The following is a 72,089-nucleotide window of genomic DNA, read 5'->3' on the forward strand; positions in this document are numbered from 1 at the left end:
CAGGTATGCAAAGTGTAACTATGATATAGTGTGATGTTTATGAGCTAAGGCTTTGGATTGAATCCCGACTCTACTACTTACCAACTGTGTCAACTGGACACAGTACCTAACCTCACCTGGAAGCTGAGAATGATAAAGTTACTACCATGAAGATTTTGTAAAGATTACAATGGAAAAAATGAATATATGAATAAATTCATTTATATGAATAAAGCACATAGCACAATGCCAGGCTTTAATAATGAACATTTAAAATGATAGTGATTTTTCCAGCTTACGGTCAAGATGGTGACGTAGGCAGACATGGCTCACCTCTTCACACAACCACATCAAAATTACAATTAAAACATAGAATAACCATCACTCAGGGACATCAGAAATTCAATTGCCTGGAAGTCAGACAACTATGATACTGAGTTGAATGGAAGTCTGACAACTATGGAATTAAAGAAACCACACCCATGTAGACTGGAGGGGCACAGACACAGAACAGGCTGGCCCTACACCCACGTGGACAAAAATTCAGGAGGGATATCTCAGGGATGAGGAGTTCTAGACCCACACCAGGCTCCCCAGCCCAGGATTCCAGTGCCAGAAGATAAGTCCCCACAACTTCTGGCTGCAAAAACCAGTAGGGACTGAATCAGTGGAGGAGACTCCTGGAGCCCCAAGCAGCTCCTCTCAGAGAACCCACACATGGACTCACCTACTCAGACTCTTTCCCTCTGAGCTCCAGCACCAGAGTGGCAGATTGCAGAGCACCAGTGGTATACAGGGAAAAGCTGAAGTGTTTGCCATTGGGATGAGCAGAGGCCATTGTCCTTTTGATGAGCCCTCCCCATGACAGCTGGTATGCTGGTGCCATATCTAGACTCCATCAACATGGCTAACACTGTGTTACCCACCTTGGGGATCCACAGAGGCTCTACCCCACCCAACTTATGGGCCCACCCAAGCTACTCTTTTTAGACCATCCATTTTAGAGCATTGGTACATTTTACTTATCTTAATTCTCTATTTTCTCTATAACTAAGATAATGAGATAATGTGCTACAAACATCTCTGTAAGAATTGAAAATAAGAAATAATGTTGTAGGGTCAAGCTCTCTCCCAAGGGGCCTCCCAAGAGATAGGGCCTCACCAGCCATTCTTCTCTCTCCAAACCATCATGTTTTGAAACCTAGAGTGGGTCATTATTTTGGGACACACTCTAATTAACCACCATGGCAATTTATTACTCTTTAGTGAGAAATAACAATTGCAGGGCTTCAGGAACTTGATATCCTATGAGTAGTGCTAAAATTGCCTGATGTGTGTGTCTCCACATGATGAATAATCTTGTCAGGAGTATTAAGATACTAAAAGTTTACTGAAGCACTTTCTTTCTTGAACTCAGCAGCCTGAGTGGATACTATCAATATTTGCCTCTTGACATTTTGGTATCTTTCATCTGACCATCTATATCAAATGTTCCCATTCAAGCATTACCCAAAATCATGGTTTATGATTTAAACCATGATTTTTTCCTTCTGTTTAGTGGCACTTTGAATCTTTATGCCATGATATTGCAGCACGGTCAAGAGGATTTTATGGAAAATCAGGATACTCCCCATAACCACAGCTAAATGAATAATGCATAAGAACCAGTCTTGTGGGTTTTGAAAAGGTTATTCTTAACCTTTTTTTTTTTCCACCTGGGGACTTTCTAGCAGTATGACTGTTACCTTATTTTAAAATCAGCACCCAAATGCTTTATTTTAAATAGATTCACATTAAAAACATAATTTTTTTAGATCCTTTCAGGTTCATGTAAGTCTCTAAGTCAGCTTCTGGTTGTATTTCATCTCTTTCACCTGCATTTTATTTGACATTTTTCTAAAGAAAGGAAAGAGGAAAGTAGGTATGAATTGTACTATTTGTACTAAATTTGGGGGATTTTTTGGGTAAATTTATTTCAGGGTTGGATATTAGCCAAAGGAAAAAATTGTGTCTACAGCTGAATCTAAGTGATTAGAACATTTGAATTAATGATAATGGTTTGTTCACTCTTTCAAAAGAATTGGCTTTGAAAACAAATGCAGAGCGTCTCTCTTCTTTTCCTCCACTAAGTGTGTCTCTTCTGGCACCTCCATGGACCTGCTGGGCTGCAGCTGGAGCAGTATGCACTACCCCTGTGTTCTGGTGCTGGGCTTCTTCCTTTCTTGTATCCACCAAAGTGGATTCAAACAATTACATGATCCCAAAGACATCCCTAGTTAATTCCAGTGATGGGAGACCAGAAGCTTTGTAAATGGATGGTTTGCTATTACTGCAAATAAAAAAAGAGCCTAGGAAGGGAAAAAAAAAATTTGCCTCCATTTCTTTTTCTATGTAAGGCAAAATGACCTCCCTCCAACATTCCTAGGTGATTTTGGTATTACTGTTATCACTGTTAGTGAGTGTATAAGAACTCTGTAGTGAAACTCGGGCAAGGCACCATATCATAAAGAGAAATTAATAGGAAACACATTAATTTTTTAATGTAAACTTGGTACAGGTTCTTGAAAGAAAATTAATCCCTGTAACAAATATACTTAATTTCAAGATTTTTGGGGGAAAAACAAACCTCAGTAGTTCTCATCTTTTTTACACACCCTGTTAGTGTGGTCATAATTTTCTCTTCTCCCAATTTTTTCCACAAAACTTGAGTTCATCACTCCCTGAAGGAGTGAAGACATCTCAAAAGATGTCTTCCTGTTTTCCTCCTCCAACAATGTATTTGAGGTGAAGTCAGAAGTATTTTCAGTTTATATATAGTTACTAAAATAACTTTTTCCTGATGGCTGCCCTAGAAATATTCAATAAATAAAAGCATTAGATTTATTGTGACCAAGTCCACAAGTTGGAGAAGGTATAAAAATTAAGGCAGTGTGGAGATCCTGGTTCCATTTTCAAAGATTTGGGTTGAAAACCCTCCACCCATTGAACAAATGTGTCTTGAAATAATGTATAGATTAAGATTAACACACATACTACTATCTAATTTTATTATTCAATTTGATCACAAGAAGCAAAGAGATGTAAATAGATGTCATCAGGTAAGTAAGATGCAGAATCAAAGACACTAGACAGCATTTTCTTCTATTTATACTTTTCTGATACCTATGCTTTGAATTTGATTATTTGTTTTAACAATCTACCAATAAATATTGTTCGCACTGCTGAAACAACTCTTTCATGTCTCACTTTGTGTTTTTATAAAACACACCCTGGTACTTATCATTTAATTGCGATTTCCTTGAAGTTTTGACTCACTCTGTATGACGCAGAAATAGTAACCAATGTATATACCACAAAGGCCCAAACTTGTTTCACTCTGTCTCGGTACTAAAACCACTAAGGTAATGTGTAAAAGCAATGCACTAAGAGTCCGTTCTTTTGCAATTTACCCGTTTCAGAACATGTCTTAGGCAACCCGTGGCTTAGTGGTTGAATCATGATAGGGAATTAGGTACCTCCTTAGTTGGGAATGCTCAATACCAACTTTCTACTGCATTCCTGTTCTGTTTACCTTAGGCTTTTAAATTTTCTGGATGATTATGGGTCACTTCTTAAATATTTTGGAGCACCCAGAATTCCATAAAATAGATAATTGACAAAAATAGTTTCTACCTTGCCACCTGAGAATTTTTTCGGATCAAGGAGTTAAATATAGATTGTAATAGGGCCTCGAATATCATATGTCTTTTAATCTCCAGAAAATATCACTTTTGAGAAGAAAATTGGAAAATTGCTTCTCTCATCAGTAATTCTGAAGTAAAAGATTTTGATTTTATTTATATTTTAAATATTTTTATAGTTTTAATGATGATAAAACGCCTAGATATCATAAATTGAGATTTTATAAAAACTGCTTGAGTGTAACACTTTTTAAAATTGCATATAGTCCAGTTATAGTCTCTGTTCTTTAGTTATCGTTATAAGAATCTAGAGCTAGATATTTCAAATAGTTAAATAGTTACATTTGGGGTAATATTACATTTCAAAGCACATGACTCTTTAAGATCAACAAACATTTCTTTACATAAAATGTTACTTAAATGATGTCATATAATAAGTATGTTTTTTATTAGTATTTTCTTTTATCCTCATGAAAACCCTCTCATGTAATAAATATATTATCATTTCCATATTATTTACTGAACTCACATTTGAATTAAATCGCTATTCATAGATGAAGAAATGAGGACAGAGAGGGTGCAGATATTTCAGTAAATAAGTATATTTCTTCATGACTTTCAATTTCAAAACATGAAAGAAAACATTTACTTAGGCCACTGACTTAACACAAATCCAAACAGAAAGTCTGAAAGAAGGCATACTTCTAGGTAATTACCCGACCTCAAAGTCCTTGAGAGTTTTTCAGTGTTAACCTTTGTGTCATTAATTTGCTAATACTAGTCTTATAATTCTTGAAAATATAATTTTGCCCTTAATATCTAATAGAAGCATAATAACCATAATATTGGCAGTGTATTTCTTCAATTCTATTATATAACAAAAACAATATTTTAACTAGTCCAAAGACGATATATTGTCAGACAGCACATGAAAAACAATTCAATATTTGTTACACAAATTAGTAGAATTTGAACACTGAAACTGAGCCTCGGGGAGACTGATTGATTTGGTATCTAGAAAAGCTGCTCTTTAAGAATAGAGTTGATTGATTTGGTATCTAGAAAAGCTGCTCTTTAAGAATATGGTCCCATCTCTTTTCAGCTCAAGGGTTTTATAAGTTAGAATGTAGGTTGATTTCCATAGCAGGCCTGTTCTAATAGAACTGGAATTTTAGACATTGCACAGATCTCCCTTTGGTAAATCCCTAAATACCAAGAAAGCTTGAACTTCTTGCTTTTACTTTCTGGGTATCTTGGTTTTGACATTATAATAAAAATGTTAAACCTTTTAGTTTGAAGCAGAAAGTTTAAGACATCCTAGCTCTATTCAAGACCTATTAGATAGGTACTCTGGGTGCTTCATTTGAAGATACCATTGATCCATTGGATCATCCGCAGAACAACAATAATCAGGGCTGACATTGCAGCTTGTGGCAGAAAAATATCTGGTGAATTGAAGGCTATGTTTAATTGATTTCCATAATAATCGGGGCTTTACAACATAGTAATATAAGTAACACTATTTATAACCATGTACTTCTGGAGTCAGATTCTGATTTATATGTATATGAACTTTACCTATACTCCATTTTTAAGTACATAATACATGCCTTAAATAGGACTGATATCTTATAAAGTATAGTTTATTTAATCTTCTAACAAAATTTACTTAGACATGTAAAATTGACTGCCCTGAGTATTCTCTTAATTTTTTTTTAAACTGAAAAGCCTACATCTCAACTTTTATTTATTGGTTCAGATGTTTTCTTCCCTCTACCCATAGAAAGTGTTATAAATTTTTATTTTTATATAAACTTAAAATAAATTTGTAATCCTTATAGTCTTAATGATAACTGCATGCATGGCAAAGTATGAAATTTATAAATTTACCTCATAGAATATAGAAGAAACAGAACATTAAAGAGATACCAAAGATTAACTATAAAAAAAAAAAAAGCCAAAAACTTTACCCGTGTAAATGTGAAATCATATCCTGACCAAAAGAGGAAGTGGGAGGTCCCAGGGCTCAAGCTCACTTACTGCTGAACACCACGGACGGCACACTACTGACTGTCTTCAGTTGTTTCTGTAAGGACAGGAAGTGCACTCGGAGTCTGAATTCAAAATGCTGAAGAGAAAACCATCCAATGTTTCAGAGAAGGAGAAACATCAAAAACCAAAGGTAAGACAATTTTATACATAGTCAAACAAAACTAAACCATGTAATAGAATACAGACACACACATAGTTCTTATTTGTCAGTCATAAATTCAACCACAGAGCTGAATGCCTCATGGCAAATATGGAAAAAAATTAATAGCAAAGTTAGAAGTTAAATAATACCTGACAATTATTGTCTTTGTAATTATATCTTATAGTTCATATTTGATCACTTACATCTTGAACTGAACTTGGAGCTCAGATTACCAACTTCATGGAAATCCACTTGGTGGCCTTTGTGTTAAAGACTGATATTATAAAACATTCTTGCACATTTTTAATGACAATAAAATTGTCAATATCTATTTAACAATATATTGAATGCCTTTTATCCCTTAAGTGCTCAGCTTCTCACAATATATTTAATTATGAGAAGGTTTTAAAATAAATATTTATGTTAAATATTTGATTATTTTTATTTTTAATATTAAAATATGAAAATTTGTTGTAGATATTATTCTTCTATTTTGTCTCTTGAACTAAGGAGAGGATTGGGTTGTGTTTTGGGAAGAATCAAAGCTTCATAAATTAGTAAATTTGTAAAGTTGGTTCTATTTGGCATGTTGTTCGATTCTTTGTCTTGACAATAACTGCCACTTTAAAAAAGTAAGGCATGAGATAGCCTATTTAAATCCTATTGCAGATATCTAAATTAGTTATTAAGTTATTAAGTACTGGTGCAGAGACTTTTTCTAATACTTATACATTTCTTGAATTTCTTACATAATTACCATTTTAAATCTGTTCATGAAGAGACAATATTTGAGTTAAAATGTCTCTTTAAAGGACTATTTTACTACCTTAATGGTCACTATACGCTTGGCACCCATTCTGACAGAAAGGAGTTGGGAATTGATTGTGAACTTTTGTATTGATGCAGCATTGAACGATAGTCAATATTTTAACACTCCTTGCAAGTTACATACGACCTCCCTGAAAGAAACTAAAAATAAATGATTTCCAATCTTTGGAAGCTAAGAATCAATTAATTTTACATTAATTCTTTCTGACACAAAGATCTGATAAAGGATAGACAAGCAAGCACCTTTACTGAGAAATACAGCTGGATAACACATCACAATTTCTGTCTTTTTTCCCTAATGTAATAAAAATTCAAGGTAACATTTTTTCCAGAGAGGAAAAAAAACAGTTTCTAAAAGCATCACTTACCTTTCTATTTAATATTTTTATATAAAATTTACTTGATTAAGTGCAATAATATTGAGTTTATAATAGTAGACTTAGGAAGATCACAAAGTTAATATGAAGCAGTGATTTTCCTCCAAGTATTTAAAATCTAAAGTTAGAATATCTCATAAAGACTACATAATAGGAATAGCTCATATTATACAGTGAGTTACTATGCCATTAAACTATTTTCAAAATGATACTTCAGTCTATTATGATCTGCCTTAATTGCAGAAACTATTGTAATACATATGGAGTATTGTTCATCTTATTGACTTGTTCAGAAAAGCAAAAAAAAAAATTGATAAAATATGCATCTGAGAACACGATCTATCACAGAATATAGTCACTTTGGAAATACTAACTTTTGTCATAAATGAGCTCCTATTTTCTTGAGATACATGATTTATTCTATATAAATTTTAAAATTAATTTATTTTACAGGTATAGTTGATGTACACTATTGTATTAGTTGCAGATGTACGATATCATTAGACATTTATATATTTTATAAAATGATCACCCAAATAAGTCTAGTACCCATCTGACACCATACAGAGTAATTACAATATTATTTACTATATTCCCTATGCTGTATTTTACATCACCATGACTATTTTCATTACTGGCAGTTTGTACTTTTTAATCCCTTTCACCTTTTTCACCCATCTCCCCGCCCTCTCCCATCTAGTGACCATGAATTTGTTCTCTGTATCTATGAATTTGCTTCCGTTTTGTTTGTTATTTATTTTATTTTTGATTCCATATGTAAGTGAAATCATATGGTATTTTTCTGACTTATTTCATTTAGCATAATATCTTCTAAGTCTGCTCATGTTGTTGAAGATGATAAGATTTCATTCTTTTTATGGCTGAATAATATTCTATTGCATATATGCACCACATGTTCTTTCTCCATTCTATACCAATTTAAAGAGCTTTGTGATTGTATATGTACAAGTACCTTTTTCATATATTCCATATTGATTAAATCCTTTCTTTTTAATATGAAGTTAATATTTTCCCAATTATTATACTGTAATTATAGCTTAGAAACATTTATTTTACTGGATAATTTTCCTAGTGTATTTTATAGAAAAAGACCAGAATCCGTAAGAGATGTTACTGATGGATGTCATGAAAATCTTACAAATACATGGTAAAAAAATGAAAAGTGCAAATTCCTTCATCTACTAGAAGGGAACATAAGGTCCATGTCTAGAAAAATAAAATAGAACTGTCAAGAAAACAGTCTTAAATATAGGGAATCACTGTTACTACACTGATTAACCATATACCAGTTACTTGTTTGCATCTTTTAATTCAGAAACATACACTCTTTATGCTACACTATTTCAGAATTTTTGAGATTTCCTTGTATTTCATTGTAATTACTAAACTAATGAGCAACATTAAAAATTAGAGAAATATTATTTAATCACCTAGTTCATGTTAACTCCTGTGTGTGTTTTTTCAGTGACCTAACACCCAATTCAAATGATGAATACATATTATATCTAATGTTACCTGAAATAAAAATTATGAAAGGCTTTGTTATTAAATGTATTTTAAAATAATTCTTATAACTGTAAGAAGAATTAAAAACAATCATGGATATGAAATATAGCAATAGATTGTATCTGTCCTATATTCAAAACAATTTACTATTTTCTTATGTTCATAAGACTTACTGATAAACATGTCCATGAATCAAAATAATAAGTCAAAACACATGTTAAAATATAGTTTTATTGTATATAATTTTAACATCAATGTGTCCTCTTTTCTACTCTTTATTCTTCTGTTTCTCCATTTTGGGTATGGGTTCTTTCTTTCAAATAGCTTATAAATAGGATTAACCGTATGCATATTTACTATAAGATATTCACAGTATAGGTTATGAGGGAAATACCAGAGATATTTTGTAAGGGAAACTGGAAAAGCCTTGTGAAATTATTATGAGAAGCCCACTATGTGTGCTGGAATGTTAATAAATTCCAACAAGTTCAGTTTGTATCTCAGATGTCTCTATAGTGTGTAGGTACATTCCAAATTAAGAAAGAAATTTGATAAATGGTTGTTCTACAATACTTGATCAAAAATAGCCTTGGTTAATATATAGACAAGGTACCATAATGTATTTTCCTTCTTCAGTTTTGTTTTTACCTTCTTATCATGAGTGCTCACTGCTGATCATGATTTTTTAAAAATTTAAGCATATCCAGGATTCATATTTGATAAGATATGATATCATTATACTCCATAAATTCTTACATTATAGAACATAATTTTCCTTGACTGCTTTTCCAACTAAAATGTTTTATTTTTTGTTTTCTATATTTATTGTGAGTTTATTACATTCCAGTTGCTATGTTCAGAGCTATCTGTATACTAATTGATTTAACATTTATAACAATTCTGTATGGGAATCACTCTTATTTAGCCTCATGGAGGAGGTGAATTAACTTGAGCAAAGACACATAGGTAAATAATAAAACTATGTGATATAAATACACCTATCAGTTTCCAGTACTCCTGTTCTTAAATATTATGCTGCATTACAAGCATAGGGACTGTAGATATTATTTCTATTTGTCTTAATTACCAGCTAAATGTTAAGGAAACCAGGCAGAACACATTTTTAAGAGCCTCTGTAAGTTGGAAAGGAATTTAGAGATCCTTCATTGTGTGTCTAATAAAATGCAGGAGTTCCACTTGCAAAGTCCCTCCAAGTGTCCACACAAGATTCACCATTTATTGTAAAGCAACAGTAAAACTTCCTTAATATTCATATATTCAAATTGTCAAAGAAAAATCATGACCTAATATTGGGATAAGGATAGGCATGTATCCCCTTCCTGCACCTGGAATAATACCTTCAATGTAATAGACTCAATAAATACTTGTAAACTGAATCAAATTTCTTGAGTCTACTGTATGTAGTCTAGCTCAAGTATGAATGCTCACCAGCGTTATATACTTTCTTTATTCTTGGTAGCAAGTCTGTTATTATGTACAGAAGAAAGTTTGTATGTCTATGAGTAAATATAACATTCATTTTTAAGTTTTATTTTAAAAAAACACACCTATACCACCAATGTTGTGCAAAAACCCCTAGAGATGCCTGTCCTTACATAATAGTAGGCCTTCATTCCAGGTCAAGGAATATGTTAGAAACTTCAAAAATAGAAAAGGTATAGATCCCAAAAATAAAATTCTACAACTGAATCAACTGGCCTTTTTTTGGCTGGGATTAATGATATGTATTGATAAATTTTAACTGAGGTTTTTTCTTTGAGTAAAAGAGATTAAAATACCACTGTTATTTCAAAAGAAAACATTGAAATGGTGGCAGCTCTGGAAATAAAAACCTTTTTTTTTACCACTTTAAAAAATCTACAGTGCATAGTAAATGAGACACCATTAGTGTCACAGGTGCTAATTTTCTCTAGCAATGACTGAAGTGGCATTCCTTCCCTTTGCATTTGATCATAGCAATGGTAAGAGGTGATGAGTTGATTATGAGCTGTTTTCACTGCACTGCCCGCTGTGCGAATTTGTGCTTCTAGACAAGGATGACACATAGTTTTGGCATTAAAGAGCTTTCTTCCTCGCTTTTCCTATCAAGAATGTTAAGATACATGTTAACTCTTATCTAACCAAGTGTAAGAAAGGAGAAAGAAAGGAGAAGTGTATATCCACCGGTGCTTAACTTAGGCAAGGCATTTCCGGGGCGCGGTCGGGGGAGGGGGGTTTATGGCATTATCTTTTTTTTCTCTAATTTACAGGAAAGAAAACAGTACTGTAGATGTGAAATATTTTGCCCAAGATATCATAGCTACTAAATGATTTGGGATTATATGGGACAATTTTTCTTCTTCTAAATCTCTGAGTTTATACCCTACTAGTTCTTTTGGTTTTTTCATCTGGGGTATGATTTTCAGACTTCAATCTATATGAATTCAGTTGAATGTTTTGATTTTCCAAAGTGATCTCAAATATAATATGTGATATACAATGTGGGTAATATTTTAAATTTATTTTTCCATTTAAAAATGGTGGATGTAAATAAATGTTTATTTTCACCTTTATTTATTAAACCCTCTGGGAACAAAATATCTCTCCAGAGGTGCATTTCATTTATGTATTTAGTTAGTATTTATGTCACATTTGTTTTCTGAGAAAAAGTTAAGGTAAATTATATAATGCAATTATATATATTATATAATGCATTATAATGCAAACCTAAAACTAAATAAAATAAAATAAAATAAAGCATAGAAAAGGAGAAAACAAAGTATAGACCATAATAAAAGGTGTCACAGGGCCATCAAGGTTGAGTTAAATATCAGTAAATGTATTTGCTCCTCAGTGTGATCCTCAGAGTAGCAGCATTGTTATCCCAAGAACTTGTTAGAATGCAGAATCTCTGTTCAACCCAAGGCCTAGTAAATTAGAATGTATGTTGCAACAAGATACCCAGGAGTTCTGTGATGACTTTAAAGTTTGAAAACAATGTTCATATTGATGATTCTCAACCTAGGTTGCACATGTGAATCACTGAAGAGCTTTAAGAAACTTTGATGCTTGGGTTCCATCTTCAAATATTCTGATTTACCTCATATAGAATATGCATGAGCATCAAAAATTTTTAGAGTTTACCAATCTGGAGCCATTTTTTTCCTACTAATCTTGTCAAAAGACTTAAAAATTCATTAATTAATGCATTCATCCATCCATTCACTCATTCTTCAAAGTAACAAATATTTATTGAGTGCTTACTATGAAGGGTATCCAGGGGTGTCCAACCTTTTGGCGTCTCTGCACCACACCAGAAGACAGAGAATTGCCTTGGGCCACCCATTAAGTACATTCCAACACATGATCACAAAAAAATCTCATAATGTTTTAAGTAAATTTACAATTTCATGTTGGGCCTCACTTACAACCATCCTGGGCTGCATGCGGGCCGCATGTTGGACACACTTGGCTGACCATAGGCTGATAGTAGAGTGGTGAATAAAACTAAGATCACTGTCCTGATAGGATTTACACTTACTGGGAATGACAGACAATAAACAAGATAAATAGTTTAAATATACAGCATGCTGGGTAATGATAAAGGCTAAGAAGAGAAGGAGGGTTATGAAATACAAAGGACCAGGGAAGATTTGGTGAGAGTGGGACATTCGAAAAAGGACCTGAAGGGAATGGAGGAGCTGACCATGAGGATGGCTGAGGAAGTCACAGTCCAGACAGAGGAAAGAGCAAACCCAAAGCCTTGAGGTGGGAGGGTCCCTGGTGTGTTTGAGTAACAATGAAGCAGACACAAGCAAGGAGACAATCGGTCACAAAACGCCAGATCAGAGAGGGTTAGGATTTAGGCCAGTATTGAAAGATTTTGTGAAGAGGAGGATCTGGCTTACATTTTAGTGGATTTGGTCTTTTGTGTTTTGAATACAGTAAAGGAGTGAGGGAGGACGCAGGAAGATAAGACCCAGTTCCAGAAACTGGCAATTCCAGAAACTAAGAGAGGACGGTGGCTCAGACAACGGAAGTGGCAAGGGCGGATGTTAAGAGATGTTGAATTTTGGATGAATTTGTGCATATTGTATACTTTTGAAAATGTATAAGAAAGTTAGTGCATATGCTTGAAAGATGATAAACAGAAAGGCTGCCACCGTGTTGCACTGTTCTTGCTTTCAGCTCATGCCTACATTCCAAGGAGAAATAACCTCATTCCTCTGCTCATAGCCAGCACAAATTCACTGTCAAAATGATGTGCCACTTCCTAAAGTTTTCTGTTTTTTTAATTCAAAATAGTTTTTATTGGATTTAATTTTTATTTCTAGGGCACTTCAAATCAGAAGAGATGAATGAATAATTTCCTCATTTCATTCATATTTAATAATTTGAAAGTTAAATAATTTTAACCTTGAAAACCTCCTGAATCTATAATCAAGTTTTTGGGGGTTTTTTGCAAGCAAGTAGCAAAAGAAAAGTTTGGAGCCAAAGATTGGTTATAAGTGAATTAAAAACAAACAAACAAAACAAAACAAAACTGGTGCCCAGACAATATACAGAAAGTTCAGAAGACAAATGGTTGAGAGAAATGATGGCAGTGTAGACTCCCATTTGGAAATTTGGATATTATATCCTGTAGAAGAGTATCAAGTCGCTGTTGTGACGACAAATACACTGGATTTGTTAAAAATTAATTTAAGGAGATAAGTATCTCTAATCTTTTCTTGCCTTGCTTTGGAGATAAATGGCTTCATTATCCCTGCACCCCCCCTTTCTTTTTTGTATATATAATGAAGTCCATACTGTTCAAATCTAAGTTCCCAATTTAGCATTACCTAACTGATTCATTTCTCTTGCTTTCTATGTGTTAAGGATTTAGGTGAACTTCTAGAAACAAGACTTTTGATAATTGGCTCCTTAGCAGAGAACAAAAATGTCTTCCATTAAGAATTGATTAATAAGAATAGAAGAGTGTTTTAAGCTGCCTCTAGTGGTAGATGAAGTGATTCTTTCATACGTAGAGCCATTTGTCAACACAGCTGGCCCGTTCCCTTTCTGCCCTAATAGAAAGAGCTTTGGAAATTTTCACCTCATCTGTATTAGTTTTCTAGGCTTTCCATAACAAAATACAACAAACTGTGTGGCTTAAAGAATGGAACTTTATTTTCTCTCAGGCCTGGAAATTCAAAGTCCAAGATCAAGGTGCTGGCAGGTGGGCTTCCTCTGAGCTCTGTAAGGGACAGATCTGTTCGAGGCCTCTCACCTACACTTGCTCGCCACTTGCTGCCTTTTCACTTCGCTGACACTCCGTGCATGAGCACTCTTGGTGCCTCTTTTGTGTATCCAAATCTCATCTTTGAGTGGCTCTGACCACTCTCATGCTTTCCTGTCTGATTTCCATAGCCTACAATGCTTTTTCCTCCATTTTTTTCAACTCATGAATTCATATCTATCTTTTAATACTCTGTTGGATTCTCACTCCCTCAAAAAAACCTCCACCAGTTAGCCAAGGCAGTGCATTAGAGGGCAAAGCAATAGGGGACATGAGCTAAAGTTTCCTAGGCAGGATTTGAGGTTCTATTTTGATATGTTCTAACAAGGGAAAGCTGAACATTTTATTAAACTTCTTTTGAGGTTTGTTGTGCTTGTCTGAAGAAAGGAATGTGTTAAAACATGTCACATAGGATTGATGTGAGAATTAAGTTAATTGCCACATGTAAATTTCCTAGCACATAGTACATGTTTGAATAATAGTCTCCACTTCCTTTCCATTTCCAATGGCATTTGTTCCATACCTGCATCGTTTCTCTTACCATAGATTATTTCACTAAGTCCTTCCAACTGAAGTAAGCAACAAGAACACATTTTGTTTGTTTGTTTGTTCGTTTTTGGTATCTCTGAAATTTTTCTTGGGGCAAGGGGAATTGAATCCTATTGACTTTCAGAGCCCATGTACTTTCTATTACACTTTGGTTGCCATCAAAAACATTTGTAATATGGAACATTGTTGTGATTTCTCAATATAAGTACCGTAAGTGTTGAATGACTAATGGATAATATTAGTCATCTAAAGAAGTAGTCTACTTCAAGACATAGGTTTTAAATGGGTCACTGATAAAAATCTGGGTTACACCCACATAAAACAAAGTAATCATTCTTAGAATCAGAATGAAATGAAGCAAAATAATCAAAAAGTGTAATGTAATCCACCTGAAGAGGGGAAAAAAAGGATTTGGAAAAGGTGTTACTTTTCAGGGAGCCTACAAGTAAGTGGGGAAGTATAAGTTTGCCACTGTGTCTGAAGAACAATCCAGACCAGCTGAACTAAATATTCCATTTAGTTTAGCAGACTTGTTCACTTAGGTGAGATGCGTGCTTTGGGCTATTGTAACTCTGTCTCTGTAGCCCTTAATATCATCTAATTCACTATACTGTGATTCTACTAAACACAAAAAAGTCCCAACAATGATGTTGTATCTCATGCAGTATTTCTCCCAGGGGAGACACTTTTTAGATCAGTCAATAAGGATATACATTCTTCTTGGCAGTTGAATTTCTCATAACTAATCAGTACTTGGTATTGCCATTTTGGGTATCTTATCAGTTTAGTTTGAGTCAGTCCCCCCTAAGGATGCTTTTTTTCCCGAAAAGCTTGAAAAAAAGAAGTTTCTACTTGCTAAAATGAGAGCCTGATATTGGACATGGAGACCTGGCCAAGGACTGGTGTCCTAGAAGGACTGGCCCGAGTTGCCAATTGGCCCCACGTTTTCTCTATATACAAAATGAAGACAAAAAACAAGCAAACAAACAAACAAAAAAAACCCTTTCTTTCCTACATTTTTCATAATTTAAATTCTTGGAATAAGTTTCAGACAGATTTACCTTGTATCAAATTCTATTTTATAATTTGTTAGTGATACGACAACTTGGATATTTGGCTAAATGTTTTTCTATTTCACATGGTAATAGCTATGCAACTTCGATTTTTTTAAGTAAAGGTAATACATACATAATTAGTTTAATTTTTTAATTCTTATGAACAGATATTCTTTATATTGTTAGTTCTATACAACCATTACCATCTTTTCTAAATCAGGCCATCTACAAATTTTAAAATACTTAGATAATAAATAGCTCTCTATAATTATTTGTCAATTGTAAAGCAGCCATTATCAATGAAACAAATGTTTATGATTTTAAAAATAAAATTTCTCAAAGATAAATGTTCCACAGTTATCAGGCATTGTATAGTTGATTTAGGAATTATCATAAACTGAGTTCATTTCCACCACTGCTATTACATTTTGATACCACTCAATAGATTGAAATATTTATATAGCCAAATCCAAATTTACTGAAAGAAAAATAAATGTAATAGACAATGAGGAATTTAGAGAACCCAAAAGTCTCTTCCAAATATCCTAGCATGAATTTACTAGAATTTTTTCCACCTATTCCTTCCCTGTTTGGGATTACATATCATATATTTGCACCACATAAACATGTCTGTTCCTACTAAGAAAAAAAAGTTTAAATTCCTAAGCATAGTGGCAGCGGCTACTGCCTGAGATGGGAATGTTTATAAGCTTTATGATATTAACTGCAGCACTCAACCTCAGGTGGCATAAAGCATGCAAAAAAGAACTTTCTGTCAGTTTTATTATTTCTAAAAAGGTTCCCCTTGAAGCAGAAGAGTGACCTTGCTCTGCTGAGCTGACATATGCCACTGGATTAATGGCCGAGCTCTGCTGGAGGGAGGCTCGTGGAAACATTACAACTCCAGGAGCTGGGCTGCCCGTGACCATTAATCAGGGGACCAAAATCATGCATCAAACACACTCATTTAAAAGTAGTAAAAATGACTTAAAAAAACCTTTTTGAGAATTAGCTTATTGTTATCATTACTTGTGTTCAAGGAGATTACTGCATGACTAAAATATTCTTTGGAGAGACATTCAGAAAGGTTATTTTGTACCCAGAGGCCAAGGGAATGCAGAGGACGTTTAAGACTAATGGAGGTAACTAAAGTGGAGTTTTTGTTCCAGAGAATTTGATGGGAAAATTTGTTTAATGAGTTCAATTTTTCATACTTAATTTTTACTCCTTTATTTAACCCTGATTTCAAAGCAGGGGGTACTATGAATGTTTGTCACTTTGTGATAATTTTACTTTTTATTTTAAAACTAGAGCAATTGGGTTTAGTGATATAAACATTTGACTGGTAAACTTGTTAGGAAATTTTTCAGGAAGATGAGCTTGAGTCAACACATTCAACTATTAAATATATTAAAAAGTACGTTAAGAACTTAAAAATACTGTACATTCTTCCACCATGTGCCAGCAAATGAAACATATTTTTCATTACTGGTTACTGAGAAGGAAATAAGGCCTAAGTCTAAGATCTTTAAAGAGAATGTTCAGTTTAATTTGTCTAAGAATAAGTTCCTCTTTCTTTTTAAAAATCCTTTTTGCAATATGGAATAGTGGGATGGTGTGATGTTTTTAAAAAAAATCCCTTTGACATAATTTCTTTTTACATTTTAATAGTTTTTCTTTTAGATTAATGATACTATACTTAATACATATGATATAATTTCATTATTAGGTAGAACAAATAGAATTAGGCCTTTAATAAGAAAACCATAATATTTGATCCTTAAAGTTATGGTCAGTATAGTAAAGCCTGTATGATTAGTAGTTCAAAGTTATTCTTCTAAATAACTGTTGCTTTCTTCTAGCATAATATTCAATATTATTTTCTTTTATTGATTATTTATGCAGATTTACTTATTGTTTTTAAAGTTTAATTTTAGGATTAAAATAGTTGATAATAATGTGACCACAGTTAAAATTATTTAATATTTGGTTATAAATGGAAAAAAATTAATGTGCACATAACAAAAGTTAATTTCCAAATTTGTATGAAGATAATTCATATTTTTTATAATTAGAAATTTGAATTATTCATCTTTGGTATCACATTCTGTCAAGTTACCTAGAAAAAAAATTATGTTCACTATGTTCACTAGAGACAACCTTTCTATCTCTTCATGTAAGAATTCAGGAGATAATTACGTTAGGCACATTTTTGTAATGCAGAACTCCTTTTAATAAATGATGTGTGGTCCATCACCTTTTTGTTACTTTACCATCATTTTAACAATCACCATATTTGGACTTAGTAACTTCTAAAGAATTCCTCAGTCAATAACTTTACAACCTCTTAGAGTAAATAATGTTTGAAGATGATTAAGCAAATTCAAATTGTATTGATTTCGACTAATTTTACTTCCATAATCTGTGATCATTTTAATGGACCTCTCTTTAGATTGATTATAAATCACGTAGGTATAGGCATATAAACACAAAATGCCTTTCATGTAGTAGGTAGTCAATACAAATTAGTATTGTAAATGGGAGAATATAAATTCCCAAGTTGACATCTATTATACATAATTAACTTCATTTTTTGTGTATAAATATAATCTGCCTTTAGCAACTGCTTCTATATTGTATACCATGCATTTGAGTATGGCTCTGTTTAGCTCTTATCTATTGAAGTAATTTGGTAGATGACACCAATAAAGTATACATTTCTCCAGGATAGATGGATAGATTCTTGCCTGATCATGGTCACATTTTTAAAAGCTTATCATTTCCTTTGTATTGAATAGCATTTTGTAAGAATCAGTGACATCAGGTGACTGAACTTTTGCCACATTATGCTTTTTTACATGAAAAAAGATATTTAAGAAATATCCATACTACTTATTTTAAAAACTCCTTTCAACTAAAAAAAGAATATCTTAATTTCTATTCAGTTCCTAAAAGTGCAGCATGACTTACTGCCTATTGGATGCAAATCTAAATCTTGAGATACAGTAATAAATCATGCAGAAGTACAATTGAGAATGTTAAATATGTGAGTCTGTTTTGCTGGTAAAAGTTATGTTTGTTACATTAAATAGGCTGATATAAATAACCACTTTTCATTCTGCATTGATTTTTTTTTTTTTTTTAGTTCTAGTTTTTCTCCTTTGGGTAATTTTCTTTGAGGCAGTTTCAGTTTGCAGAAAACATCTCGTGACACATCAACTTCTGAAAGTAGAGCTTTAACATGGAAATTTTGACACAATTTAAAAATATGATGGTGGAGTCAGAATCTGCACTTCCTTTAGATATTTTGCAGCTGATAGAAAAGATGCTGAACCAGACAAACTTACTTGTTCTAAGAGTCCAGATGCACATTAAAAATATTTAGAACACTGATATGTATTTGAGCATTGGGTTGCCATTACCCAAGTTTAAGTTGAAGGCCATGTTTCATAGCTCTGGTTGTCTTTTACCCTTAACCCCTCTGATGCCCCACACAACCATCTTCTATTGACACCACATGATGGTGTAATTATTTAACACTGAGGCAATCCTAACTGATTATTTTAAGTGAATTAAATTTGTTTCACACTACTGAAAACATTTCAGAAGCTGAGTTTGCTAGAACAATTAAATCTTCAAATATCTTTGGATAAAGGCTGACAAGCTTACTGAGTTTTAACATACTATTATTATAGAAAATTCATATAAGCAGAATTTTCTATCTTCTAGTGGATATTACTAACCAATGCTTTAAGTGCAATATTGAGATGATATGTGAGAATTCACTGGCAGAGTGTATGTAGTTTTTAATTTGCCAGTATATTCAAAATACAGGGCATGTGTGACACACATATGCAAATTTTTTCCTTGAAATGTGTGAAGCTTTTCCATCAGTCCCTTACCCAAATATTAAGTCATGATAGAAGTAAGATTTTACTTGAAGACCCCAAAGGTGGTGGGTGGATAAGAAATAAAAATAAAGTTCAATTTTTTTTTTTTGGTTTTCGTAAAAGGATGATTTATGTTTCTAAAAAACGACTTCATAATTTTCCTTCATGTTGATAAATTTAGGCTGGTCATTGTTCTAAGAAGTCTATTCAGTTTCATTCTTTCTATCAAGTTACTTTCCACACTTTCTATCCTGCTCAGATAGCAAGTTTCTTTGAAAATAGAAGATAAGAGCCACACTTTGTAACGGAATGGCATAGTGGAGCATACATCAGAGTGGAGAATTAAAAGAGAAGGATATTTTTTGCAAGTTTTGTTTCCTATAACAGTTTTCTCATTGAGAAGGACTAGATGATTTATAAGAACACTGCCAGCTTTATATCATCTGTAATAATTGGAATTGTTAAAACTAGAGAAGAAATGTGACTAACAAAAAATTAATCATCGTAAGTTATTTTAATCATACATTGCATTATGTAGCGACACATGCACACATGTTCAAACACCCTAAATGACTTGTTCAGCTCTATTTTTGTGGAAACCATGTAGACTATATGGAAGAAGGTAATCTTCACCATGTTATCTCAGGTCGTCTTCGAAAGGCAATCCAATAGCATACATTTATATCAGAAAGTTAGTCGTACTAAAACAAATTAGGGGACAACACTTTATTTCCTCCTTAAATATGCCTGTACTTTTAAACAACTGACTTAAGCAATACTAATGATATTTTTACAAACTTGTTCCTTTGAAATTTGCTGCCATTGACTTTCTCTTTTTTTGTTTTATGTTTTTGTTTTGTTTTGTTTTGTTTTCAGCAGAAGACACCTGGATTAACTCTTTTAAGACTATTTTTTAGAACAGTTTTAGATACACAGCAAATTTGAGATGAAGGTACAGAGTTTTCCCATATATCCTATTCCCACATATTAACATTTTGTAAATTATTTTTATTGCTTATATAGGTACATTTCTCTTTTCCTGATCCAACATTTTGTTATAGAGAATTTCAAACACATGTTAAAGTAGAGAGTAGTACAATCTACCCATATATCCATCATCCAGTTAAACATTAAATAATGGCCGGTCATGTGTCTTCTTTATGCCCACACACTTCACACACTTGCTGCCCCTCACTAGATTGTGTTGAATTACAAATAAAAAGTTGTAATATCACCAAAGAACCATTTATTTAAAAAATTTTGTCAGTTGTTTTCTTAGTGCTTTAGCGATAGCAGTTTATTTGATGTGTATGTAAACACGATCCATGGATAGGTTCTTAATAGTTCTTAATCTTTACTTTCTTTTTGTTCTTTTATTTGTTTCTATTGATCAGCTTAAAATCAGGTCATTTGTCCTGTAGATTTTCTCATTGTTTAGATTTTTATGATAGACTGCATTCTCTCGGTATCATTTGACATGTTCCTCTGTCTCTGTATTTAATCTGGTAGTGAAATAGAGAGCTTGGTGTGATTGATTTTTTTAAAGAATTTTTTGTTGGTGGTATTAGGTGCTTCCATTATGAAGTAGACATTCTGATTCTCTCTTTTGGTAATCGGAGTAGCCATTGATAAATATTTTCTACATCCATCATTGCATTAGGGGTTTACAAACGAGTAATTTTGTAATTTCATTACTCTTAATTGATTTGTTAGAATATACATATACATATAGAAGGAGATTTTTCCTCATTATGTATGTAGTTAGTCTGAAATATATTTCATACAAGACAAACAGGTCAAATGTATTTCCCTTTAATTGTCAGTTCTAATAATATAACTACATATAACATTTCCAAAGGTAACTACTGGATTTTCTCTTTTTAGTATAATTATGAACTTATGAATTTTGAAATATTAGATATATTTTCATATATTTTAGGTATTATTCACAATAAATTTTTTTTAATTTTTAAAGATTTTATGTTTTTATTTTTAGAGAGGAATGGAGGGAGAAAAACATCAATGTGTGGTTGCTTCTTGTGTGCCCCCAACTGGGAGCCTGGCCCACAACCCAGGCATGTGCCCTGCCTGGGAATTGAACCAGCAACCCTTTGGTTCACAGGCTGGCTCTCAATCTACTGAGCCACACAAACAAGAGCCATTGATAATAAAATTATCCCATCTTTGGATACAGTTCACTCCAGTGTGAATATTTTCAATATGGTCACTGTGTTGTTTTGGAGGCAATAGTCTTCGAAAGCTTACTTGCTTTATGGTATGACAAGATGAGAATTGTGAGAATTCTGACTGAGAATCTTGACTCCAAATGTCATTGACATTATTACTTGTTTTCATTGTCCCTTAACCTTTTTAAAATATATATCAATATTATTAATAGCAATGTGATTACTAAAAACAGGTTAAAATTTAGTTAGTTTGGTTTTTTTTTGGCTTTTGGACAGTCAATTTACTGTTTTTTAAAATCACTTAAAATAATTCCTCTAAGCCACCACTTAAATATGAAATTAAGTTCATTTGTTTATTTTTATCTGAAATTTTTAAGGATGGTTTTATTTAATTTTGTTTATAAATATGTAAAACATAATATGTGAAACAGTTACATGTTTTTAAAGTCAAATTTACAAAAGAAAGTATATTCAAAGAAGTCTGTTTTTTTCCCATCTCTTTTATTTCGTTTGTTTGGTCCCATTTCTCCAAGAAAGACAAAAGATATTTTCCAGTACTAAAATACTCATATATTTTCAACCCTTATGAAAATTGTAGCCTTCTATGGATGTTTTTCTTCACTGTGTCTTTTTTTCACTTATACTGTATCTTGGGATCATTCCTTAACAGTATAAAGAGATATATTTCAGTTACTTACAGAGGCACCCAAGTCCTTTGTTTCACCGTATATTATTCACTCAGTACTTTTTTGATAATAAACATTGAGGTTTACAGTTTTTTGATAATATAAAACTTTTACAATGAATGTCGATGTGTAAGTCAATTCATATCCAAGTGTATCTCTGGTATATCTGTCTAGAACTGGAATTGCTGGGTCAAAGGGCAAAGACAAAGGTAATTTTGCTAGTTTTGCCAAATTACCCACTGCAGGTGTTGTGTCACTTTACAAACATATTTAATTGGACATCAAAAGACTATAAATTGATATAGAGTCTACTTAAAGACTAAGTATGATCTAATGTCAACAGAAACAAAGCATTATCTCAAATCTGAATTGCATTTTTATTTAAGTTACCCTTCTGTGCATATATATGTAAGTTCTGTCTTGATGGGAGCTTCTGTCCCAGGATAATATTTGCTAAATCTAATCCATTACAGCTATGCCATGGAAAATTGTCAATATTCCAATAATACATTCTCATTTATAAAATATTATTGTCGTGAAGCCAATTTGCTTCCACATTATTCACCTTTTCATTAGAAACTTCACTAGAATAAAAATTATAAATTTGTTCATTGTCTATACTTCAGAGTAGATATTAACCCCTTTTCTTCATAACCCATAACCTATGCACTAGAAAAACATCTCAAAAAGTCACTGACTTTTAGACTTAAAGAATGATGAAATTTTTAAAATGTCATTTTAGATACATAGATTTGCTTCTTAAGGGTTTCTTGGCATGGATTCCTATTATACTCCTCTGGCTTAAAACTATTGAATGATTCATAATGAGGTGACTGACAAATCCAAAGTAATAGTCCTGAAGCCTTCTTAAACCACTACTCCTAAACTCATTTCTCTTTATCGATACAATGAGGGGGAATTAATTTTAAAACACGGTGATTATTGATTACTTAATGGCAGAAGATACTGCAGAGAAATGCTGAAGTGAGCCTATTCTGTACCCTCTTGGGCAACACGACCCCATTACCCCATGGTGGAAATCATGCTGTAACCCTCATTAATATTTGATAGGCGGGATGCAGGCTGGATGTAGGCTACAAATTTGCCCTAAGCGTAGGCTCCAATAGTCCATATGACTGTTTCAAGTATATAAAACAATAATAAATTTCTCTGTGTTCAGATAGTTCCTAAGAAATACAACAATACATTCAGTCCCCTTTTGTGATCCTTGGGCAGTGAGGGCCTGGTGAAAGTGCCTATTAGGCAAGTGGGAGCAATTAATACTTTGGGAAGTCACTCTAGGTTAGTAAGCTCTGCATGGGAAGGCTTTGTATTTTCCAGTGTGGTTCTTGTTTTCAGCCTTTTTCTTTTTCTTCGCTTGCCTCAAGCTGAAGGGCTCATTCAGCAGGGGTGGCAAGTCAGCAAAAGGCATTAATTGTGTCTAACACAGCCATCATCCTTAGGGTGTATATTTTGTATCATACTGTCTATCAAGCTAACCCATTGTCACATGTCAGGATCTTTTTATTTCAGTTCATTTCAAAGGGAAACAAAGAGCTTTAAAGGTAGCTGTTGAGCAGAGATGAGTATAAGAGTGCTTGTGAAGACTAAGAGACTTTGGCGCTCATTTGAACTAAAGTGGGCTGTGACATCTGAAAGGACAATACAGTTTTATAGATTACCGGCTCTCATTAATAACTTTTCTAATCACCAGGCTATTTTTCAGTACCACCAGCTTATTTAGAAAATATAAGCTTGAAATGAGAGAAAGTTTTGAAGATAGAACATACTCTTGGATTTGTGGGTACATAAAGGACATAATATCAAACATCCACCTTTCCCAGACAATGTATAAAATTAAATAGAACGAAGAAATATCAATTTTTGACTAATTGACACTAAAGATTTTTGAAATTGTGTTTAGGAGAACTATTTATTTTGTAGTATATCAGAAATTGTTTATAATTGCCTGCCTAGAATAAGTTGAAGAAGACTAAATATTTAGCTTTGCAAGACAGAAAGTAACCAAGGGAACAAGACTTCTGTTAACATAATAAAGCTTTTTCCTCAAAACCAATAAATGAAACTGATACAAGATCTCACTGTAACTTCATGTTAAATGTGGAAGAATTTCAGTTTTACTTGAAAACTTAGTGGTGCATTTCTAAAAGCTGTTTTCATTTTATTAATAGGTTTATGCATATGTCTTCTCTTTCTGACAGCAAGTAGAGAATTTTACAAATTAGCAAGAATTAACAGTAGAAGTGTAATTGTATTCATTTTTTGACAAATATGATCTTTATGAGGCATAATGCATCTACTAAGATGCTATTTTTGTTTGTTTTGTTCTTTGTTTATTAGTTGGTTGGTGGGTGAGTAATACATGCCATTCATATGAGCAAAATTAGCACTATAAAATAAAAAATTAATAGTTTTTCTCCAAAGTTTTTAACACTATAACATAAAACATACAAGGGCACTTTGTAATTTTACCAGCTGTAAAATTACAATGTTAATAATAGTTATACCTTCAGTTACCTTAGTTATTCGATAGAGAACTTTTTTAATACTGTAATTGCATGACTGATACTTATGGAACTATAATCTATTTTGCACTTTTATCCATAAAAGTCACAAATCCTAAGCTTCCTTTACTTTTCCTTCTTTTCCTATTTTATAGCGCAGCAGCAGCTTTGGGAATTTTGATCGTTTTCGGAATAATTCCATATCAAAACCTGATGATTCAACTGAGGTTAGTGTTTATTATGTCATTATGAATAATGCAAATACGTGAAAAAGTATAAAGCCAGTATAACTTTTGTGAAGTATAGTAAAAAACTAATAGGTTTAAAATTATAGCTTTGCGTATATTTTTGTGATAAATGAACAAATAATTCTTTAGTATGTAGTACCATGCTAGGAATCAAGAGATACCTAAAAAGCCTAACAGATGTTTGGGAAGGCAGAACATGAATTTAAGAAGAAACATCTTCAGGTAACACACACAATTCCAAATTTTCTGAGCATTTTCACCATAAAATATTATATATGTTAAATTTTATTTAAGTTGTACCATCTTTAATTTAGGAGATAATTAAATAGCCTACCAGTACATTTTGTAAGGAAAGAATACGGCTCCTCAATTGCACTCACAGTTCTACCACCTGCATTGAAATGTCTCTGGTGACCATTCCATATGCATTTGCAAACCATAAACCTTTTAGATGTAGCTTAAGAAAAGCTTCCTATGTGTGCCATATGTGATACATTTGTTTTAGAGCAGTAGGTTTTAGATTTATTTACTTCTTAATTATTCATTCTCATTAGTGTATCTTTATTTTTATTTTTTATAAATAATTTTCCTTTATTGTATCTAATTTCTCAAAATACTTTTAAGATTTCTATGCATCTATCTATAATATTTTAAAATATGTTCATTTTAATAATGATTATTCCAGACAAAAAAGTGAAAATAAAATGACATCTATTATTGCTTTATAAATATCTTTATTAGTACTATATATGCATGTGTGTATAACATATCCCCTTTTATACATGTATATTATATGCATTCCCTTTTATCCATTTATATGTTTATATACATATGCTTATGGGTAAAATATTTTACCCATAAGCATATGTATATATATATATATACCTTACGTAATTTTATTTTCAGTTAACATATTGTATAACTTTTAACTTTCCATGATCATAGGTAGATATACTTCCTTGTTATTAAGTTTATAATTGTAGAGTTAACCTAAAGAGCTTCTCAGTCTCATTCAAGTTCATTGACTAGTAATAGTGAGCTAGTATTTGTGAAAGTTTAGTGAACCTGATGATGTAGGTTGCACATTTTTCAGTAATTTAGCATTCATTCATTCTTTCAACAAATATTTATTCTATGACAGAATTTCCATTAGGCACTTAGAAAGTACTGTTACAATAACAGATGAAAATCCTTATTTCATGAAGCCCAGTATCTAGGGGGAGATAGATTAAAACAAGAACAAAATAAATAAATAAATTTTAAAATAAAATTGTGATTCAGGCAATGAAAGAAAACAGCATCGATAAATGTTAAAATTAAAATTATGTTGAGGTAGTTTCTTTAAAGCTTCTGAACAGAATGATAGAAACATTTAAAGTTAAAGATATTTGTGGTAGTTTTTAAAATTTATGTAATGGTAAATTAACACAGGTAGTAATAAAATGATGTACTTTCTTATTTATTTTAATTTGTAACTTTAAATGAAGATTAAGTTTAAATAGAGAAAAAAGAGAAGAAAAAGGCTAACTCTAAAATTTCAAACTGTTTTCAAGTTATATTTTATTCAGTGTTTTTTAAAATTTTTTCATAGTTCAAATACATTTGTCTCCACCTTCCCGCCACCACTTTCCCCTGCCCTCCTCCCCCACTTCCCTCCCAGTGTTTTTTGAATTAAGCAAAGAATCTTTGTCTTTATAACCTTGAATGTAGAAATTAATAAAGCGTAATGAGGGCTTAAATTGGCTGTCCATTCATATTTATCATAGGTACTTTGGGGTAAAACATGAAGTAAAACATAGTATTGATTAATAATGATGTTAATTATATGGTTAAACCTTCATACTAAAATGTTCAAGCTCACTAAATAGAAGTTTCCATGATTTTTTATTCAGAGAATGACTAGCTGTCCACCTATTTGGAATGGTGGACAACACTAGACTAGATCATCTTATAGGGTCCTTTCTTACAAACCTGAGATATTCAGGATATGTAACCCAAACACATCTTTCCAGAAAAAAAATCACTCCAAAGTTCCACATGAGAAGTTTTGTTTATTCAAAATATATTGTATGTCAATTATGCTCCAAGAAATATTCTAAACACTCAGAAGAACTAAAACAGGTAAAGTCTCTGGTCTCATAGAACATACATCATAACGGGAGATTCAGGCAGTAATCAAATGAACAAACAGATATATTATCAGGTCCTGTTAAGTGTTTACAAGAAGAATAAACCAGGGTATACATGCAGGCATTATGGACAAGTGAGAACTACTTTAAAGAGGGCAATCAATCAGAAGATTGTTATGTTATTAGTTGCCATTTGCTTACAAAACTGGGTGAAGGAAGGAATACATTCGTGGACTCCAGGGAAGCCAATGGCAACAGCAAGTGCAACCTTGATGGGAACATGAACAGAAGCAGCAACTGGACTAGTATGGCAATGCTTGATTCCAGTTGATTCCAAACTTCTTTAACATGTTTCAAAATCACTTGAAGAGTTTGTTAAAAAACAAATTGTCCCAAGTGATGCTGATGTTGCTGGCCTTTGGATCACTTTTGAGAACACTGCTATAGTAAGGGGAATATGAGAAGTAGCTAAAGGTGAGGTGATGGATATATTCTATTTCATATACTCTTTGTATGATGTAATTCATGTTACATTATAAAATATATTGAATTAATTATATTGTCACATAATTTTGTTATATTATAGAGAAGTATTAGGATTAATGCCTTTTATTCCATTATTATCTTGTCTTTTGTAAACAATTCTAACTAGGTGTATGAGGGGGAGCTCATAAATGAAAGTGAGGAACAAAATAAAAATTCAAATCATGGAAGAGGTTTAAGTAAAAAGATGAGAGCCATTTCCTGGACAATGAAGAAAAAAGTGGGTAAAAAGTACATCAAAGCACTTTCTGAGGAAAAGGTAGGTGTACTCTGTTAATCACTTGTATTTTCCTATTAAATTTTTCTTAAAATATTTAACATGTTCTTCTAGACATAGAAATGCTTGTTCTTTATGAAGGACTTGAAGACCTATTTTTCCCTCAATAATTGTGTCCAGAAGTTGGGTGTAAAGGTATTGTTACTCCTGTTTAATAGAGGAAACTGAGGTTCAAAAAGATCACACACATGTAGTATGTGAAGAACATATATCATTTATGTTGTAGAAAATATTAGTACTTCATTCCTTTTTATTGCCAAATAATATTCCATTTTATACATTAGTCACACTTTATTTGTCTTTTCATCGGTTGATGAACATTTGTGTTACTTCCACTTTTTGGCTGTTACAAATATCTGTGTGCAAATTTTTGCATGGAAATCTTTTTTCATTCTCTTAGGTACATGGTACTTCTAATATATTGAGAAACTGGAAAACTGTTTTCCAAAGTAGTTGCATCACTTTGCATTCTTATTGACAATGTATGAGATTACCAATTTTTTCATATGCTTGTCAACACTTGATATTGTCTGTTTTGGGGGGAGGGTTTTGATGCTAGCCATGCTAATGGGTGTGAAGTGGAATCACAATGTGGTTTTGATTTGCACTTCTCTGAAGGCTAATAATGTTAAGAATTTTTTATGTGCTTATTAGCCATTTGTATATCTTCTCTGGAAAAAGGTTTATTGAAATCTTTTGCCCATTTTCTAATAGGCTTGTCTTTTTATTGTTGATTTTTAAGTATTTTTAAAATATATTCTGGGTACAAGTCTTTATCAGATATATGATTTGCAACATCATAAATTTACTCTCATTCTGTGAATTTTATTTTCCCTTTCTTGATGGTATCGTTTGCAGCACAAATATATTTATAATTTTGATGGATTGCAATGTGTCTATTTTTTTTGTTTCATCACTTGTGCATTTAGTATTTTATCTCAGAAACCATTTGTTTAAGTTTTAAAACATTTACTCCTATGTTTTCTTCTGAACATTTATAGTTGTAATTCTTAAAATTTAGTGCATAATTCATTATTTTTTTTACATGGTGTGTGGTAGGAATCTAACTTTACTCTTTTGAATATGGATATCCAGTTGTCTCAACACTTTGTTAAAAAGATAATTTTTCTGCATTGTATTTATTGTCTTGGCATGCTTGTTGAAAATCAATTGATCATAAATATATGAGTTTATTTCCAGGCTCTCAGTTCCATTCCATTGATCTATATGTTTAAAGTCCACTCTTTTTTTGAACCCACTTCAGTCGGGCTTCCGTCCCTAGTTCTCCATTGAAACGGTTGTCACAATCAGTATTGACCTCTGTGTTGCCGAATCCAGTAGCCACTTTTCTTTTTTCTTCTATTACTTTTCAGCTGTATTTCATACAAGTAATGATTCCATTACATATGAAACATTCTCTTTTCCTGAGTTCTTTAGGCTTTCTACTGGCTTTCCTTATTTTTCAGTTTCTCTTCTTAGCTCTGTTTTCTATCTTGTCTATCTAAATATTGAGCCTTCCTGAGGCTTGTTCCTGGATGCTGTCCTCAGTCTACACTCTTCTCCTACTCTCTCTCATCCAGTCTCACAAGTTTTTTATTTTTTACAAAGGCATACCTAGCTATGACTTCTTATCTGTTATACTTACACATCCAGTTGCTTATTTAATGTCATCACTTGAAGGTATATCTAAAGCCTAATATATACAAAACTGAATTATTGATTCTTTATGCTATACGAACAAAGTTTTTCTTGTCCAGTCTTCCCAGTACCAACACACAACACCATCATAACTCTAGATGCCAGGAAGAACAGACAGATGAATGGAAGGAAGAGAGGAAATAAGGAAGAAAGGGAGAAAGCCTAAGAATTATTCAAAATTCCTTCTTTTTTTTTTTGATACTTTAATTAATTTATTTACTTTTTAAATACATTTGTCTCTGCCTTCCCCCCACCTCTTTCCCTTGCCCCCTCCCACCTTCCCTCCCTCAGCTCTTCCCCTTTGGTTTTGTCCATGAGTCCTTGCTATATGTTCCTTGACTTTCCCCTTCCCTTCCCTTTCCCTGCCCCCCCCTTCCCTCTTGTCTCTGTTGATTTCTTTTCCTTTCAGTGTTGCTGGTCATATTTTCCTTGCTTCTTTGCATTGTTGGTTAGGTTCTGCTTATAGGTGAGATCATATGGTATTTGTCTTTCGCCCCCTGGCTTATTTCGCTTAGCATGATGCTCTCCAGTTCCATCCATGCTGTCGCAAAGTTTAGTACTTCTTTTTTTCTTTCTGCTGCGTAGTATTCCATTGTGTATATGTACCATAATTTTTTGATCCAGTCATCTACTGATGGGCATTTCGGTTGCTTCCAACACTTGGCTATTGTAAATTGTGCTGCTATGAACATTGGGGTGCATAGGTTCTTTTGTATTGGCGTTTTGGTGTTCTCAGGGTATAGTCCCAGCAGGGGAATCGCAAAATTCCTTCTTTCTTTCACTTTTAACACAAACTTTTCAGCATATCCCCTTGGTTCTAATTTCAAAGTATATCTAAAGCCCCTAATTTCTTCATGTAAACTATTCACACTTTAAACTAAATAATCAACCTCTCTTGCCTAAATTAGTTTAATAATCACCTCATTCGTTTCCTTTCTTCACTCTTGCCACTGTCATTCTCCACATGAAAATTAAAAAAAAAAACTATGAAAAAATAAAATTCAGAACACATTAACTCCCCGGATAAAATCTTATACCTTCACAATGCATTTCCTTACTACGGTGTGTTCATTTCAGTCCTCTGAGAAGCAGACCCAAAGATGGAAATAGATATTCCAAAGATTTAAGGAGGACAATGCCTGTGAAGAATAAACAAAAGAAAGGAGAAATGTGCAGGGAAAACCTGGCACCAGTAAAAGCAGAGGAAGAAAGATGGAGAATCAGTTAGAGTCTCAGACTTTAACACTGTTCTGAGAAAGCTTTGGCCAGGTTGATGAGGATTCCCTAGGCTACAGTTTACCATTAGAGGAATCCCACATCCCATGAGAGTAGACTCAACTAAAGCCCCACTGTTTCAGTCACTGGCAGGCAGCATAACTCCCATGCAAACCCAGTGGTAGCTACAGAGGGGCAGTAGCTATGGCTGTCAGTAAAGAAGGGTTCCTCAGCAAAAAATCTGAGTGGCACAGTTCCACAGCCACCACATGTGGTCTATAAAGCTCTTGGTGATCTGGCTCCAGTCTACATGTCTTAGCTCATATCCTGACCCTCTCCTTTCTTGTTGTTTCCCCCTGCATAACCCAAATTAATTCTGAGTTTAGTTATTTTGATCTTGCTGTTTCTTTTGCTTGGAAAACTGTCTCCAAATCTTCACATAAGTTATATCTCCTCATCATTCAGGTCAAAAACTCAGAACATATATTACCTTATGGAGTAGGTCTCTGGAGGCTACTCCATCTAAACTAACAACTCTCCCTAAACTTAATCCTAGTAGCTAATTCCCTCTTATCACCCAGTTTTATTTTCTTAATAGCACTTACTATTTTCTCATATGTCTTGCTTATTTGATTTACACACACCTCCCCAAACACGATACATGTGCATGTGCGCACACACACAGCCTAACACACGAAACTGTACCTCATGAGAACAAAGACCCTGTTACCTTGTCCCCCATGGTATCCCTAGTTCCCAAAACAGTGCCAGGTACTTAGCAAGTATTCTATAAACTTGTGGTGAACGACTGAACAAATGAACAAAGGAATGGATAAATATAGAGATTCAAACTGAGCATAAATCTACTGTGTATTCTTAAGTTTTATTAATGTTTAGAAATGCTTAAAAATGAGGAATATTAAATTACATTTTGATGAATATTAAGAAATTCATAGGTTTTTGTCCAAACTATCTAAATATGGAAAATACTTGAGATGTTTTCAAGCAGATGTAATTTGTTTTGAAATTGTCTGTCTTTCTAATTTTATGCAAGATTTGCTTTTCACTTGACTAGGTAGCAAGCATGGTATGAGACTTGTGAAGCCTCTTAGATAAGTTTTCCTTTAGAATTGCAAAGTGTGCATGTTTTATTCATATCTAGTAATCTGGTGGGGTACAAATAACTCACATGAAACAACTATGCAGAGTTTCAGCTCTCAAAGGATTAGTAATGGTGGTAAACAGGTGATAAAGAGAACATGAAGAAATAAAAGTTCTTTAACAGAAAGAGCATAGATGTCAATAAATCTAATATTTCTGGTTAAATAGTCCTGATACGATATTCATCCTAATTTAAAAAATGAACCATTATAATTTTAGTTGAATTCCATAATGTGGAATGTTCTATCTAAAGAATTTTTCCAAGTATGCTATAAAATATCTTGCTAGAAATTGAACTTAAGATTAATGATTCCTAAGTATTTTATTGCTAACTTGTATCTTGTTTGTTGAATCAATGCACACAGTGAACATGTCCAAGGAAGTCAGTTATCTGATCTTAATCTCTGATATGTTTTTCTGAAGGATGTCGAAGATGGAAAGGATGGCCTCCCATGTCGGAACAGTGACCCCATGATTGGGACGCACACAGAAAAGCTCTCCCTCAAAGCCAGTGATTCCATGGATAGTCTCTACAGTAGGCGGAGCTCATCAAGTAAGGATATAGAATAAGAACCAAGATCCTAGGCAGGGGATCTGAGTTAACTATAAACAACAGATTTGCTTCTTTGGGACTGGTTTGTCAAATTAGCAGCAAGGTTCCAGCTACCTCATAAAACAAATAACGAAAATATATGTGTTGAATTTAAAGAGTTGCTATTGTTAAAACGGACTTAATATATTAGATAGAATTATGTATTATTTTGCAATTTTTAACAGCAATTAGTGCTTTTGGGGATTTGCCTCAAAAGATCATGTTGGGTGATTGAAAATTTATGCTGAGTTAAACTAGCACTATCTCAAGTCAAAATTTTTTAAATGATTTAAAGTGTTCAGATAAATAAAATCCTGTTCCCTGTCTCTTCTCTATTAGCTTCTTTCCTTCTCTCTTTCCTTCTCCCTTCCTTCCTTCCTTCCTTCCTTCTCCCTCTTCCCTCCCTTGTCCTCTCTCACATTTTCCTCACTTCCCTTTCTTTTCCACAGAAAAATCTGAAAAACACAGAACATGTACATTAATTCTGACATTTACTTTTTATGTTTCTGCCCAGCATTAGTGAGAAAAGAGTGGAAAAAATATGTAAATATTTAAAAAGTAGGACTATCACCCATTTGTATTCAACAAGGATTTTCTTAAAAGATTGATATTTTTCTAAGAAGGAGATCACTCAGGATTCAGTGACATATTCAGCTACAATATTTGGATGAAACTACTGTCATCGCAGGGTGCCTTACAACTTTTTATATGTATATTGTCACACATCCCTCTAATCTTTCAAAGGCTTTTAAATAATTTTTTGCAAAGTTGATTTTTCATTTCCTTTTAAATCAACTGCTTCTGTTATTTGAAGTTGTATAGTGAAGACCAGATGTTTCAAAATCCTGAATTTTATCTCTATTATTCTATTGGCTGTAGAAGTTATTTTGTTAAAAAAAAGAAAGAAAGAAAGAAAGAAATAGCTACTGCAAGAACATTTGAAGGCTAAGTTTTTTGCATGTGCGAAATTCAGATATCATTAGTATTCATTTCTGCTAGAAATTTTAAAATTCCAAACTGTGATGCTGAATGTGGAAAGAATTGTATTAATGAGAATGCACCATGAAAAGCCAGAGCCTGGCATGGTCATGGGAGGGAATGTAAGGAGATGGTGACCCACTTAGTTGTATGTAAGTTACATACAACTTACTTTCTGAAATTAGAACTCACCTTTCATTTACACAAGTTCACATACAATATGGAGCATCCCTAAGGATCTTACCTTGTTTCCATGAGGTAAGTTATTGCAATGCATGATAGAGAAACCAAGGCTGTTCCATCATCTAACTGAGCACTGAAAGGCCACACTGAAGGAGAAAGTGAAGTGACAATTGAGTTTGATGGAGAAACTGAGAATTGTTTTCACTGGGGACCACTCTTGCCCCCAGACAAGCAGCAAAATGGAATCACTTTCCTCTTTTTCCAAGCCAAAAAGGAAGGGGATCAAAGAACAAGAGTTTTGGGGAAGCTTAAAAGGTTCAGTTTATAACAGTTTCAAAAACCACCTGTACAAAACTATCTGGCTTGTGCAGTGAGTTAAGTCTATACTATTTGCACCTTTAACAAGTATCCAATACCTAAAACACTCTACTCCTGGATCGGATCACAAATCACAGGGACCAAAGTCAGAGGGTATTTGGATTAGTGGTTGAGGAAAAAGTGATCAAGTTGGCTGGAGAAAGGTCAAAAGTGGCTCAGAGGACAGAGGTCACTGTTGGAGGGTTCCTGGGAGTCAGAAACAGGGTGGGTCACTTAGAACCTCTACAGAAGGATGGCATCCAATGTGTCAGCATTGTTCCTACTTAGTTGTGTCCAGATGAACATTCAGAATGTTATGAACCTTCAATGGGAACTGTTAACCTTTGCTTTGCCTTCTTCAGGTGGAATAACAAGCTGTTCAGATGGTACAAGCAATCGGGACAGCTTTCGACTTGATGATGATTGCCCCTACTCCGGACCGTTCTGTGGCCGTGCCAGGGTGCACACTGATTTCACGCCAAGCCCTTATGACACTGACTCCCTCAAAATCAAGGTGCGTGCACAACATTTCTGCGTTCTGTGTGGTCTGCCTAGTGCTGGTGTGTGATCTGTTTCAGAAGAACAAGCAATGAGAACGAGGGGGAGTAGATGTGAGTGTGTTCTTCCCAACAGAACTGGGGACTGGTTTACTGTGGCAGAATTTAAACAAAACATGCCAGGTAGGGTAGGGGGATCAGCCTGTGTGGTTACTAGCATAAGTTGCTGTTATGTAGAAAATGCAGAATTAAAGCCTATCTGGGAAGATGGAATTATGTACATTTTTCTGAAAAGCGGAGTCTTTGTACACTCTGCCTGATAATTCCTGAAGTGAAAATAATAAATCCAAGGAGAGGAAAAAAAGGTGGAGATACCTGGCAAGAGACCAACAGAGCAAAGGCCTTGGGAACCAACCTAGGCCCAGGCAACTTCAGTGCTTAAATTCGTTACCTTGAATAACCAAACATCTTTCTACCAAAGATATTCCCTCCTGATGCCCTCTTCTTACCCTTATCCTCTGCATTCATTTTCTATTGCTGTATAACAAATTACCTCACACTTTGGGGCTTCGAACAACACTAATGTCATTAGCTCACAGTTCTGTAGATCGTAATCTGGGTATGGCTCCTCTGCTTAAGGTCTCTCTGGGCTGATATCAAGGTTTCAGCCAGAACCATGATCTCACCTAAGATACAGACTTCCTTGCTGGGTTTCAACTGGGGGTCATTCTCAGCCCCTGGGGGCTGCCAGCCATGGCCTTCTCTCTATAACATGGCGGTTTGCTCCTTTAAGGCCTGCAGGAGAAAGGCTTGCGTGTGCTTCCAATCTCTTTATTTTTAACTGCTCCTACCTGATTAAATCAGAAACACACAGATAATTACAAAATTAACTAATTGGGGACATTACTTACATCTGCATAGTCCTTTCTGTCATATAACACAACAAAATCATGGGCAAGAAATCCATCATTTTCATTGTGCTGCTTACACTCAAGGGGAGAAGCTGGTTACGATGGCACAAATAGAAAAAGGTTTAGTGTTAAAATATTTTATAGATGTTAAATTATTCTTTTTAGTTACACAAAGTGTTAACATAGCTGAAAGACAGAATTGATGAACTTTTTTACACTGTCAACACCAAACCAGTGTTAAACAATAATTATAATAAGTTATGAAGTATTGATATTATTATTATTTAACATTCAAGGCACTCAGCTCTTCTCTTCATTCTTTAGTATCAAATCAAAGGAAACTCAACTGGAGACTGAGAACATTATTCCTCACAATTAGCTCCTTAGTCATTTCTTAGTTTCTGTCTTTGGAAAGCATGCTGGTAGTCTAGCAAACAGTGTGGCAGAAGGGCCATGGAAGGGAATAAATGGAAAACGTTTTGATTCAGGATAGGTTTTCACCTTTCCTACAGCATCAGGCCAGTCCACTACCTCTGGTGCTGCCTACAAGTAATGTTTGTGGAGCTCTTGTAAGACACAATAAGAATCCCACAGTTACTACTACAAATTGGATACTAATGTTTCCATAAATGTTTTTATCCAAAATGAAATTGTGTCTTTGCTTGGTGACCTGTTCTGGAATATACTTTTTTTTTTTTTTACAAGTGTAAAAGATGGTAGGAAGTATGCAGAAGGCTGCCATGCTTAGAAACTTCCTTTAGAGTTTCTCAGGAATTTCTGGGTCTGCTTGGCTGCTCCCATTGAGCTAGGGATTTGACACCGTATTGTTAAAGGCATGGAAGAACTAGGTGTAGATGAACAGCTCATAGGGTTAACAGGCAATTACAAATCAGAAAGACCAGGGCAGCAGGAAAAAATATTTTTAGTAGCTGACCTAATGCTTTGCTTGCTTGAGGGTAGACCCCTAATATGGCAAAACTACCAGAAAGTATAATGTCTTCTCTGGGGAAGAAAGTTGTAAGTCTCAAAGGAGTAACTATGTCTGTTATGTGTAGGCATTGTATTTGCATAGATATCAAATTTTTTTTTTACAAATAATTACCCATGTGGGGTTTTGTACTCTTGCCTATAACTGGAAGCCTGTAGCCAAGTAGAGTTTCAAATGTGAAAAAAAAAAAACCAACTAGTTTATCTATACCAACGTGCTTCATTCATACTTCACCCCAAACTTTGTTGTGGAGCTCAATCTAAGAATTGTCTTCCCTAGGATAATTAAGTAACATAATTTATCCTTAGTACACACACATATTTTTATTATGTATTTGGTATGTACAAAGTTCTGAACAGTTTCATTATGTTAGATGAATGTAATAATTCAGATATGTTTATTTTATACGGTAGAGAAATTTTTCAGATTAATTAGAAATGCAAAGAGACACAGACTTCTCTTTCTCCTTTTTCCCCAATATGAGAGGCCCTTCAGAAATGACGGCTTGAGTTTTGCTCCCACGCACGTGCTCGCACATGCTTTCTCACTCTCTCTCTCTCTCTCTGTGTGTGTGTGTGTGTGTGTGTGTATATATATATATATATATATCGCTTTCAAGGGGTGAATCATTTTTTAGTTCAGACCACTTAGGCTTAAGTTCTGGCTCTGCCATTAACTTCCTAGAAACTCATGGGAAGTTATTTAATGTTTGTGTCTCAGTTTCTGTAATAATTAGAGTAATAATGACACCTTGTATAGGGACCTATGAACTGTGTTGTGAGCATAAAATGAATTTATGTAAAATTACATTGCAGTCTACAAATAAAGTTGATAAATTGATATGATACCAAAAACAAAAACATCATCAAATGTAGGGGTTTTTCTTCAAGCACGTTGTTTTCTTCATTATCACTAGTAAATAATTTCCTCAAACTTTTCAAAGAAACTTCCTCTTAGATTTATTTCTTTTATCTTGGAATTCCTTAGCATAATGCATTCATTATTCTATTTTCTATGATTACATTGTTTCTGACAATTGTCATAGCATCAGAGTTCTCCGAAACCTGATATGCATATTTCTTTGTCCTTAGAAAGGAGACATCATAGACATTATTTGCAAAACACCAATGGGGATGTGGACTGGAATGTTAAACAATAAGGTGGGAAACTTCAAATTTATTTATGTGGATGTCATCTCAGAAGAGGAAGAAGCCCCCAAGAAAATAAAGACACACAGAAAAAGTGGAACAGAAAAATGCAAGTCTCTGCAGGAAATCTTAGAGAAGATTCATCTTCAGGTTAGCAAACCTGTGGCCTATTTGATTTTCCTGACATATGGACAGAATAATTGAGGAGAGTAGATCAGTGTTTGTAGAGAATTGTTAAAAAATACATGAATTACAGCAAAGGAAAATCTGTTTTCCAAGAACAGTTTTATTTCTTCTTTATTACTTTTATTATTCAAGAATGAGTGTTGATATAACATTCTTTCGACTGAATTCTAATGGTCCTCAGCAATGACAGTAGAGATTTATGTTGAGAGAGTGCTGTGAAAAATAAAAAAATACCTAGGAAAATAAGAGGCCCAGAGAAAACATGTAAATGAGAATGATAGATTATGAAAATTGAAGATAAAAAGCCAGAGAAGTGAAAGAAAAAGATGGAAAAAATATATACGTTGTATAGTGCAGAGATCAAAAGCAAGTCAAGTGAAAATAACTAAATAATATTGTTTTAAATGTAATTTGTTAGGAAACAGTGACCATTAAGATTGTATAATTGTGTTAAGAAAACTGTGCTGTCTATATTTATAGTCCAATTATTTTCTCATTATATTAGTAAACTATCTAGCATGTTAAATGGTGTGTACACTTGATATACCTAACCTTACTCAACTTACTTTCTTGCAATCCATTTTAAAAATTAACACAGTAATACTTTGATAGTTTTCAAAATTTATTAAGGCAATAGCCAATTAAACTTTTGTTAACTGTTTGTCCTGAATTATCTGGCATAGCCTTATCTGTAGACACACTATCTAGATCTTTCTGTATTACTACTGGTGTCCCCAAATCGGGTGCTCCTTGGAAGAAGTCCAAGTTTGAATCCTTCCCCCATTACTTGTTTGTTCCATGATATATGAGGAAACCAAGGTCTAAGGAAGTGAAATAACTTAGTCAAGAACCACAGTTAGATGGTTATGTCAGAATGGGAATTTTGACTTTCTCTGTTCTAATTCAGTTTCCTTCTGGATATTTTTAAAAGAATTGCTATTTTTTTGTACATAAAGAGCTGGTAATATGTTCTTTCTGATTATTACAACTTTCATACCTCTTAATTTTAATAACTAAAATAAGGATATTGAAATATGGTCAAGTAAAATGGGAGGAATTTTTGAGAAAGTTGAAAAGCATTCAACTTCACTTTGAGTTGTTATGCTATTAAGAGAGAACAGAGGATTCATAAATAACATACGGACTTTGAAATCGCAAGTTTATGCATTTTATTTTTTTAAGATTTTATTTATTTATTTTTAAAGAGAAGGGGAAGGAGGGAGAAAGAGAGGGAGAGAAACATCCATGTAAGAGAGAAACATCAATCAGTTGCCTTTTGTATATGCCCCAACTGGGGACAGAATCTGAAACTCAGGCATGTGCCCTGACTGGGAACCAAACCTGCAACCTTTCGCTTTGTGGGACAACACCCAACTAACTGAGCCACACTGGTGAGGGCAGAAGCCAGTGAATTTCAAACTAATATATCCTGATGCAAATGATGGTCAAGGTATATGTGCTGAAAGAAGGTAACAGTACTTTTCCCAAACACAGCACTTTTGTAAAGTTTAATAAAAACTTTTAATTAAATGGAAAGTCTTGGATTTCTTTAGTTTATAACCAAAACCCCAAGTTAATTTTTTATATAAATTCTATTTGTTTCAAATTCATTTTTAACTTACCTCAATAAATTAATTAGAATAGCTCTTTTTTGCAATCAAGAAAACAAGACATATAGATTCAAAAATATTACTGTAATATACTCTACTGGAGGCATTTTGTTGGTAGACCTAAGGACATGCTAGCTTTGTCAATTTAGCAAGTTGAGAAGTGAAAAAGTGCCAAACAGGGTGAATGGTCCAGCTATTTAATTGATCCATTATTTCGCATTGTGTAGCTTAAGATATTCTTTATATTTGCCCTTCCAGAAGGTCAGAATTATACAATACACTCTTTTAAATGCCCTACAATTCATATGCGGAAAAATAGTACAACTAAAATAAAGTTAAGCAAGAGTTTTATTGGCATCTTTGGTTTCCATATTTATTTCTACACTTTGTTTAAATCAACAGAGAACTAAAAATAAGGTATTCGAATCTGACAAGCTCATATTATACATATTTTTTTCTCCCACACAGGAATACACATCAACACTTTTGCTCAATGGTTATGAGACGCTAGAAGATTTAAAGGATATAAAAGAGAGTCATCTCATTGAATTAAACATTAAAAACCCAGAAGACAGGATGAGGTTACTATCAGCTGCTGAAAATCTGCTTGATGAAGAAAGTAAGTTTGCACACCTACTCTTTTCCCTACCTGCTAATCACAGTTTAATGTAAAAAAGTAAAATCACTAAAAACAAAGTTCCAATTTAATCTACCAAGAATTATATAATGGAGTCTTTCCCATACAACAAGTATTTTATTATATATTTAGAAACAATAACTCTGGTCAAATACAGAGTTAGGAAGAAGGCCCTTTTTTCCTTATTGGGCTCAGAAAATGAAAGGACTTTTCTGGGTTCTCATTTAGATTCTGCTAGAGCTATTAATTTACACACAAGTGCATGTCTGCATTCCCAAAGACTGAGGGAGAAAGAGACAAATAGATAGTGACAGCATGAGCCATTAGAGAGAAATGTCATATGCAACTTCTGTAGAACAGCACAAAGCCTGGCTCTAAGCTAATGAGTCTTCATGCTGCACAAGAAAATTCATTTCATTACCATACAGTCACATCTTGTATATGTTTATAATATTCTTTCAGATGTTATAATAATGGCTTGCAAAAATATTCAGCACTCAATTTCATTATCTGAGATGGCTCTGTGATTTTTAAGTACAAACTGAAAATGGAGGAATACATGTAGATTTGAATACTGGCTACACCAACTGGGTCTGTAAAGATAGGATCACTTTTGCTTTTACAATTGCCCAGTCTGAGCACTCTTCTTACTAAATTTAGTCAGGCTCCCAGAACCCTGAGGTCAGGGTGTGCAAGCTTTGCAAGGAATATTTTGTTAGAAAAGCAAAGGAGAATTGTCTAATTTTGAAGATTAAATAAAAACAAACAAATAAGCATAGATTATCTAATCCAATCTTCTCTTTCAAAAGTAATAATAAAAATAGTCCTGACTGGTGTGGCTCAGTTGGTTGAGAGTCATTCTGCAAAGCAAAAGGTCACTAGTTTGATTCCGTCAGGGCACATGCCTGGCTTGTGGTTTTGGTTCCTAGTCAGAGCACACGCAAGAGGCAACTGATCGATGTCTCTATCTAACATCAATGTTCGTCTCCCTCAGTCTCTCTCCCTTCCCCTCTCTCTAAAAATAAATAAATAAAATATTATTAAAAATAATAAAAATAATCATTAACTACTCTTTTGGAACATGTTCTCTGAGTAAAACTTTGTGCTGGGTTCTTCACATTCATTACCTTCTTTAATGACCTCCAAACTCTTTGAGTTAGGTAGTACTATCCCCATTTTTATAATGAGAAAATGAGAATGTAAGTAACTTGTCTGAGCTCAGGTGTCTAGCAATTTGGAGAGCTAGGACCGGTGTTTTGATGCTACACTATTTACAAATAATAGCCCAGATGGAGAGTAAGGAGGAAAGTTGATATAGGGTCCAGGCTTCCTGACTGTCCCTTTGCAGCTTTCCCTATACCCTTTCTCTTTTGACCTGCAAAATGGGCATAGTTGCATAGCACATGTTTATATACACTCACCTTTTGTCTAATAGGAATTAATTTATATTTTAGAAACTGTACCTTCTTTTTTTTTTCAACTTGTGGTTTTGAGTTTGCATAGATCTTCATCCTTTTCCAAAAGCTTTCATATGCATGATTAATTTGACATCTACAGAATTGATTTCATCCTTTGGCCGAGGTGTTTATGTGCATTCTTTGAAGTTGTGGATGCCAGGAGATGCAAAAGAGAGGGGAAGGGGTCACAGAGGCAGACAAAGATCAAACTTAAGTAGCAGAGTACTCAACAGTACAAACTCAAACAAAACTGATCAGCTTAAATTGATGTAGCAATATCTTTTAAGTAAATGAGGCAGTTTTCTTCACATCTTGTCATTTCAAAATACGTCTCCTCATTAAGCAATGTTAGGCTAAGAAATAGATTCTGTAGCTTTTTTGTAATTGATAATGTTCTGCATCATTGTCAATACACTCCAAAATAATTTGACGTTGAGGTAGAAAGAAGGAGAAGACTGAACATTTTTTGAACACTTGTACAAATTGCTTTTATTCTGCAATACCACCCATGTAGATATTTTGCCCATTTTGCAGGTAAGAAAATCTTTCAGAGATGAATTTCAAAGAGGTCAAACGGCTAGAGTTTTAATCAGATGCAGTCTGCTGTAAAAACCCAACTTCTTTCTTCCTACATGCAAACTGGTAGATATGAAAAGAATAATAAATATTTGAACATTTAAAATTTCTACTACTTTTCCAGTTTTCTCAGTGCCTTCAGTTTAGTTTTCCATCTCAAAAAGTGGGAGTTAGTATTTAAGTGAGAATGGAAACCTTGGAACAACCTGACTTCCTGCAACAGAAATTGTGACTAGAAGGGGCTTTACGGCCCCGATCAGCAGGGTTTTTTGTGATCAAATTGTTTTCAACAGAGGCCCACAGAGGGAAGACAAGTCCAGTGCCAAAGACTTGGGGCACTTAAGGTATTCTGTTAATTTCTTCATTCCGACTCCTTAATCACCCATCTACTTTCTAAATTAACAAAAAAAATATGATTTATAGATGGTATCATATTAGAGCTAAGTATAATTTTTAAAAACCATCTGGCCCCACTTTTTCCTTTGCAGGATTGGGAAACTAAAACTTGAATAAGTGTCTTTCTCAAGGTCTCATATCTAGAACCCAGTATCCTAAATCTAGATGCTGGCAACACATATTACTACACCCTGATCTCTGGAAACAAAACAAGACCTTCAAAGCATGATATGAAATTCAGTGTTTTCTATTAAAAAGTAGAAATCCCCCAAATTATTTCCCTTGTAAAACTTTAGAAATGGTACTTGAAGGTCACTAGAAGTTGATCTTTTAATAATAGCCAGTAATGTACAAACGCACACTCATTGAGCCACATCCCAGGAGATGAAAAATGAAAAAAATGCAGATTCAACTAGTGTTTGTTGTCAACATACAACACAGGGATTTTTCTTATTTTAATCTTACGCCCTAAAGTACTATTAGAATATACATGTCAAAAAGATGCATATTGCATGTTAGGCTATTCTGACTGAAAGCTATTTATCTTATATGAAACTGCTTTGCTCAAGAAATAAAGAAGAATGACTTCTATTTGTTGATAAGATGTTGAGTTCTGATGATTCGGCACCATGCTGCTATATGCTTATTTTTATCTATTCTTTACCCTGTGAATCATATCTTCTACAACCATGTTAAAGATTAAATGCACAACCTTCATGTACCTTGAATGATAAAGACCTTGAATATATGGTTATATAAAACTAAGACAAATGCGTGTTACAGTCACAGGTTAAAAATAGTTAGTATATGTGTGTGTGTATAGAAGAATAGGGTATGCAAATTGGCTAGAATTTTATGTATGCATTTTATTCTGATCATTGAATAATGTCAGTTTGGGAACATCAATAAATTCCTAGTTTAGAATTTGTGAGCTTCTTAAGTTGGAAACTGGAATGCTTTCCTGTGCTAATCATTCGCTATAAAAACTGAGCAGAGTGGGCACCTGTTTTGAGAACAAGAATTAAAATTTTGAGATAATGGAGAAAGACCACAGCCCCATGTGAGCCTTTTCTGTATCTAAAGGAACCAAGAAGACGGGGCATGGGACAGGGACAAAGATAGAAATCTAAGACCTAGAGCAAGCAACTTTCTTTTTCTCTTAGGCCAAAGTAGAGAACATTGTACTCACTTTGACAGTGAAAATGTAAACCAAATTAAACTTTTTATAGGTTTCTGTTTGACAGGAGGGAAAGATACTTCACCAAGTTGACAGAAAGGTTGGCAAGTGGTGCTGAGCTGATCACAGGATTATATCTAGAGGAGAGTGACTTTGGGGGTCTGCAATCCTGGCAAGACTGGTGTGGGGCTAATCAGAACTTGCTCCTGTTCTGCATTAGAACTGAGCAGAATTAGGTCACTGGCTTCCAGCTGGGATTCCAGATGAGGTTAGAAGAAGAAAAAAAATGAGGTGAGACTTGGCTCTTAAAGAGGCAAAAGAGCAGAATCTGTTTATTTTTGTGAGCCTTAAGATTTCTCTATCATCTGAATTTTAAAGTGGTCTGTTTATTTAAAATAAATATTCCCAGCAAGTAAAAAAAAAAGTAGATAATATATGTGTGTTTGTATGTGCATTGTTACATAAACACAACCTTCAAGACCCCTTTGCTTCACTGAGAAATGTCTCTTTAGAATAAGTTAACTGCTATTAATAGTAAATATTTTCTCTTCATTCTGAATTTGTTCTTCTTTTCCCACATTTAGAAACACTTTGATGTGTCTTAAAAGTGTGTCTATGAGAATGTGTACTGTTGTCCTTGGGGAAAATGGGTGATGGAAATATCTTGTTTTCCCTTTAGCACTGGGATAATTAAATTTTAAATTGAAAGAAAAAAAACTTACCAACTAAATAAGTAAACTGTACAAGATTCTGTATATATTTTGGGTACCTGCAACCTTTGCTTGAAGTGCTCAGTGAGGAGGAAGCGGGGAGGGTGGATTGTGTGCCAGGCTGTGGGCACCAGCTGTGGTCACAGCAGCCCCTCATTGCTCAACTATCCCCAGTTGTGCCTTCCTGCCTGCCTACCTGCCCAAATAGATGCAGGGCAAATGGCAAAGCCCAGCCAGGAGCCTGGAACATGAGCCACCAGCAGGGGAGATTTGTAGTCATGCCAAACAACAGTCCAGCAGTTGGCCTGATAGTGTGCCAGGGTAGCCTGGTGCCCTAGCCCCTGACATGTGTACCTGGTGTTTCCAACCCTCTTGCCATATGATTTGAATCTAGATTCAAGAAATGTACATACAGCTTTAAAAAAAGATATGCTAACTATTCACATACACAGAGTAGAGAAGGCACGTAGGCACTTTACTATTCTGTATTTACAAATATTCATTTAATACCTGTTTCTAGTCATAGCTGTTTGATCTTTTGCAATTTAATTTCTTGAAATTTCTTTTTGGTTTTACCCCTAACATATAATTTATAACAGATGCCATATTTTGTGTAATACAAAAAAAAAGTAAAATAAGATATAAACATTTTTGCTCTTCTACGAGAGACAATTCCCAGAGAAAGGAGTTCATAGAATTGTTACTTCAGTCACCTAGGAAACTTGTACTGCCTGTACATGCAAGGCTCTCCTATACTTGTTGTATTTCCCTGTGATTGTACACTAGGTAGGCATGGCTTTGTGATGATTACCCTACAAAACAAGACTAAATCCTCTATTACCATGGGCTTTCCCAAAGCCCCTAGTTCTGTGCTTTGCATTAAGAGAATTGTTAACAAATGCTTGTAGAATTAATAAATGTCAAGTGAGGGAGTGAAGGGGTTGTCAAAAAGTAAGCAAGACTTTTTTTGTTATAATACTTAAAGTCTCTTGAAACCCTGCCTCATGCACATAAGTTTTTGTAACAGGCAGGTGGATGTTGGTTTTCTGCCTGTGTGAGCCATGTGTGCGTGTGTCTGTGTTAGAATATAAATGAGTACTTTCTAGAGGGCAACAATGTAAAAACTGTCAAAGTTTAGTTTAAAATGTGTATACTTTTTAAAAAGATTTTTTATTAAATTTTTTAATTGTTGTTACATTACAGCTGTCCCCATTTCCCCCCATTACTCTCCCCTGCCCTACCCACCCCACTCCTTCCACTTTCAATCCCCCCGTTGTCTTTGTCCGTGGGTCCTTTATACATGTTCCTTGACTTGACCCTTTATTTACTTGTAGAGAGAGGGGAAAGGAGGGAGAAAGAGAGGGATAGAAACTTCAGTATGAGAGAGAAACATTCATCAGCCACCTCTAGTACACACTCCAACCGGGAAAGAATCCGCAACCCGGGCATGTGCCCCAACAGAGAATCAAACCTTTTGCTTTGCAGGACAATGCCCAACCAACTGAGCCACAGTGTGCTGTAAAATGTGCATACTTTTACATCCAGAAACTCCAACTCTAGGAATTTGTTTGATTAATTTAACTTCAACATACAAATGTATAAAAATACTATCTAAATTACTAGTGATTTTAGTTAAAAACTAAAACCAATAGGAATTTCCATTATTAATTCATTTAAATGAAGATGTGTAAACAATGAAGCAGTATAAAGATGTTAAAAGAATGAAATACATACTGACATGAAAAGATGTTCAAAACATATTAAATAATAAAAGCAAATTGCAGATCAATAACATGTAGGGTACTCTTGTTTTTGTCAAGTAATAATTTTTAAAACAAAGGATTTAGGTTAATTTTTATCTTACCAGGTAAATAAGATTAATTTAACATGAAAGAAATACAAACTCAATTTCCCAAGGTCCCTAATTAAGCAATATAGAATGATAATTTTTAAAATTATTTGATCATTTTCAAAGTAGTCAGTCCAATATGACAATTCAGCTGAGGGTAAATATTTCCTGGGACCAAAGCCTTTCATGGGCAGTGAGGCCAAGTGACAGCATAATGGTGCTGTCTGTGTTGGTGCCGAGTGATTGTGACCTTGAGTGAGTGCGCCTCCAGGTCCTTGCTGAAGCAGACAGCACGGAGAACTGGAGGTCACTGTGGGTGTGAGCAAAAAGATTTACTCCCCTGCTCACATCTCACTAGAGGGTATGTTATGACACTGGGACAAAAAGAGATATGTGCAAAGAAAAGAATACAACAGCAACTGGTTGGTTTTCCATAAAGAGACTCGTGTTTTCCACGTGTTGTTCTTTCAAAGGGTGTGTCAGGATTCAAATGAAATTAATACCGAATGTTCATTATAATTAGAAAATTAAAGTGTTCAGGCAATTTAAGGATACACTTAAGATAAAATTGAAGTAACTAAGCATTGGACCGTATTGCCTACTGAATGTTCCTCCCTGGACAACACTGCCTCTGGACAAATACACACAGCCACAGCTACCGGAGGATGATGGAGTTTTGGTTTGAATAACTCAAACAAGGCTACAACATGAGGCTGAGGTTTTAAACCCTCTTAAGATACATATCCCTGGTTTTTCCTCTGTAGAGATGGCACCAGGATAGAGAAAAAGAGAATTCAGAGCTGAGACATATCTTCACTTGAGTTCCAACAAAATTCCCGATTTGATCTTCTTTGGTTCATATTACTTTTAATTAATATAAATATCACATTCTTTTAATTAAAAAAAATTGTTTATTGGGCACTTTTTTGGCCAGGCATTTTCTTATGACTCCTAGATTGTATTATTTTATAGTACTTGTCCCAAAGAAATACAGGCTTTACACCTAAGGCAAATAACACAATCAAGTCAATATTTGGAATATTTGGGTAAGAAACCTGGGAAAGTCAAGCAAAAACTAGTAGTTTATATTTTTAGTGGACCATGAACATCCTCCTGTGTGAATATAGGACAGATTTCTCTCCTTAAGTTATGAGAACTTTTTATCAGAATTAAGATCTAGTTTGATTTCCTTTAAGCTTTCTTCACATTTAGTATAATTGAGATTGCCTATACTTAATTAACTGTAACAACTCCAATATAATTATTTTATGAATAATTATATAAGCTGTTTTTCTGTTTTATTCACCATGCTACTCTTTATCTCCATTGATGACTATCTTAAAAGATTAAACCATAGGCTTTATACAATTTCATTTAAAAAATGATGAGAATAAAATATTTTAATATTCAAGTTAGTTATTTATTTTTTATTTTAATTACATAGAGTACAGAACAATTTTGGGATGTTTCCCTGACTTCCTATTATACCTGCTGTTAGCTGGAAGCAAAAAGGACATCTTTTTCAAATTATTTTGTAATCTCCAATATACTCAAATTTAAAAATGGGTAGCCTTTGGAATGTTTGCAAACCATCCAGGGGTTTTATTGAAAAATTGTGCCATTTTAATTTTTGTTAAAATACAATATAAAATACTGTAGATGACCTGAGGAAGATGGAGGAAATTATCTAAAATTTTAATTCTTTCATTTGTGAATTATATGCATATGTGTATATGTTTTACATAATTTTTATATAGAATACATAAATTACATATGCTGATTTTTAAACTTAACACATCACAAACATTTTGGTATAAAAAAGACGGCAAGTGTGTAATTTTGGAAGCAAACTGTTCCCATTCCAATGTTACTTGCTTGGTTAGCTCAGACGATTGGACCACGGGACAACTGATAAAGGCTATAGTTTCCACTTCTAGGTAGGTCAGTTAGTTTTACTGTTTCATCTTGACATGAAAGGGATAAACGACTTAGGAAGAAAATGTGGATGTATTACTGTGAATTCATCCCTTTTGCTGTAAAATCCACCCATAGCACAAGTTCTAGGTTTATGCCAATCTCTAAGTCATTAGTGAGGGAAAAAATAAAAAAGAAAGAAAAATCCTGACCCTCAAAATACAAAAATGTAATGCTATATAGCTTTCATTTCTATGATGTAACATAAGGACCAGCCTTTTCTTTGTATAGTTACAGTTGAGGAGCTCCAGCTGATCACCTGCCTGAAATTATTGCAAGCCTGGTGAGAACATTTGGGGAGGCATAGTCATGTTTTCACTTCACTAGGAAATCATTTAGCAAATTGCTGCTGTTCTGTAAATTACTGTGCTGCATAACTTTCATAGTGAGAACCTATTTCCTTTATCCATAAAAATTGCAGATAAAAGGCTTACAAAATAAATAACCTGTATTTAAAAGAAACCAATTCCTAGAATTTAGAGAACATGATATACTGTTTCTCAGGTGGGAACAAAAACAAATACATTTTTATTACTAATATTTAAAAATGATACATTCTCTATTAAAATCAGATTTTCACTTATTTTATTTACTTTGTTACTCTCTGAGATAAATGCATAAAGACCTCCGAGGGTAAAATAATAAGCTAAGTACCTATTTTTTTAAAACGATATAGCTAATTCTGGAAATCAGAGTACTTTAAGCCTAAATTTTATAACTTGAAGAGAATCCCACAATTAGTAATCAACCTAATTGAACACAGTATTGAGGGCAGTTTCCATTGTGCCAACTCTTATTCAGATGTCAGTCTGAAGGGAAGTAACTCAGCAATTTTAATTTTGTGGTAAGGCGACAGACTCCAGTATAATCTAGGGAAATAATGGCCGTATCCCCACAACCTTTCTAAGAGGATCGCACTCCAAATACAGTGATCAATGCTGCTGCAGCGGAAAGCATACAAAAGGACAAATTCCTCTGGTTTTTTCCAGGAAAACTTGGATAGTGGAACACAGGCCTGACTCATTTCATTTCAGTGACAATTAAGATAGAAAAGCAGAAGCAGAGAGACAGCTTTTCCTCAGACAATGAGGTCCCATTTCAGAGCTGCTTTCTCTTTCTTTCTCTCTCTCTCTCTCTTTCTCTCTCTCTTACACACACACACACACACACACACACACACACACACGCGCGCGCGCGCGCGCAGGTGGGGCTTGGAAACAAAAGTGAAATAGGTACTCGTAAATACTAATGAATATTAAGCAGATTTCCCCAAATTTAAGGTTGTCATGACTAATAAAGAAAAAAATGCTTCATGGTAGCTAAAATTTTAAACTAACAGTTACAATAGATGCATATTAAAATTACATTTCCTTATACCTAGAACTAGCTATAACATCAGTAGATTTAAATATCTGATCATTGAATCCATAGTTAAATAAAATTGTGTCAAATCTGGGGAAGATTCACAAAATGGCATATATGTGGTTTCATTCTTGCAAATAAACACTTTGAGGGAAAGGTTAAAAGGACTGTTATGATTCATTTTGAAGATGAGCAGAGTTAAGAAATAATTTTTCCAGCCTTTCTCAACTTGTGTTCCTCATCTAAACCACAGAATACAGAAAATAACTTAAGTCACTCTTTTTCTAATTCTTCCATATGTGGTACGTAACTAGTACTATTCTAGATACATTGAGGAGAAGTTAATATATTACATATAAGAATGCTTTAAGGCAACAGGACTCAATTCTCTCTTGTAACAAAGGTTGATAACAAGTGGATACACAGTGGACCATAAACTAATGTTGGCAATTTATCTGGAGCCTAGAAAATGCATTTAAAAAGCAGATGTGTAGACAAGATAAAGGGTGGATTTCCTAAATATAAATTACTTAGCATTATAAGAGTCTACTGAGTAACATTATACAATTTCCTTCTCCCAAAGACTCTGAAGTCAGGCTTTGGATTCTTCTGACTAGAATAGGATGAAGTGCATAGCATCTGGAGGCAGAGGTCTTTTCCCACCTGCAAAGAATGTGCTTGGTTCTTCCAGTCTTAGCTATCCGAATGTCCAAGTAGAGGAAGCCCTGAGGATGGAAGGGGAAAGAACAAAACATGCTGATATACCTAAGAAGTGGTGGACTAAGATCTATCTCTTCTCTGAGGAACCCATCTAATATCGCAGAGAAGTACATATTTACTGGTGTCAGGGAGAGGAAAGAAAGAAACTTCACAGTAACAAACAGAATGCTGATGCTAAAGAATTTTTGAGCAAAGTAAAATTTTATAAGGCTACTTAGGCTCTTTAGAAATATCTTTTGTTACAATTCTAATATTAATATTTTCTTAAAAAAGTGCCAGATGAATCTAGAATACTGCTTTGATGACACAATTACCAACATGAACAGAAATGATTGTTATTCAGAACTACAAAAAGATATAGAAGACAAACTAAATAAAGCAGCCTCAATGGAAATGGTGGTAGTTTACTATCTAAAAGCAACCTGGTTTCTATGTCTATTTTTTTGATAAACGCAAACAGGAAAATTCTGAATACTCTGTCTTTTTTTACTACTATATTCTTTTTTCAAAAAATACAGTTTACTTTCAATATTATTTTGTACTAGTTTCAGATGTACAGCTTAGTAGTTAGACAATCATATACTTTACAAAGTGTTTCCCCGATACTTCCAGTACCTAACTGGCACCATACATAGTTACTACAATATCATTGACTATATTTCCTAGGCTACACTTTACATCCTCATGACTACTTTTTATGAGTTAAATTCCAAGTAATTAAAGTCCCACTATACGTTGCTGCCCATAGTGAACTTTTATTCATTAATCTGCATTATTATGATTCTATCATAGAATTGTTCACAAAGATTACTATTAGTGTGGAATGTACATTTAAACTACAAGTGCCTTCTTCTAATGTTACTTTTTAATTATTTTTTAATTTTTATTGTATTTTTTTCATTACTATTTATCCCCCTTATACCCTCTCCCTTGCAATGATCACATTGACATTCATGTCCATGAGTCCTTTTTCATTTTTGCTCAATCCCTCCACCTCTTAACCTCCTTCTTCCATAGCTGCCATCTTGCTCTCTATCTATGAGTCTGTCTCTATTTTGCTTGTTAATTGAATTTGTTCATTAGATTCCATGTATGAGTGAAGTCATATGGTATTTGTCTTTCTCTGACTGGCTTATTTCACTTAGGTTAATGTTCTCTAAGTCTACCCATGCTGTAGCAAAGGGTAAAATTTTTCTTCTTTTTTATGGCCAAGTAGTATTCCATTGTGTAAATGTTCCATTGTTGTTTTGTCCATTCATCTACGGATGGACACTTGAGCTGTTTCCATATCTTGGTGATTGTAAAAACTGCTTCAATGAACATAGGGTTGCTTGTGTTCTTTCAAATTAGTATTTTGGGTTTCTTCGACTATACTCCCAGAAGTAGCATCATGGGGTCAAAAGGCAAATCTATTTTTAATTTTTTGAGGTATCTCCATGCTTTCCACAGTGGCTCCACCAGTCTGCATTCCCACCAACAGTGCAAATGGGTTCCCTTTTCTCCACATCCTCACCAGCACTTGTTTCTTGATTTATTGATGATAGACATTCTGACAGGTGTGAGGAGATATCTCATTGCGGTTTTAATTTGCATTTCACTGATGATTAGTGATGTTGAGCATCTTCTCATATGTCTATTGGCCATCTGTATGTCCTCTTTGGAGAAGTGTCTATTCAGGTCCTTTACAAATATTTTTTTAGAGAGCTCAGAAATAAACCTACACCTTTATATTTAATTGATATTCAACAGAAGAAGCAAGCACATGCAATGGGTTAAAGATAGTTTATTCAATAAGTGGCTATGAGAAAACTGGACAGATACATGCAGAAAAGTGAAACTAGACTGCTTTCTTGTACCACACACAAGAATAAATTCAAAATGGATTAAAGACTTAAATATTAGACCTAAAACCATAAAAACCCTAGAAGAAACCATAGGCAGTAAAATCTCAGACATTGCTCATAGCAATATTTTATCTAATATATCTCTCCAGACAAGGGAAACAAAAGAAAAAATAAACAAGTAGGGCTACATCAAACTAAAAACTTTTTGCACAGCAAAGGAGACTGTCAACAAATTAAAAAGACAACCCACAGAATGGGAGAACATATTCACCAATACATCCGATAAGGGGTTAATATCCAGAATTTATAAAGAACTTACAAAACTCAACATCTAATGTTTCTTTAAGGAGTATTTGGACAAGGCATCCATCACACTGTGGGTACAATCTGCTTTCTTTGGCAACTTATCATCAATGTAAAATGAGAGTCCATATTGATCTTTGCTTATGCAAGCAGTTCACATGAATATCATGAAACTGCAAGCAAGCAACAAAGGGCAAACTTTGTCTTGTACGAAAACAGTGGCTTGAATATTTGAGTGTAAATACTTCTTTTATAATAAACAAATATACAAATATATCATTTACTTAACAGACGTTTCTATTGTAATGAAGTCAAGATTGGAACCATTAAAATAGATCAAAGATTAATGTGTACATGAATAAAACTTTGCTTTGCTTTGCCTAACTGCTGCCCTCTTTTTCATTTACAGCTATTCAAGAGCAAGAAAATGAATCTGTGTCTCTATCCTTAAGCACAGACATCTCCTTAAATAAGTCACAGCTAGATGACTGCCCAAGGGACTCTGGTTGCTATATCTCATCAGAAAATTCAGATAATGGTAAAGAAGATCTGGAGTCTGAAAATCTGTCTGACATGGTGCAGAAGATTGCTATCACAGAAACAAGTGACTGAACACACATTGTAAACTCTGTATCTATAACTGCATTCCATTTTAACTCTTCTTCAGCTAAAGGATCACATAAGAAATAAAGAGAAGTATTTGAAAATACAATCTAAAGTTAAAATGTTTTAATATGAATGATTTGTACATAAAAGTTCGTATCTCTAAAATTCCCAATTATTGTAAATAATATGTATATTTATTATTTTAAATGCCACATGTTAGTATGTTACATGCATGTATTAGAAAAGGTTTATTATAAATCTTTGGTATGTGTGATATAAATTTTATTTTGCTTTATTTTTTAAGTGCAAAATAATAAATTCTGCAACAACTCCCTCCTTTCTTCATACATGCCAGTTTTGAATAATCAAATGAATAACAGTGGAGCCTGTGCTTGTTTAATCAATTGTCTAAGCAGCATTTACCTTCATTTTTATACTTACTGGAAAAGTGTGAGTTAATATTGGAGACATTTTTATCCTAATTCACAGTGGAGGTTTAGTAATTTTTTGTTGATTGCTTCACCATTACCTGTATAAAAGTATAGTCAATATATTGCCAGTTCTGATTTAGTAAAACTAATTGTATTAATTGTACAGTTGTTTCACCTTTAAGTGTAAATAATTTTAATTTTGAAATGTCCTAATTTTAAAAATAAAAAGAACTACGTTCATTTGGTATTTTCCAGACCAGTGTTACTATTTTCATATTAGATATTTAAACAAAATATCTCCTACCAGACAAGGTTTTGTAGTCAGTTCTCTCTCTCTCTCTCTCTCTCTCCATATATATATATATATATATATATATATATATATATATACACACACACACACACACACACACACACACACGTGCATAATTTCCAAATAAATTATCTCACCTCAGTTTGTTTCCTGAGCCTCCAGATCTGTGTTATCTAACTTGCTGAATACTTCTATATATTAGTTAACTTAAGTTTCCATAACAAAATACCATAAACTGGGTGGTTTAAACAACAGAAATTTATTTTCTCACAGTTCTAGAAGCTAGAAGTCCAAGATCAGGTTGCCAGCATGGTTGGGTTCTGGTGAGGGCTCTTTTCCTGGCTTGCAGAGGGCCACCTTCATACTGTGCCCTCACATGGCAGAGAGACGCAGCTTGTGAAGATCCACAAGTTGAGTGAGCAGGGGGGTCTCAAGGAATCACCAGGAAAACAGTGATACCTAGGTTGTTGGACACTCAGATATGGTACCTGCCTGCTGGTTCTGTGGGAGGAGGGTTCATCAAAGGAACAATGGCCTCTGTCAATTCTTCTGTCTGGGAGAAAGCTGCTTCCCCAAGCCTCGCCTTGATTCCAGACACTTCAGTTCCCATGTGCTTGGTGCCTTTCAAGCTCTTGTCCCATTGCTGGAGCTCAGAGTGAGTGAGTCAAAGTCCATGTGTGGTTCCTTTCAAAGGACTGCCTAGTACTACAGAAGTCCTCTATGTCACTCAGCCTCAATCCTTGCTGGTTTTTACAACCAAAAGTCTTCGGGGGTTCTTTCCTTGGTAATGGAATCCTGGGCTTGGGAGCCTGCTGTGGGGCTGGGACCCCTAGCTCCTCAGAGGCAACCTCCACAGCCAAGATGTCCCTCCTGACTTTTATTACCACATGTGCGTGTGGACCAGTTTGTTCTGCATCTCTGCCTCTTCTACCAGTCTCAGTGTGGTTTCTCCTTTAATCCCTAGTTGTGGGACTTGTATTCAGTGAGATTTTAGGTAGTTCTGAATGACGGTTGTTTTGTAGTTTAGTTGCAGTTTTGATGTGGTTGTGGGAGGAGGCAAGTACTGCATTTACCTATGCCACCATCTTGATTGGAATTCCTCTACCTCTCTTTAATAGTACTTATGCTTAGCCAGTTATCCAAAGCAGAAAATCACTTCCTACTTTGTTTCACATATATCTTCTTCATACAGATTCAATAAGTAATGAAGCCCTATGCATCTTACCTCTAGAAGTCCTTTCATATTTATGGCTTTCTATCCATTCCTATGACAGCTCTCTTGCTTTGTAACCTCATGATTCCGTGTGTGAAACTTTCCAACCTCTGTCCTACAAGTGCCCTTCTTCTTAATCTGTCACCCACAGAGCCTACAGAATGACCTGTCCAACATGCCAATCAAACCATGTATTACTCAGCTTAAAATTTTTTGATAGCTTCTCCTTGTGTTTAGTATAATATTTAAATTTTCTTCCAGGATACATAAGGTACTTCCCAACCATTTTTTTTTACCTACATCTATAAGTCATATGTTTTTTCTCATACCTCCCACTTTACACTCTCCAGCCCTAACAACGTACTTGTAATTCCCTGAATTCACTATTCCTTTTGTGAATTTTCTTACATTATTTATTTTTCTGGAATGGCTTCTGTTATTTTCTACATCCACAAGTCTTCCACTGTTTTCTTTCTTAAGGCTCACAGAAGCCACTTATTCTGTAAAGCCTTTCTGGGATTTCCTTTGGTGCTCTCCTCTTTGTGTTTCCCGAGCAACCTGTATCTCTATTGATTATAGCACTTATACATTATATTTTATCTACTGCATGATGCCCTTCCATGAGACTGTGACTTTAATTGTGGCAGAAATTTTACTTAGTTTCCTTAATCTCTGATGTCTGGTACATTAGGTACAGAGTGAACATTTAGTAAATATTTGCTGGAGTACCTTGAACATAACAATGACTCCCACATAACACATTCCATATTTATATTTAAACCAACCTACTCAACCTACAGGTAAATACTCTCCAAAGTGACATTAAAGTTTTTATTTTTAATAAATAAAATATAAGACCTTAGGACAAACCAGGAAACACAAAGTGTTATTCAAATGCTGGGGAACTTTACTCTTCTAGATCCATGAGTTTTAATCCCATATGCGGAGCCCAGGTCAGGAGTAAAGCATATGACTACTTCCCTCTCCACAGCAGGAAAGAGTGTTTCAATTTTAAACTTCCAACATGCCACCTCCATCGTGGCCCCATTCTTGCTATGGCTACCACTCCAAATTGATTATTCTAGGGACTTGTTGGGCACATCATGGCCACTAACCACAATTTTTAAATTTTACTCGATCTGCTGCCTCAGGGAGGTCAAGAAAATACAATTCCTTTAAGTAGATGCCAGGAAATTTTATGTTTTAAAGAACTGCTTGATTATAAAGTGGTGGAAATCTCCTTTGGTGATACTCCACCACAGTTTCAATCCCTTCCAAATAATGATGTGATATGCGACCAAGGATCCAGAGAAAAGCTTTTGAGCAGAAGTGCTACAATGGCCTTGAGGAGATGGAAGCAGAAGAAGAGAGACTGGATTCCTGAAAAAACGAGTTGAGGGAGGAAAATGGAGATACCACAAGGTTCAAGTTGGTGCAGAGATGCCTGTATCACAGAGCACAGCACTGAAGCAGACACCTGTCTAGCGGAAGTACACCAGATTAAGCGAGTGCTGCTGCCTTCACTGCACCAACTGGTCCCCTGCAGGTCTAGCCTCACCTTTTTTAGATTTTTCTCTTGACCATGGAAAGTTGGATAAAGAGGAGTGGGACGGTACAGACTAGTTTAGCCAAGGTTGTAAAGTAGTTGAGGAACTTAGATCTTCTACTGCATGTAGTTGAGTAGGGCATGAGTCTGAGCCTTTTCAGAGTGAATGTGAAAGTGGCCAAAGAGTTGACATTTTAATGTTCACAGATGCTTACACTGGCTTTGTATGTCTAGGTTGAAACTTGGTGAGAGTCCTAATCTCATTCATTTATTATTCACTCAATAATATTTAGACATAGAACATATATGCTGCCCAAAATTATGCCAATAAGGCCCTTTGGATCAGATAATCTACAATAGAATTTTCCTGTAGCCTCTCCATTGAAATCAGCTGAAACATTCAGTAGAATGTTGTAAAATTATTCTGGGATGCAATGATTATTCCGATCCCAGAAATATATTTATAAATTCAGGTGTGCTGTGATGGTATGCATGGTTATAGAAATTTTATTTCAGGTAAATAGATAAAATATTCATAATACATTTTAATAAGAGCAAAAATCAGATCATTTAAATTTTGGCCATTCTATTACCAATATAAAAACAAATACACCCTCACCCTGAAGTTTTTATCAGAAATTGTTTTTAACCAATTAAATTGCCAAAAGAATTAGTGAAGAAAGAAAACATTTTTAAAACTTCAAAAATGATAGGCAGCTAAAGATTGTCATGTTTTTGGAGAACATTCAATTCACTGAGGTTACAGTCAAGCGCTTTGCAACTTCCTGAGTGAGGCTAAATTGATGACATTTCATGTTGAGAAACTTCCGTTACAAGCATAAGTTCTGAGAAAAATAATATGAAGAAATTTTAGATACTCTATCATCCCACACATGCACGCACTTCCATCCCCCACCACAGGCAAAGAAAATTGTATAACTAATCAGCATGCAGACTGCAAGTACTCCTTCATAAAGTGGGAAGTCATGCTAAAATTATGTAAAAGTTGAGAGCAAAAAGAATAGGTACTAAATATAGGCAAAAGAAGAACAGTTTGTAAATTTGTCCAGTTTTTTGGGCTATGAAAATAAGATTGAAGTAACCCTCACTTTATGCTACCTCCTGTCTTATGACTGAATTCATCTGATCACAGCCAGTTTTGAGCTATACACATAGATCTGAGGTCCTGGTTTGAGGACTGTGTGACTTTGGGCAGGTCACTTATGCTCTGAGCTTATTTTTTCCCCTCTACAAAATGTAAATAATTGTACTAGTAATATTTCATGTTACTATACTGATTAAATTGGATAATGTATATAAAGAACCCAGCACAATGCATGTAGTTTTTGCATAAAATCTGATATCTGAACATAAAGTGGAAGCAGCACACATGCTACCACAACACAGGCATGGGCTTGGAGTAATTTCAAATTTTTTCAGACACAAAATTTCTGAGGGCTTGTATAACTATACTTTTCCAGCACTTACAAGAGAGAATTAGCTGATTTAATAGAACTTTGCAGATAATTGGCCATTTTGTCATAATATAGTATTTGTTTACTCTTAACAGTGTAGGGAGAAGCTATGTTATATTTAGTTTTAATTCCTTACCCTTGGCACGGGATAGGAATAATAATTTTGAAGTCTGAATGACTGAATAAATAAATAAATAAATGCCTATACTAATTGAATGAATGAATGAATGAATGAATGAATGAACGAATAAAAAAATTAAATAATAAAAGACTTGGGGTTATTACTGCTACTACTACACCTTGGGCCCTGGTCTTTACCATATGGACTCAGAGCTGATAGTGTTATTGCCAACAGAGAAACCCTTGGGGAGGCACCCTAAATGTAGATATTTACAAATTTATGAACCTTATGAGGATTTAGGCAAATGATCTGCCATGGGAAATCAAAGTTCAGAGAGCGGTCAGCAGGAAAATGTGAGCTTTTCATTACTTCCCCTTTTCTACATCACCATGCAAACTCTCACATCTGAATTACCAACAGTTAAGTATCAGATGTATATTATAAATTAAGAAGCCATGATTGAAGAATCCAAAAAATGACATTAGTAAATTCATAGATCTCTTTGACCTTCTGGGTCCCTGGTGGGCCTGAGTTCACAGCACCATGTCTTCACAGGGAAGGAGTGGGATCCTGATGCATATGGCTAATGGGATGGTTTCCTTCTCTGAGCTCTTGGGCACGAGGCCAAGTGAACGGGCAAGAATCATTCCACTTGCAGATAAAATGGGGTGAAAAGCACTTCTGGCACACTTTGTCCATATAAATTATACTTGTTTGCAATTCATCAACTCCTTCTCTCCTTTATATCCATATGTAATGTAAATGATCATCTTTCTTTGAAGCTCCATAATGAAGCACAGCTCAAAAATGTGATGGAAACAGCAAAAAGGGAGCAGATGGAAGTTTTTTTCCCCCAATATGCATATTCATAAAAAAATAGAGAACTCAACAAAAAGAGATACATAAGTACTTGTACCCGGGGGCTGCATGAACTTACATACAACAGTAAGTTGGTTTTCCGCAGCTATTAATTCTTGAAAACTTTACTCATTCAATCCTGTAGAAATCATTAAAAATGCTCTGGAAATAATGTCTCTCTGTATAACAACAAGTATATTTTCCATTGGATTTCTTTTCACCTTAGAATTCATGATTCAGGAATAATAGTTAAATAGTTTACTAGACAATTATAATTAGAAGCCAAACCATGTAAAAAAGTGAAGACTTTAGTGTTTCTTTAGCAATACAGACTACAAACATTTAAAAGCATGCTGCTATACTGAAAAACCTATATAAGGAAAATAATGAACTACCTGGATGGCATTTAGCTATGTATTTTTTTTTAAATATCTGATCACTCAGGGGCTAAAGTGGTTCATGCAAATGTACTGGGGAAGGAACATTGCTACTAAAAATTTCATTAAGATAATGAATACAGCATCGAGAGATATTGTGAGAGAAACTAACCATAAAAGAAAACATAAGAAATTGTTAAAAAGAAAAGAAGAGAAAAAAAAGAAAAGGAAACAATTCAAAGGGTGGTTTCTAACTCTCCATGTCTCCTTCCAGATTCACTCTCTACATGTGAAGTCCTGGTAGCCCGTCAGAAAGGCTGACCTTTACAGACTACATCCTTGATTTTAGTCCTTGGGTTCATCTTGGACTCTATGAATGGGGAGCCCCATCAAGAAACTAGAGGGAAAAGGGGGAGTGAGGTCAGGGGATTTTTTCATCCCATGGGGTCACCTTATGAAGGCTGTCTACCAAAATCAAAGAGTCACTAGTTGCCTAAAGGTGGCTTCTTATACACAATTCTCTTTCCTATAGATTCTGATAATTCTTTCTTTCTCTCATCTCTTCAGGCCTAGATTTAATAACATCTCTGTGGTTGTTAGTTCTCACTACCTGTACAGACCTTAATGGTTCCCCTCTCCTCCACCTTGCTCACACCCTTGTAATTAGTCCCTTTATAAATAAGCCTTCCTTGGATAATCCTAATTTTACTGTGCCATCTGTTTCCTGTAGTGCACTGATCCATCACTGCTCATGACTTCTAGTTCCTTGGGTCATGTTCTTGAGTCCAATGAACACTGTTCTGTAACTCCAATGTAACTACATTTACATGGCCTCAAGTCACTTCCATCTGTTTCACTGCCAGCCTTCATCCCTACTGATAATCAAATAGCTTCAAGGTAAAGCATTGCCACTAAAACTACCCAAATTCATACCCTTTTAAGTCCTTATCCATTTCATGAAGCCCACTCACATAGTTCTTATTTTTCTAAGCAGTTAAGATTTCCTAGAACTGGGGTGACTGGCAACATATAAATGGAAGTTTTCATGGTGCAGTTCAGGTCAACCTAACTGCAAGAATCACATGTTCTACTCTTTACTAACAACCAAGCCCTCAGTCTGCTTTGCTATAAAACACAGGGCCATTTCTATTGAGACAATATAACATCTACCAACACTCCACCAACTATGTAATAAAATAGAATGAAGAAGGTGCATAATATCATTCTGGTATTTTTATAAATATGATAGAACATAGATATTGCAATTTTACTACCATATTTTTTATTTTTTAAATTCTTTAATTCTAAGTTCTATTTCATCTACAATATCAGTCACTGACATGGGTTCCTCAAACACAAAGCCTTAGGCCTCTTCATCTTAAAAAAGGTTATTGTAAAATATGAATGCCCAGATAATTTGCATGATTAATGAAAATATGTTTTAGAATATTAAACATTTAAGATGTTAGCATTTAGTAGGATTTCTGACAGAAGTTAAAAGACTATTAGAATGACTGATGAATTGCTACAGCACATTAGCCCTCAGAACAGAGAATGTGCTAGAGAACATTCATATGACTTCTTAGCGTTCTTGTTTCTTTCTTTTTTTTTCACTTCCAACTAGACTGTCCTTTTGTGACTTTGGTTCAGTTGTAAATGACCAAGAATAGGATTCTGTGAAGTTTTGAGGAACTTAGAAATTACATACAAAGCTATTGGCAAGGAGGAAGAAAGCAATTGTATTAGCCAGGGCTTTGCACACAATAAAATGGCACATAGTAGGAGATGAATAAAAATGCATTGAAAGAGTAAAACCATGGTTCAGATGGTCTTACCTCAGCACAGTAGAAAAAGTAAAATGGAAAATTTCTTCCTAGTGAGTTACAAGGTCACTGATATTTTTTCTGTTCATAACTAGGAAATACAGACATTTATTCTTTCCAATTTTAGGAAATGTGTTTTAAAATGAAGCTCCACCTACTGAGTTCTCTCTAAAGCTTTTTGTCTTTGATTGCTGCAGAGCTTATCAGGTCCTATTTGGTCATTCATTTTCTTCTGTTGTTATACTTATAGATGAAATATACCAGAAAGGACTGTCAGAGAGGTGTTTATATCCCCGCTGGGTAAAAAGTAAAATACCATTGAAAAGGCAGACCCACAAAAAATGCCAAAATAAATTAAGGTAGGAGCAATAAGCTGCTTAATGGCCATGCTTTGGGGGAGACAATTAACATTACTTTAATTTATGTCAGGTATTATCATGAAGCTATGAGCTCCCTCTCTGAGCCCTACTTGCCATAGCCTGCTTCTTTAGGCAGGATTTCCTTTAGAGTGTTATTTAGTTTATAGTTCTCCAAACACACTTATTATACAGCATCCTTATTCCTGTGTCAGTAAGCATCGAGGAAAGTATGCTGTTATACATCATCTAATCCCACTGCTTAGTCAGTAATGCAAAAGAGAGTAGGGCAAATGTAGTAGGTTGAATTATTGCCCCCAAAGACAGAAGATCCTAATCTGTTGAACCGCACAAATATTACCTATTTAGGAAAAGGGTCTTTTCAAATGTGATCAAATTAAGGGTTTTGTGATAGGTAGATTGTCCTGGTTTATTTGGGTGGGGCCCTAAATGCAATCACAAGTGTCCTCGTTAAGACAGAGAAAGATCTGATTCAGAAAAGAGAAGACAATGTGAAGACAGAGCAGAGAGATTTGAAGATGCTGGCTGGCTTTGATGACTGGGGTGATATGTGTATAAACCAAGGAATGCTGGCAGCTACCAGAAGCTGGAAGAGGGAAGGAATAGATTCTCCCCTAGAGACTCTAGAGAAAGTGTGTCCCTGCAGGCATGCTTTTGACTTTGGCTTAGTATTATTGGTTCTGGACTTCTGGCCTCTAGAATTAGGAAAGAATGATTTTCTGGGGTTTCAAGTCACCAAGTTTGTGATAATTTGTTATAACAGCCCTTAAACAAGGATAGTGATCTTTATTCATAGCAATTACCTAAACAAAAATGGGTAAATATAAGAGGAAATTGTCATTGAACTTGGTTGTCTATAATGAAGTTTGGACAGTATATAAACCCCAGGATGTGCAGGGTCCAAAGTAAGTTGAAAAAGTATAAAATAAAATAATTTTATAAAATCAAAAAGAAAAGATTATATTATTAACAGCAAGTTTAATACAAAAGTATATCAACATATCTATCCTTTGAAACCTATGTATGTTGTTCATTACTAGTATATGTAATATGCGACTGTACTCAAGAAACTTTAATTTTTTTAACACGATGAAACTGACTTCTAGTCAAGATGGCCATGAAGATAAATGCAGTAATTGCCTCCTCCCACAACCACATCATGATTCCAACTAAACTACAGAACAACTATCTTTCAGAAATGCCTGAAATCTGGATGAATGGAAGTCCTACAAGTAGGGAATTAAAGGAGAAGCTACATTAAGGATGGTAGGAGGGGTGATCCACACCCCTGTGTAGCATATAAAAATCCAGAGAGATACCTTGGCTACAGAGATCCACCCAGAGGAGTGAAGGATCCCAGCTCCACACCAGGCACCCCAGTCCAATGTTCAAGTGCCAGGAAGAGTTCCTATGAATTATAATTATAAAAGCCAGTGGGAGATTGAGGCTGAAGGAGTCAATGGACTTCTGCAGTCTCAGGCATTCCTTTAAAAGGGCCCGTGCATGGATTATTCAGACTCATCTCTATGAGCTCCAGTACTGGGGTAATAGCTTAAAGGGGACCAGAGACATATGGGAAGGAACTAAATTTCCCAGCATTGGAGCTAGATTTGGAGGTCAGCTTTCTCTTAAACAAAAGTGCTGGCAGATGACATTGTTCTTTTAAGGAGTCTCCCCATCCCATGAGAGCCAGCAGGCAGGCCCAATATCTAAGAATCCACCAACTTGGCTAACACTGTTCACCCTGCCCTGGTGATTCTCCTGTGGCCCTGCCCCAGCCATCTTGTAGGCCCATCACAAGTCGTTTCCAGTGGCTTTTCAATACAAACAGTCTGTCTTGGCTCATGCATCAGGGTTTCCTGAAATCTCTCAAACAAGCAGCATCTGGCCTCAGCATGCCCAGTACCTCTCACTGAGTGGCCACAGGCCTGGCACTTGAGCAGCTGGCCTTGATTTTCAGCTTGGTTTCACCTGGCATCTCCAATCCCAGAACAAGTAGCAGCTATTTGCAGATCACTTTGTATCTTGTGGCACTTGACGTTGGCCTGTACCTCCTGGGAGGCTCCAGAGCCTGTACACACAGTAGACAGCTTCAGACCATGTCAAAGCACCACCCAACCACTTCCATAAGCAACACATTGAAGGGGCAGACTCAGTGGGCACCAGAGCCCTGCTGAAGTAAGACCTGCTCTGAAGGGTGGGCCCATGCACAGCCGATCCTCCACAGTGGTTTGAGATTGGTGATTGGTGGTTGCAGCCAGTCCTTGCACTGAATCAACCTGGAGGTAAATATTCCCACTGGTGTACCCACAGCAATCAAGTTTCAACTATAAGAGAAGGGTATGCACAACCCACCCAAGGGAGAAGGGGACAAACTGGTGTGCCCAGCTTAGGTGATTGTACAGGTTGTACCACTGGACCCTACAGAAGACCTGCTCCATTATGCCATTCTACCAAACTTGTGAGATGGAATAGCTCTACCTAATACAAATAAACAAACATACCTAATATGGGGTTGGCAAAAAGTCCACATGATTTTTTCCATAAAAGATATATTTTTCATCCTTACCAACAACTTTATTGATTTGGATATTTTGAGTATGTCAGCTCTCTCCCGTGTGATATAACATTGGTTGTTCTCAAATAATGTCTCAATTTGATTGCTATCAACTTCAATGGGTCTACCCAACCGTGAAACATTGTCTAGTGAGAAATCTCCAGCACAAAACTTCACAAACCACTTTTGACACATTTGATCAGTCATAGTGCCTTCTCCATACAATGCACAAATCTTTTTTTTCATTTCAGTTGCATTTTCACCTGTCTTGAAATAATAAAGCATAGTATGCCAAAAGTGTTGCATATTTTCTTACTTCTTCAATATTAAAATGGCTACACAAAATTCAACAATTTTGAAAAGTTTTTTTATAATGAATGCTGGTATAACAGCTGTCACAATACAGTCTAACAAAATTGTTTCAAATGAAGTTAAAGATAACTGAACACTATTAGAACTATCTTAGAGGAAAAACTAAATTAACTTTTTGGCTAATCCATTAAATAGAACAGCCAAAATGAGGTGACAAAAAAAAAGTCCCAAATGAAAGAAGAGAACAAAACTCCAGAAAAAGAGCTAAACAAAATGGAGACAAGCAATTTACTAGAAGCAGAGTTCAAAATACTGGTTATAAAATTGCTCAATAAACTTAGACCTTCAGCAGCATAAAAAAGAGTAAGTCACAAATCAAGGATACGCTAACAAAATAAAGAATAATTTACAGGAAATAAACAATAGAGTAAATGAAGCTGAGAATCACATCAGCAATTTAGAATATAAGGAAGCAAAACACACCCAATCAGACATCAAAAAGAAAAAAGAATCCAAAAAAAAAAAAGAAGATAATGTACGGAACTTCTGGGACAACTTCAAGCATACCAACATTCAAATCATGGAGGTGCCCAAAGAAAAAAGAGAGAAAGAAATTGAAAATCTATTTGAAAAAATAATGACAGAAATCATCTCTAACCTGATGAAGGAAATAGACATACGAGTCCAGGAAGCACTGAGAGGCCCAAACAAAATGAACTCAAAGAGGCCAACACAAGACACATCATAATTAAAATGCAAAAGGTAAAAGACAAAGAGAATCTTAAAAGCAGGAAGAGAAAAGCAGTTAATTACCTATAAGGGAGCTTCCATAAGACTGTCAGCTGATTTCTCAACAGAAATTTTGTAGGTCAGAGGGATTGGCAAGATATATTCAAGCAGATAAAAAGCAAGAACCTACAACCAAGAACCTACAACCAAGATTATTCTACCCACCAAAGCTATCATTTAATATTGAAGGACTGATAAAGAGCCTCACAGACAAGAAAAAGCTAAAGAGGTTCATCACCAACAAACCAGTATTACATCAAATGTTAAATAAAGGGTCTTCTATGAGAAGAAGAAAAAAGATAAAAATATAAACAATAAACTGGTAATAAATATATATCTATCAACAATTGAATCTAAAAAAATAAATGAAAAAGCAGAAACAGACTCATAGATACAGAGAACATTTTGACATTTGCCAGATGGGATGGTATTTGGGAAATGAGTGAAAAGATGACTGGATTAAGAAGTACAAATTTGTTGTTACAGAGTAGTCAAGGGGATGCAAAATACAGCATATGAATACAGTCAATAATATTCTAACAATTATGTATGGTGTTATATGGGTACTGAATTTATTGGGATGATCAGTAAGTTATGTAATATGTAATCACTGAGATATACACCTGAAAATAATGTAGTAATGTATGTCAACTGTAACTGAGAAATAAAAAAATGATTTTAAAAATAAATGAATACTTAAATCTAACAAGACAAAAACTTCTTGCATATATTAATGAAATTCTGAATATGACAGTTACGTATACACTATTTTTGTCCTTTGGTTGTTTCAAAATTCCATTTAACAAGAATATGCTTGCTTTCATCCCACTTGTAACATAACTATTAGAGCAAAAAAAATGCAAGTTTGAAATGTTTTTGCAAAACAAAAACATTCTGATTGTGGCATTATTAAGAGACAAAGTTTCCTGTAAAGTTTGAAAATAGATATTTTGCTGTAAGAAAGGTGGTGTTTACTATGGTATTTATTATGACATTTATTCCTTTATTCCTTCATCAAAGATTTATTAAACATGTTCTAGGTGCCTGGAAACTCTACTAGGCTGTGGGACTATCAAGATGAATGGCAATAACACCTGTTCTCAAGGAGTTAGGAATTCATGTGCTTCTTTGGCAAATGTGCAATAAATAAATCCCTTTGAAATGTGATAGGCTAGAATAGTGATATAGGCAAATGGTGTGGAAGCAGGATTTAAAATAAATCATTCATTGTAGAATCAAATGACTCTATGAGCTTGAGAAGAGGCATATTGTTCCAAGTTATTTGTAGTAGAAATATATTTTAATGCACTACATTAGAAAAGTTTCTTATTCTTTATTCTTGTTGCCAAATATTTAGGACATTCATGGCCAAAATTATATTCAAGGTTATAGTAGACAAGATACAATATTTTCAAATTCTGAATAACAGAATTAGAAAATTATAGCAGTTTTATCATGGTCTCAAAAACAACTACTTATTTGTATATGTATATATACAATATACATATAGTATATGTATACAATATTTATGAATACATATATGCATCCATATATACAATATACATATACAAACAAGTAGTATAATAACAGTAGTATAATGTGTAATAACAGGTTGCTTAATTAAAACTTATCTAAAATAAAACACTCATTTATGTAAAACAAATGTTTGTGCTATCAACATCAACAAATATTCACACAAATAGCTTATATAAACAATGGAATAATGCTCAATAAATATCAATTAAAATAAATTGCTCCTAATAATCTTTTTCTTAAAAAATATATTCCTACATGGGCATATGTTAATGTGTTCATACACATACATGTACACAAACACACACAATATAGAGCTCTCCTATTTCCTATTGTAACCTGTCTTCTTTAAAAGGTCAATTAGAACTCAGTCCATCCTCAAAACAGAGTCGTATGTAAACACAGCTCACCTCCTTGCACAACCACATCAAAATTACAGCTAAACTATAGAACAACCATCACTCAGAACCATCAGAAATGGAGCTGAATGGAAGTCTTACAATTATGGAATCAAAGAAGAAACTACAATGTGACTGGTAGGAGCGGCAGAGACACAAAACAAGCTGGTTCCACACATGTGTGGCAGATACAAATCAAGAGGAATATCTCAGGAGCGAAGGGTCCAAGCCCCACACCAGCTCCTCCCCACCCCCAGCCCAGGGTTCAATTGCCTGCAAGAGAAGTTGCCATAACTTCTGGCTGTAAAAAAACAGTAGAGATTGAGGCTGTGGAAGACAGAAACTGCTGGACTCCTTGGAAGAGCCTCTTAAAAGTCCCCTGTATAGACTTAATCAGACTCACTCCCTCTGAGCTCCAGTGCAAGAGCAGCAGATTGAAAGTCATCAGAGATGTACAGGGAGGAACTCAATTTTCTGGCATCAGGGCAAGAGCTAGGGGGAAGCTTTGTACTAAACAGAAGTGCTGGCAGAGGCCACTGTTCCTTTTCTGAGCCTTCCTCCCCACACAGCCACAGGGTCAGCAGGTGGGCACCATATCTGAAACCCTATCAACCTGGCTATCACTGTTTTCCCTCCCCTGGTGATTCCCTGAGGCCCTGCCGCATCCAACTTTCAGATCCACCCAAGCTGTTTCCAGTGTTTTTTCCATATGAATGGCTTGTCTTGGCCAAAGCTTAAAATTTTTCTAAATTATCTCAAACAAACAGCATCTGGTTTCAGTGAGCCCTGTATTTCTTGCTAAGTATTGCTTGTTGGCTGACCTTGGGTGTGCCAACAACGATCAAGGCTCAACTAAAACAGGGAGCTGTACACGCACCACACAGTTGGTGCACCTTGAGTAACCAACTTGTGTAATGGGAGACACTGTGCTGCTGGACCCTACAGGACACTTAGTACATTAGGCCACTCTACCAAGACTTGGAGATGTAACACTTCTACCTAATACACAGAAACAAACACAGGGAGGCTACCAAAATGAGGAGACAAAACACATGGCCTAAATGAAGGTAGTACAAAACTCCAGGAAAAAAACTAAACAAAATGGAAATAAGCAAGCTACTACATGTAGAGTTCAAAACACTGGTTATAAGGATGCTCAGTGAACTTAGTGAGAAATTCAACAGCATAAAAAGGGGCACAAAATCTGTAAAAAAGAACCAGTTGAAATAAAAGACACATCAATTAAAATAAAGAACTATTTACAGGGAATCAAAAGTGGATAAAACTGAGAATCAAATCAGCAATTTGTTATATAAGGAAGCAAAAAAACACCCAATCAGAACAGCAAAAAGAAAAAAGAATCCAAAACAAATGAAGATAGTTTAAGGGGTTTCTGGGACAACTTCAAGCATACCAACATTCAAATCATAGCGGTGCCCAAAGAAGAAGAAAGCAAGCAAGAAATTGGAACTCTATTTGAAAAAATAATGACAGAAATCATCTCTAACCTGATGAAGAAAATAGACATACAAGTCTAGGAAGCACTGAGAGGCCCAAACAAGATGAACTCAAAGAGACCAACAGAAACCACTTCATAATTAAAATGCAAAATATTAAAGACAGAGAATCTTTAAAACAGGAAGAGTAAAGCAGTTAGTTACCTACAAGGGAACCCCCATAAGACTTTCAGGTGATTTCTCAGAAGAAACTTTGCAGGCTAGAAAGGTCTGGAAAGAAATATTCAAAATGATGAAAAGCAAGGGTCTGCAATCAAGATTACTCTACCCAGTAAAGCTATCATTTAAAATCAAAAGGCATATATAAAGAACTTCTCAGAAAAGAAAGGCTAAAGGAGTACATCATCACCAAACCATCATTAGATGAAATGTTAAAGGGTCTTTTATAAGAAGAAAAAGATCAAAAATATGAACTACATGGCAACAGATATCAATAATTGAATCTAAAAAAACAAAATAAACAAACAAGTGGAACAGAAACAGAATCACAGATACAGAGAACATTTTAATAGTTGCCAGATGGCGGGGGGTGGGGGGCAGTCAAGGGGATTGGCCAAAAAGCTGAAAGGATTAAGGCATACAAATTGGTAATTACAGAATAGTCATGGGGATATAAAGTACAACATAGGAAACAGAGTGGCCAAAGAACATATATGCATGATCCAAGGACGTGGACAACAGTGTGGGGATTGCCTGAGGGAGTGGGGGTGGGGCTGGGTCGAAGGGGACAAAGGAGGAATAAATGGGACAACTGTAATAGCATAATCAATAAAATATAACTAAAAAAGAATTTACTGCATCTTAAAAGACTGCATCTTCTTTTTTACCACTGAGACTAGTTTCAGTCTCTAAAAAGTCATGAGCCCCCAGGAGTGCCAGCAGCATAATGGGAGATGGCCAGCAATGCAAAATAAAATGCAGAGCCCCTTGTTCAAAATTATTAAGAATTTTAAAACAGCAATAGCGGAGCATTAAACCAAATGCACAGCCTTTGTAAGAGCAGAGTCTTGTACAACAACATAGGTACATGCCCATAAAGACAGCCCTGGTTTCAGATATTCCTTATCAATAGTCCACGTTTGGATTTTCCCAAGGACCATGCTATAGATTATTAAAATAAAAATAATCTGCCCAAAAGTTACACTACGTTCACATACTCTTTGCACAGGCCTATATCAACACAGTATTGTTAGACATCCATTAAAATTCTCTTAGGATCAGCGTTTCTCTCACTGACTTGATTGTGTTTTCTCTGCTCTATCCAGCCTTACATAACCTATGAGGCAGAGAAAATGTTATGTATTCACCAAACTGTCTATTAGACTCCTGGGTATATTATCAGCCCTCTGCATTCTTTTGGGTCCATGTGACCAGTTCTGTCCAAAGTTAGGGCCTGACCAATAAGACCTCCTTTGAGGTTCATGTCCTTCTCTCACCCAATATTTCTTACTCTTTCCTGTGCTTCCACACCTTTTCACCTATATTTATGGAAGCAATGAACTCTGAATTGTGGGGCCCACTATAGGAAAAGCCTGAATTGCTGAGTCATTCTTGGAGGAAAGTCACTCAGGAATGCTGCTTGAACACATTCAAGTGCCACATAAAATTAAATGTTATGGTCTTAAGTCATTTCTATTACTCCAATACTCTCTGTTTTAGAGTATGATAGTCTGAGAAAGGGAACATAAGGCCCAGAGTCGTATTAAGCTTATTGAGTAATTCTGATGTACTTTGAGAAACATCACTGAAGTCGTCTTTTCAATGGACTATAAACCTATGGCATTTTCTCATGGGGTTGCTTACATTCTCATAATAGCATGCATTTACAATTTTCAATGCACTCTTTCCTGTGTATTTTTAGAAAATTCTGGAATATTATAAAGACTTCAAAATCCATAACAATGAATCAACAGGAAAAGAATGACCAATAACAACAACACTTTTCCAAACATGCTCTCAAATCTCAAAAAGTGTCAAATGTCTGCTTGTAAGGCTTAAGGACCTCAAATTTCAAATTATTCAAGTAAGTATTTGACTTAAACCTTGGAATCCAGGCTGAGTCTAAGAATCTGGGGACACTGTTCTTAGGAAACTTAGGGCCTGGTATTATTGGGAGGGACAAGGGGAGACGGCAGAGTGCTTAGAATAATAACGTGTGTTCTTTTCTCTTTGGCTGCAGTGTCAGCATTTATGGGAAAAAGTCGATCAAGTACTTACTGGATCTCCTTAATCAAGCATAATTGTCACCATGTGACAGGAGGTTATTGGAAGCTCCTGCATGAACAGTGCCAGAACCATAGAATGCAAAGGACTACTTATATTTTAGATAGTAAAAAAAAAAAAATGATAATAACTTTTCCTCAGCACAAGAAATCAACAGGATGCAATTTAACAGCATATATTTTTGGAATGTGAGGGATTTGAGATCAGACTTAGTTGCAACACTTATTTGCTTCAAGTTAAGCATCTAAGTTCTAGTTTATTCCAACGTAAAAGAGATGTTAATGCCTCTATTGTAGAGTTGTAGCTTAAACAAGTAAGGCAACTAGCATGATTTCTACAACTTCTATCAGGTTCATTATTTGTATTAGTAATAGTAATAATAATAATACTTTAAGATTTAAGAATAAAGAACCACTCCCATTAGGTACTTTCAAATGTAGGTCATAAAGAATCCCACTAAACATCCTTCCTGCCTTCACCAAAACGTAGAAATTATTTTTCCTAGACTTTCGCAAGACACACAGTGTCAAGCATTTATAATCATCCATTTCCCCACACAGCCAGACATGTACTCATATTTCAAATAAAGCTTCAATTGTCCAAACACTCATAAATTGTAGGAAATAATAATTTATTAAATATTTATGAATTATTGAACTATCATATTCACACCAAGGGAGTTTAATGAGAGAAATTATTTCCTTATCCTGAATCTTAAGAAGGACTCCAGGGATCCTCATTTATATAGACTTTCCTAGAGTGTTCCTTTTATAATACCTTTATAAATGTTTTATTTACTAGGTTTAAGAGGTATAAGATAGTTTTTCCCTTAAAAAATGGAAATTTTTCCAAACCTAGACAAAGGAAAAAAATTTAAGGGTTATTTATAAGTGCATTTATGCAATATGAATCAGACATCACATAAATTTCTATTAATAAAAATCAATCATTTTTCAATAATCAGAAAGGTGGCTCATACTTTATTGTGCACTGCAATGTTGATAAAGAAAAAAAATTAGTTATACAGCAAATTCATTGTTTTAGATGAATTAAAGGCATTTAAAATCTTGAAATATCCTGCACCTACATAAGAGCCTAGACAAAACCTTATAGCAGGATCCAAAAGACCTAAATATATAC

The 72,089-nt window shown here is 34.6% G+C and overlaps 1 protein-coding gene across 2 annotated transcripts; it reads left to right on the top strand.

Annotated features, from left to right (window-relative positions):
- Nucleotides 1-5,680: 5,680 nt before the first annotated feature.
- Nucleotides 5,681-53,574, top strand: SAMSN1 (SAM domain, SH3 domain and nuclear localization signals 1). 2 transcript variants are annotated; one of them, XM_054585226.1, is made up of 8 exons: nt 5,681-5,841; nt 24,910-24,981; nt 27,784-27,933; nt 32,449-32,578; nt 34,498-34,649; nt 37,623-37,829; nt 39,944-40,094; nt 52,890-53,574. In XM_054585226.1, exons 1-8 carry the CDS (start codon nt 5,785-5,787, stop codon nt 53,090-53,092), a joined length of 1,122 nt encoding a protein of 373 aa, XP_054441201.1. In that variant the 5' UTR covers nt 5,681-5,784; the 3' UTR covers nt 53,093-53,574. The 2 variants fall into 2 exon arrangements, with proteins under 2 accessions (XP_054441201.1, XP_054441202.1); XM_054585227.1 differs by having other exon boundaries at nt 24,915-24,981.
- The last annotated feature ends 18,515 nt before the right edge of the window (nt 53,575-72,089 follow it).

Source organism: Pteronotus mesoamericanus, unplaced genomic scaffold (genome assembly GCF_021234165.1).
Source record: "Pteronotus mesoamericanus isolate MK-2021 breed Mesoamerican mustached bat unplaced genomic scaffold, CSHL_Meso_final contig_82, whole genome shotgun sequence".
Classification (NCBI taxonomy): Eukaryota; Metazoa; Chordata; class Mammalia; order Chiroptera; family Mormoopidae; genus Pteronotus; species Pteronotus mesoamericanus.

Bases quoted from the DNA above. Each gene is read 5' to 3' on its own strand.
- SAMSN1 (XM_054585226.1), top strand. From the start codon at position 5,785: ATGCTGAAGAGAAAACCATCCAATGTTTCAGAGAAGGAGAAACATCAA. The intron at 34,650-37,622 runs GTGCGTGCACAA...CTTTGTCCTTAG, and splicing joins CTGACTCCCTCAAAATCAAG to AAAGGAGACATCATAGACAT. The intron at 40,095-52,889 runs GTAAGTTTGCAC...TTTCATTTACAG, and splicing joins AAATCTGCTTGATGAAGAAA to CTATTCAAGAGCAAGAAAAT.